General features: G+C 35.0%; 7 protein-coding genes across 7 annotated transcripts; 5 read left to right on the top strand and 2 right to left on the bottom strand.

The window, feature by feature from the left end:
- Positions 1 to 2,680: 2,680 nt before the first annotated feature.
- On the bottom strand, positions 2,681 to 3,955 carry LOC132314647 (F-box protein At5g07610-like). Its single transcript, XM_059813483.1, has one exon. It carries the CDS (start codon positions 3,953 to 3,955, stop codon positions 2,681 to 2,683), a length of 1,275 nt encoding a protein of 424 aa, XP_059669466.1.
- Positions 3,956 to 18,115: 14,160 nt separating this feature from the next.
- Positions 18,116 to 22,444, top strand: LOC132313108 (pentatricopeptide repeat-containing protein At2g37310-like). Its single transcript, XM_059811766.1, has one exon. The coding sequence runs from the start codon at positions 18,280 to 18,282 to the stop codon at positions 20,257 to 20,259; it is 1,980 nt and encodes a 659-aa protein (XP_059667749.1). The 5' UTR covers positions 18,116 to 18,279; the 3' UTR covers positions 20,260 to 22,444.
- Positions 22,445 to 22,580: 136 nt separating this feature from the next.
- On the top strand, positions 22,581 to 24,163 carry LOC132313109 (E3 ubiquitin-protein ligase SGR9, amyloplastic). Its single transcript, XM_059811767.1, has one exon. It carries the CDS (start codon positions 22,785 to 22,787, stop codon positions 23,622 to 23,624), a length of 840 nt encoding a protein of 279 aa, XP_059667750.1. The 5' UTR covers positions 22,581 to 22,784; the 3' UTR covers positions 23,625 to 24,163.
- A 4,922-nt stretch (positions 24,164 to 29,085) lies between these two features.
- On the top strand, positions 29,086 to 31,496 carry LOC132313107 (uncharacterized). Its single transcript, XM_059811765.1, has 4 exons — positions 29,086 to 29,538; positions 29,655 to 29,775; positions 29,930 to 30,318; positions 31,060 to 31,496. The coding sequence occupies exons 1-4, from the start codon at positions 29,498 to 29,500 to the stop codon at positions 31,298 to 31,300; spliced, it is 792 nt and encodes a 263-aa protein (XP_059667748.1). The 5' UTR covers positions 29,086 to 29,497; the 3' UTR covers positions 31,301 to 31,496.
- A 1,722-nt stretch (positions 31,497 to 33,218) lies between these two features.
- Positions 33,219 to 38,392, bottom strand: LOC132313105 (protein MODIFIER OF SNC1 11-like). The gene is made up of 6 exons (XM_059811764.1): positions 37,934 to 38,392; positions 35,560 to 35,640; positions 35,305 to 35,430; positions 35,114 to 35,174; positions 34,953 to 35,017; positions 33,219 to 34,844 (listed from the first exon to the last, which is right to left on the bottom strand). The coding sequence occupies exons 1-5, from the start codon at positions 38,293 to 38,295 to the stop codon at positions 34,979 to 34,981; spliced, it is 669 nt and encodes a 222-aa protein (XP_059667747.1). The 5' UTR covers positions 38,296 to 38,392; the 3' UTR covers positions 33,219 to 34,844; positions 34,953 to 34,978.
- A 9,140-nt stretch (positions 38,393 to 47,532) lies between these two features.
- On the top strand, positions 47,533 to 66,171 carry LOC132313104 (thylakoid membrane protein TERC, chloroplastic). Its single transcript, XM_059811763.1, has 14 exons — positions 47,533 to 47,823; positions 47,917 to 47,988; positions 48,482 to 48,624; positions 48,724 to 48,800; positions 50,336 to 50,423; positions 50,570 to 50,650; positions 50,937 to 50,993; positions 56,683 to 56,764; positions 64,183 to 64,232; positions 64,498 to 64,554; positions 64,663 to 64,741; positions 65,298 to 65,356; positions 65,786 to 65,843; positions 65,935 to 66,171. Exons 1-14 carry the CDS (start codon positions 47,664 to 47,666, stop codon positions 66,024 to 66,026), a joined length of 1,155 nt encoding a protein of 384 aa, XP_059667746.1. The 5' UTR covers positions 47,533 to 47,663; the 3' UTR covers positions 66,027 to 66,171.
- A 909-nt stretch (positions 66,172 to 67,080) lies between these two features.
- LOC132314646 (glutathione S-transferase L3-like) lies at positions 67,081 to 71,110 on the top strand. Its single transcript, XM_059813482.1, has 10 exons — positions 67,081 to 67,091; positions 67,241 to 67,315; positions 67,460 to 67,520; positions 67,686 to 67,772; positions 68,633 to 68,731; positions 68,852 to 68,960; positions 69,057 to 69,133; positions 69,462 to 69,569; positions 69,950 to 70,030; positions 70,139 to 71,110. The coding sequence occupies exons 1-10, from the start codon at positions 67,081 to 67,083 to the stop codon at positions 70,157 to 70,159; spliced, it is 729 nt and encodes a 242-aa protein (XP_059669465.1). The 3' UTR covers positions 70,160 to 71,110.
- Positions 71,111 to 71,510: the final 400 nt, after the last annotated feature.

The raw sequence follows: 71,510 nt of genomic DNA, 5'->3' as shown, positions 1-71,510 counted from the left end.
AACTCCATCTTCTGGAATAATTTGTTAGAGATCAAGGAATTTATGTCAGCAAACTTCCAATTTCAGATTGGGGATGGGCGGCAAATCTCTAAAAGTTTTTCTTGGAACCGTGGTGGAATGGTGCTTCCTTAGTTCAGACTTATGGTCACAGGATTATCAAATTATTTGATGTTCCTAAAGGAGCTAAGATCAGTTACAACAGAATTCATGTTGAACGAGGCTACTGAAATTTGGAATCAGATTTACTCATGTTCCTATCAATAAAGGCTCTGATTCCATTAGAAGAAAATATGGTCAAGCTACATTTAAGTCTTTCTGAAAATACTATAGAAATGAAACCCCTAAGAGCTACTGGTCCGAGCTGTTTGGAATGGTGGAAGACCAGCAGCAAGTGTGACCTCTCGTTTGGCCATCCAAGTCAAGCTGCTTACTTTGACCAGTTTGCAGCAAAGATGTATCATATAAGTTATTCCAATATGAAATTTTGAAAGCTAATTCAAGAGATCATATGTTTTTCAATTGTAGCTTTGCTCAAGTTATACAGAGGTGGTTGGTAGATCTGTTCAATTGGGATTGGACTTTGGAGCAGGGTGAATAACTTTGATCAGTTGGTGGAATGGTTCGTTTCTCAGTCCAGGACCAGAACCAACTGCAGCAAGCTTTGGAAGTGAACTTTCACGTTTACAATCTGGAATATGTGGTGGTATAGGAACCTGAAACCTCATGACAATGTCTTTGTTAATCCTCAGCAAACTGCTTGTCAAATTATTTGGATATTAAGCTGCAAGAGCTGGTGAGAATGTTCAGTTTTTAATGATTGGAATACTGTGATTGAATATGTTAATGTAAGTGGTTAAGGAGGGAGTTTTGCTTCTTTCTGTGTTGCTATGTTTTTCCTTTTCAATGATCAATTCTTGGTAACCTCCCTGCTTGCCAATTTCTGGAAGCGGTTGTTCTTTAACTATTTTGTAACGGGGATGTCTTCCTCTCCTCCATTTGCCTTTGTGGCTACTTAATAAATGCAGGATCAGGAACAACAAAAAAAAAAAAAAAAAAAAAAGATAGATCACTCACTGTTTCAGCTATTAATGACTTCAATCAAGATAAAACAAAGAAAACAAGTGCTAGCATAGGATGGAAGATCAAAAGTCACAAGATATAGTCAGAAAGTGCATATCAAATATAAAATTGGTTGAAAGAGAAATAGATAGAACTCTACAGAACTCATACCTAAATCAACCACAGACTTCTTAAGAAACAATAACTTCAGATAATTGAGATCTGAACAACAGAATGAAACCACACACAATCAAGACAGGGAAAGTAAGCTGGAGAGGGAATTAATGGACACAATTAACAAGCAACGGCAATTTGGTAATCTGTTCATACATACTGTATTATAATGATTTCTTAATCATTTTACAAATTTCTGAAAAATTTCCACAAATTTCTTAACGATTCACAGATTTCTAAATGATTCAGAGGTAATATGTTGCAAATGTGTGAAAAAACTGAAATGATAGATTCAATTGAAGATGACCTGGTTGAAGCTAAAACAGAAATGAGTTTAGTGAATCCACAGAACTCATGGAGATAATATGTATGTGTGTGTACATATATAGAGAGAGAGAGATAGTGAGTAGAAAAACCTGATTGAGCCAGACAATACTTGATGCATGTGATTGAATATCGAAGTTGTAGTTCATCCAAGAACTGATTCAATCAGTTGTGCATGAGCAAAGAACCTGATCTGATCAGTTAGTTGTTAATGAGCAAAGAAATGATTTGATTGTCCAAACATACCGCGATCGAAGAGGCAAGAGCACCGACATGAGAAAGAGGGTAAACTTCTGCCAAGAGTACCCTAGATCTTCTCCTGCCAGGAGAGTATAGAGGGTTCTGTAGAGTTCTGTGTAAGAACTCTGAAGAACTTGACGTAAGCAATACGTAATATTTGATTGTCCGAACATGCCACTTTTTTAGTCAGGCGCTCTAAACTGCCAGACAAAACTATAAAATTACATAAATTCTGGCACTTCTAGAGTTGCTGGAGAAAAACTGCCGCTGTAGCATAAAATTCTTGTAGTGTACAAGGACAGAAAGGTGTAAAATATATAACAAAATTATCATTTGAAGAGGGATACTGATTACACAAATAAACAATGACAACTACTGCAACTTAGGCATAAAATTGGAAGAGCTTTACTTGGTGGCAAATGTTGTTAATCACATTTTTATATATCTTATACATTTGAATTCATCTTTCAAGTACGATTTATATAACTTATAAATTTGCACTACAATGCAGTATAGTATTTGGGACATATCATGTCTTCTAAATTTCTAATAATTAGAATATGACACACTTGGTGTTGTTAGGAGGAAGCAGCATACTGAAAAGCAGAATTAATTTCAGTATGATACCATGAGCATAATATAAAAAGCCACAAGGTTTTTATAAGCATATCAGTAGAACTGCAAACTCAATAAATCAATCAATTTTATAAATATTACGATAGAAAATGAAACTACAATAATTTCAAATAGTCACAACCCAAGTGGTCAATGAGTACCATAAAACAAGATAGTGCTAAATTAACTGGTGACAAACAACCATAGAATGAAATTGATGGACATAAAACACTGAAATAGTGACCACTTAATTCAACCCAAGTGATACTCAAACATGAAAGATGTTCTCAAAGTATCGATGAACACGCCACTTAGGCTCATCATAAGAAAAATCACGAAGGCTTGATATATCATCAAGCTTCTTAAAGGTGTTGTCCTTAATGTTGTAGGAGATGATCATAGTTGTGTCTACAAATAGCACCAAAAACACATCCCCATCATCTTCTCCATGAATTAAACCAAGCACGCTGACCGTATCAGGGCGGACAACCATCTCCTGTTTTGATGCAAGATCAACCATCATCGAGTCAAGGCTAAACCGATACTTCAATGACCATTTGGAGTGATCACTTTCCATCTCAGAAATGTCGAAATTAAATCCGGTACCATCATTATAATCAATAAGATGCAAATGACCTCTGGACTCCACAAAATGCCAGGATTTAAAAGTATCAGGCTGATATGGTGGAGATGGCATTGGGTAAAATCTTTCTTGATCAACATCAAAGTATAAGGAAGTGTCTTGTGGTGGTGGGCTGAAGGAAATCCAATGGATGGAACCATTGCAATAGACTCCACTATCTAATTTCATAGTCAAAGGTGCCTTAAAAGGATGATGATGATCACCAATATTGGGTTGTGGCCCCCGCCATGCATGGGTTTCTGAGGAATAAATATGTACTTGACACAAGTAGCAACCGTAATATACTGAACTTCGAAGTAAAACAACTTTGTAGTGAAGTGATTTCAAAGGATCAAAAACCAAATATAAATATTCAGGAGGATAACTGCGACTGCGGGTAAAAGGCCAGGGAAGAGTGGAGACTTGCTTGGTGGTAGGATTGTAAACATGGTAAGACTTTCGGATACAATAATTAGCCTGCTTAGTTTCACAGCAGATGAGCAGTAAACCATAACGAGAGTCTTCTATGATCATGTCAGGAAAGAGGAGAGGGAGTGACTTGTTTTCATCTCCACTAGTAAAACTATTACATCGATTCTTCTTCAAGTCAGTGAGAATGAGAGGAATGTATTTGATGAATTCAGGTGAGTATCTAGCGGATAAGAAAAGGCCGGAGATTTTGGGATCATGGAATTGTGGATGCTGCTGCTGTAGCCAATGGAGGAGAGAGAAGCGGCGAGTGGAGATGAGAAAGAGCCATGGTTTAGAGACTGACCTGAATCGAAGGAGGGATTTCACAGGCAGACGCCTAAGGATCTCCTGTATCAGGTCGGCGTTGCGGCCGATGATTTCAGCAGCAGCAGCGACGGCGACAGAGATTTGGGCATTATTACGGTGGCACCTTTTAAAGTGAGAAGCCATTATTCTTCCCTGATCTCTCAATCGTTTCGATCTCACCTTCTGCTACCGCTTGCCTTGTGACCCTATATAGATAGGCAACGAAATCAAAACCCAATAAAACACTGACCGACTGACAACTTTAACATAGGAACGATTGGTTCGGTTCGGTCTTTTCCGATTCAATTTCAAATTTTGAAAACTAGGAACTGATTAATACTTTCCCTGTAGGCTGTATTATGACATATTTACTACTTAAAATAGATTATCCCTTCTTCCTCTCTTTATTCTCTCCTCTCAACCGTAATTTATCAGATCAGAGAATGTGATTTAGTGAAGCATTTAAATCCTATAGGTTAAATATTCTCTAAGTTTGAACCACGTCAACTAAAAGACTCCGATCCTCTTCCTCAATTGACACGTGACGTTTAAAATTTATCTATTAGTATTAAACAATATTAACTAATTTAAAAAAAAATTAAAAACTGCAACGTTTTAAGATAAGAAAAATTTATCACCGTTTTGAATTAAAGAAATTTCACCATACTCGAATGACATTACCTCTCTTTTATCTTTTTCAAAAAAACAATGCTCTACACTTGTAGTTAAAATAAGTACATTACATAATTTAAATCTTTTTTCAGCAAAAAAAAATCTTAATACAATATGTAGAATGATGACAATACAAAATATTGTTTGTAGTGATATTGTTGAGTTGAATTCTACTTTAACGGATCCATTACCTTTTTATTGTATTACCCAAATCAAAAAATAAAATGATAAAAAAATCTAAAATTTAAAAGTTTCCTGCAAGGTACCTAGGTTGTGTGAGTAAAATTTTAAATTTGTTACTATTTAAAAAAGAAACAGAGATCATCACGACTTGTTTAAGATATGAATAAAGAGGAGAAAGAGGAAGGATTTTTTTTTGAAAAGATGAGAGAGATAACGACGTTAAACATTGTTAGAATATGATGAATTTTCCTTAATTCAAAAGGGTTTTTAAATTTTGGTAGGTAAAGTTTTCAAATTTTCTTTAAATTAGTTGACGTGATTTAACACTAGTAGTAGATAGATTTTAAATGTTACGTGTCAATTTGTAACGAATTCAACTTAGGATAACTTAGAGAATATTTAACTTGGAAGATGCAACTCCTTTGTAAAAAAGATACACTTGAGTTGAATTATAGAAAGAAAAAGGAGTAGAAATTAGAATTGGTCTTATGGCATATCAGTCAATAGCTCTCATCGTTCTTCCTTCATTCTCTTTTATATATGTACATATATACACATATACACGGTTAAGCGATAGTCATAGACACTTACATATATAGGCGGACTAAACATCGATTTCACGTAAAGCTTGTGGGTCATCGAGACGGTTTCAACGAATTTGAAGACGACAATTGTATCTCTTTCAATTTTGCCCAAATTGATGATATGAGAGGTGGGATTTGGAGGTGTAGGTGCAAAAATTCGTCAATTACAATAAATTGAAGAATAAAGACAAAACACTCAATAAAAATAATAAAAACAATATGCAATAGATATTCAGAGGAAATTCGATATCTTTCATTGTAGGCTCGTGCCTTTATTTATACAAGATTTAATGATAAATTATGGGTCTTACTTGTCCGTCATGTTTGATTCAGCATTGTCCTTCGACATTTTGTTCTATATAAGGCTTTTCTTCTATATAAAATTCTTTCTTCATATAAATTATTCCATGTGGAGTTTTTTTTCTATATAGGGTTTGTGCTTCATATAGATTCTTCTTTGTGAGGCTCCTTGATAACATAATTGATCTGATCTGAATCCTGGTTAATGTTTATCCTAGCTGTATATTTGACTGAGGATAGATAAAGTTGATCTGGTGTTGAGCTGATGATAGTTTTTTTGGGCTTCGTCAAGCTGAGCTTAAAAATTATGTGGCCCAGAAAAACAAGTCACATTTTATTTAATGACGTGGCTGATGTTTATTGGTAGGGGGATTTTTTCTTCCATAGTTTAACCCCAATTCCCTCCTAATTTGAGTAACGGTCCCTAATTAGAAGGGAGTTGAATTTGCACGGTTGTTAGAAGTGTAAGAGGCGGTTTTGGAAGTGGCTATTGAACATTCTGACCAAAAAACTTCTTCAAAGCTCGTTTTCACCTTTATTGCATTCGCAGCTTTGTCGTTATATCAGGTCAATTTATACTTTTCTTATTGATTCCATATTATGAACACTTCACCCACTCACAATCAGATAGAGATTATGCATTCTGAAACCACTCATTCGGCTTCTCCTGTTCTTCTTAAAGTTCCTCCTCCAAAAGTTTCCAATCTTCTTAAGATTTCGGACGACTCCACTGCGAGAGGAGATGATTCTTCGCCACAAGCGGAGGAATCCACTTCTGGAACTGACAACATCTTTACCCGAGAGGAGAGGAAAATGATTTTGTCAGTCCGTTGCCTTAAGGTCACCATTGATTCCATAATGGAGGAATTTGAGATCCCTGAGGGAGTAGAAATAGTCAAATACCCTTTTGATTCCGATTTCAGTTCTGGTGAGTCTAACAACCCTGGTTTTTCAAGCCAGTGCGTCCTATGATGAACCAAAGTTTGACCCAACAACGGATCCAAAATACGGAAACAAAAACATAAACAAGGTCTCTAGGGATATATAACATCCCTAGGACGCCAAAGTGATCTTCCATGGAACTCCACAAGAACTGAAGCGGAAAAAAAAAATCGAAAAAAGACCAAATAAGCCCTCAAGGGCAAAATGGTATTTTTACATAGAAACAACATATCTAGAAATGTACATCATCCCTAAGACACAATCATGACTTCTCATGAAGCCATAGAAACAAAAGGAAAACAAGCGGAATCGACGTTTCAAAAAGGGATAAGTTTAGCCCCAAGGGCAAAATGATAATTTCTAGTAAGATCTATGTGTTACAGAGCACACCATTGGAAAGATAGCGAAAAATTAATCAAGTTAGACTCAAGAATCACTTAATTTGGAGTCCGGATGGAAGAGAAAAGTCAAAACAAAGTTTTGACGTTGCTGCGGCCGTGAATAGTGTTTTGACCGCACTGAACAATGTTTTGACAGCCGTGAATAGTGACCTGGGCAAAATGCTGAAATTCGTGTGCCGTTTTGAGGCACTAAACGACATTTTTTGGAAAAACATGAAGAAGAAACCCCTACCAAAATAATTTTTCCAAACTGACCATATAGAAAGAAAATTTTATTTTTGACGTAAAAACCCCAAAATGCCCTTATAATAGACTTTTTCAAAAAATGCATATGCGCACAGAAAATCAAATTTGACGCGGGGTTTTTGAGACCGATACGGAATTTTATGAAAAAATGTTGTGAAGAAACCCCCCCTAAAATCACTTTTTCTATGTGACCATGTCAAGGCCGGAATTTATTTTTCAAAAAAAATTCCCAAAATGCCCCAAAATCAGTTTAGGTAAAAAATAAAAAATAAAAAGGTAAACAACTTTGCACCAAGTGCTCATTTGACCTTAAATGGTGTTTTGTGCTAAAACGATCATGCACTCAAACGTAAATAGTGATTTTAAGCGCGCGGTAATGGTCCATGGCTCCCAAAAATGCTCGATACAAAATACGACCTATCCAAACCTCAAAATGCAAAGAAAATGCTTTAAATGGGAAACTTGAGACAAACAAGCATCCATTTCATACAAATGTGATATTTTATGCAAGGTGAGCATTCACACAAACGTAATATACATATTTACACGCGTTCCAATGGCCTACGATCTCAATAGTCGCTAAAAACAAAATATCACCTATTAAACTTCAAATTTTACCTAAAATGGCTTTAAAAGGAAAATTTGAAACTCATAATTACAAAATGGTTTCAAATGACCGTTTGGCCCTTGGCCACACTTCATGCATGATTTAAGAGACCCTGTAGAAGTGTTAAAACTCACTTCCCACCACCCATGCAAATGTAGTGACGTTAAAGTATGACATTTTCCCATTTTTCAATAAAATAGACATAAAAGTAAAAGTGCTTAGAATAGAAAATAAATATCATTGGCCCATGTCCTCATCTCATACATGTCAAATATATCATAAATGGCGCACTTAGGTGCTCATTACATATTTAGAACCAAATAAACAAGTTTTGACATTTTGAATCAAAAATAGCATTTCATGCTAACATTTTCATGAAATAGATACTTGAAGTCTAAAAGATATCCCAAAGCAAATGCAAAGCCCCAAATCTTGAATCATGTACCTGAAAAATGTCCCCATTACGTGGGTGAGTAACATAAAGTTACTCGTAGAAGATGAGCATGCATAGACCTAATATTTTACAAACTTATTAAGTTGCTATAAATCAATTCATACAGTCATGCCACCTAGCATCTATGTTAAAGGTGAGACTCAGGGAACATCCTAAGCTACCTTAGAGCATTTCTAGCATAAATCACATCATTCATGCAATTTAACAATATAGGAGCATATAGTGTAATGCAACAAGACATAGGTTTTAAAAGTTATCAACTTATAACCTAAAATGTGAAAACAACCGAAACGGTTCATGCCACCTAACGTCTATGTTCCAAATGAGTATAAGGAATCATCATAGGCTACATTAAATAATTAATACCCAAATTACAATATCAATACAATTTTAACTAACATTATAACTTCTAATACAACGCATCAAAGCATATATTATCAAAGTTAACAACTTGAAATCTAAACTATGAAAACAACAATGTCACGTGTGATGTGTAAATTTTTTTTATCTACAGCCAATACACTGCTACTTTATCAATGTGTAAAATTATTGTGTATTTTATACAAACTTTTTACACAACCACATCAACATAATTTCTTTCTCCTCCCTATTTCTCATTCCATTAACCAATCAACTCTATATTAAGTAGGTTTGTACAAATTATGTGGGTCCAAACATAATAATGGTTGATTGTTATTGGGGGATATATTTTTACACAAAAGGTATAAAACAACCGTTGGAGTTAAAAATAAATAATTCAAATTTTTTTGTGCAAATCTATTATAATACATCAGATTTACACAAAAAAAATATATACTCGTATATCTATATACACAATCGTTGGAGATTCTCAAATGACTTTATAATTAGGTCAACTACAAGAACACCATATATACAAGAATACCATATATAAATATTTATATTTCCTCCATCTCAAAATAAATGTCTACCTTTCTATAATTAAGGGTTGCCCCTGTTGGGAAACATGTAAGTTTTAAAAACTTTTGGAGGGATTTTGATTCATAAATCTTGATTCATCACATAGAGACAAGTTTTATGCAAAAATAAAATATAATGTATCATTCAATAAATGGATTGAATACTTACATCAAAGGTCTGAGTAAACCTTTAAATCTTTCCTCTAAAATGAATGTTCTCACTTATTGTAGATCCCTTAGCAAGATGCCTTCTCCTTGAATCTCCATCTTCTTGGTAATTGTTTTGCCTTTAGGAATCACTCATAAGCCTCCATGAATGACCTTGGAAAACTAGGCTTGTGGGAGCCTCCATTAGATGAGAACATAAACCCTAATTTTCTAGAGAGAGAAAATATATTCCTATTTCCTTCTCATAAATGTTGGAAACGGCATTAGAAAACGCAAACTTTGGAAGGATTTTTAAAAAGATTCCGCTAAGAATTTTTTGCGAATCTATTGATGAGCGCGTTTCTCTCTGCGAGGAGATGAACGTGGTATATTTATTTTCTCAAATCCGTTTCCGGGTGAATGAAAAATTGGCTCCAAAGTAAGTGATTTATAAAGCCTAAATGGGTGTGAATAAAGTGGGAAATGCTTGTCCCACATCGAAAAAGTAGCAAAGCAACCTTGAGTATATATATGTCTAGTATGGGATTTGGGTTTGGGCCCAAGGGCACCCAAGTTTTTAAGAGGGGGAGGACCTTGGCTAGCCTGGATCCGAACCAACTACCACACGCGCGCGCCGCCGGCCCGACCCGACCCGACCCGGTCCGGGCTAGGGCGGGGCGGGGCGGGGCTTGATTGTGAAATGGGTTTAACTTTTTACCCAAAGTTGGAATGGGCCTGTGTGGTTGTAATTTTATTTTAATGCTGGACTTATCAAAATGGGCCTGTTTACTGGGCTGAATTAATGGCCGAGTTGGATTATTTGCTTGCTGGACTGGACTGGACGAAATTAAAGGGCTGGGCTGGATCAGAATTTAAAGGATTCAGTTTTAATTTTGAACCAAGAGTTGCACCCTTTACAAATTAAAAAACCACCAACAGTTTTTAATTCTGATTGGTCAACAATGGTTGCACCCATTCGGATTATGGGTGCACCCATTCAGAATAGGCACCAACAAGCCTATAAATACCCATCATTGGGTTCATTTCAATACACACCAAGTTCAGAAATCTTCTTCTCTTCTTCTGAATTTCTTCTTCTAATTCTTCTTTGTTCGGTTCAGCCACTGGTTTGGGTTCAACCTAAACTGGTTTGGATTGGGTTCGAACCTTGGTTTCCAAGTTTCGGTTCAATCTTGGTTTCCAAGTTTCGGTTCAATCTTGGTCTCCGAGTTAGGGTTCAATCCTGGTCTCCGAGTCTGAGTTCAACAGAGAGTACTACACCGAGCCGGTTCGCCTATTCCATTGGTTTGAAGTGCTACTACCAAAGGAAGAAAAGTCGTTGTATCCTGAGAGATAGACGCCGAAGAGTCCGTTAGCACCGTAGCGGGGCGTATCTGTCTTAAGGCTATAGAATTAAATTCTAGCCTCGACTTTATCAGGTTCTTTTATAGTTTTATTTTCTTGATATTAAACTATATAAATATATATATAGATTATTATAATAAATATTATATTTACAAATAATATTTAAATAAATTATACTATAGTATATGATACATAAGTTTTCAACAATCTTAAGACAGATACGTTTATACTATAGTAATAATTATTTAATTATTATTCTTGTTATAATTAATTATAATTTGACTCGTGGTCTGTATATCAATATATAACAGACAAATGGCAAGTACGAGTATTACCGTGCCTAATGTTCCCGTCAGTCATGGGGAGAAGTCCGAAAAATTCAACGGGACAGAGTTTAAAAGGTGGCAACAGAAAATGATGTTCTACCTTACAACTCTGAATCTAAGCAAGTATCTGACTGAGACTGCTCCAGTGTTAGATGAGGGTGATACAGACATTACCAAACTTGGAGCTGTTGATACATGGAAGCATGGAGACTTCCTATGCAAAAACTACATCCTCAATGGATTGGACAACACCTTATATAATGTGTACAGTCCAATAAATACTGCTAAAGAGCTTTGGGAGTCGTTAGACAAAAAGTATAAAACAGAGGATGCTGGATTAAAGAAATTCGTGGTTGGACGATTTCTGGACTTCAAAATGATAGACTCCAAGACAGTCGTGAGCCAAGTGCAGGAGCTCCAGCTGATCCTACATGAGATACATGCTGAGAAGATGACATTGAGTGAATCCTTTCAAGTAGCTTCAATCATTGAAAAGCTGCCACCTACTTGGAAAGATTTCAAAAATTACTTGAAGCATAAGCGCAAGGAAATGGGGCTCGAAGACTTAATTGTCAGGCTAAGAATTGAAGAAGATAACCGTACATCTGAAAAGAGAGCCGGAAATTCTTCAATAGTGTCAAAGGCAAATGTAGTGGAAGCAGGACAGAAAAATAAGAAGAGGAAGCACTCTGGAGAAGGTCCTAGTCAAGGAAACTACAAGAAGTTCACTGGGAAGTGTTTCATATGCGGCAAGCTAGGACACCGAGCTAAAGATTGTCGTAGCCGCAAAACACATCATAACCCCAAGAAGAAGACCACTGAGGTGCACATAGCTGAAGAAGATAAGTTGACAGCTGATGTATCAGAGTTAAATCTTTCAGCTGTGGTTTCTGAAATCAACCTGGTAAGCAACAATAGAGAATGGTGGGTGGACACAGGAGCTACTCGTCATGTTTACTCTGAAAAGAGGATGTTCACTACCTATGAAACTATAAATAATGAAGAACAACTCTACATGGGGAATTCTTCTACTGCAAAGGTTGAAGGACAAGGAAAGATCAAGCTACTAATGACCTCAGGGAAAGAGTCACTCTTAATAATGTGCTGCATGTACCAGACATCGGGAAGAACTTGGTCTCTGGGTCACTACTAAGCAAGAATGGGTTCAAGCTGGTCTTTGTATCTGATAAGTTTGTGCTGACTAAGAATGGGGTGTATGTGGGCAAAGGGTATCTAAGTAATGGACTATTTAAGTTCAATGTAATGACTGTTGTACCCAAAGCTATTAATGATAATAATAAAGCTAGTGCTTCTTCTGCTTATATTATTGACTCATCTGATGTATGGCATGGTAGGTTAGGACATGTTAATTATGATACTATTCGTAGATTGATTAACATGGAATCTATACCTAAATTTAATATTGATTTAAATCAAAAATGCCAAACATGTGTAAAAGCAAAATTGACTAGAACCTCATTTCACTCCATAGAGCGAAGTACTGAACCTCTAGCATTAATTCACAGTGATATCTGTGACTTTAAATCTGTGCCAACTAGAGGTGGGAAAAAGTATTTCGTTACTTTTATTGATGACTGCACAAGATATTGTTATGTATACTTGTTAAGAAGTAAAGATGAAGCCTTGGAAATGTTTAAACATTATAAGAATGAGGTTGAGAATCAACTTGGAAAAAAGATAAAGATGTTTAGAAGTGATAGAGGTGGTGAATACGAAATACCATTCGCTGACATTTGTTCAGAACATGGTATTATTCACCAAACTACCGCTCCTTATTCACCTCAACAGAACGGTGTTGCTGAACGCAAAAACCGTACCTTAAAAGAAATGATGAATGCTATGTTGATAAGTTCTGGTTTAACCCAGAATTTGTGGGGGGAAGTTTTGCTCTCTGCTAATTATGTTCTCAACAAGGTACCTCAAAAGAAATCAAATGTGACACCTTATGAATTATGGAAAGGTCAAAAACCTTCCTATAAATTCTTAAAAGTGTGGGGGTGTTTAGCTAAGGTTGCAGTTCCTACTCCTAAGAAAGTTAAGATAGGACCAAAAACCTTTGATGGTATTTTCATAGGCTATGCACAGAATAGTAGTGCATATCGTTTTCTTGTGCATAAATCAGACATTCCTGATATCTATGTCAATACAATTATTGAGTCAAGGAATGCTTATTTCTTTGAGGATATATTTCCATGCAAAAATCCTCTTAAAAGAAATTATGATACTGCTAATAGCAATATACAAGAGAATATAGACCAAGAGTCTATAAATGATGAAAATGAGGAAGAACCTAGACGTAGCAAAAGAGTTAGAACGTTTAAGTCATTCGGTCCTGACTTTCTGACATATATATTGGAGAATGAGCCACAAAGCTACAAGGAAGCTATGTCTTCTCCTGAAGCTAATTTATGGAAAGAAGCCATAAATAGTGAAATTGAATCCATCATGCAAAATCATACTTGGGAGCTGGTGGATCTTCCTCCTGGTACTAAACCTTTAGGGTATAAGTGGATTTTCAAGAGGAAGATGAAGCTTGATGGTTCAATTGAAAAATATAAAGCCCGACTTGTTGCTAAGGGATATAGGCAAAAAGAAGGCCTAGATTATTTTGATACATATTCACCAGTCACAAGAATAACATCCATTAGATTGTTACTAGCTATTGCAGCACTGCAAAACTTAGAAATACATCAAATGGATGTTAAGACTGCCTTCTTAAATTGTGAATTAGAGGAGGAAATCTATATGGAACAACCTGAAGGGTTTATAGTTCCAGGGAAAGAAAAGAAGGTGTGCAAACTTGTAAAATCCTTATATGGATTAAAACAAGCACCTAAACAATGGCATGAAAAATTTGACAAAGTGATGTTGTCAAATGGTTTTAAAATTAATGAGTGTGATAAATGTGTGTATGTGAAAAACACTCAAAATGGATATGTCATTGTGTGCCTATATGTGGATGATATGCTAATAATGGGTAGTAATGATGTTATAATCAAAACTACTAAAAAGATGTTGACCAAAAATTTTGATATGAAAGATTTAGGCATAGTTGATGTCATACTAGGAATTAAGATTTCTAGAACATCAGATGGTCTAGTATTATCTCAATCTCACTATATTGAGAAAATATTAGAAAAGTTTAATAAAGGGGATAGTAGTCTTGTAAAGACTCCTGTTGATGTAAATCTTCATTTATCGAAAAATACTGGTCCTAGCATATCACAACTTGAGTATTCTCGCATTATAGGAAGCTTAATGTATTTGACGAATTGCACACGCCCAGACATAGCATACTCAGTTAATAAATTGAGTAGATATACTAGTAATCCAGGAAAGAACCATTGGACTGCAATAATTAGGGTTCTAAGGTATTTAAAATATACTATAAGTTATGGATTACATTATTCTAGATATCCAGCAGTACTTGAAGGATACAGTGATGCTAATTGGATATCAGATACAAAGGATTCTAAATCCACAAGTGGTTATGTCTTTACTATTGGAGGAGGTGCCATATCTTGGAAATCTTCAAAACAAACTTGTATTACCAGATCCACTATGGAATCTGAATTTATTGCTTTGGATAAAGCAGGTGAAGAAGCTGAGTGGCTTCGTAATTTCTTAGAAGATATTCCAAATTGGCCTAAACCGGTGCCCGCTATATGTATACATTGTGATAGTCAATCAGCAATTGGAAGGGCACAAAATAATATGTACAACGGTAAGTCTCGACATATACGTCGACGACATAATACCGTTAGACAATTGCTCTCAAGTGGGATAATCTCAATAGATTATATCAGGTCAAAAGATAATTTAGCGGATCCGTTTACAAAAGGTTTGACAAGAGAGCAAGTATATAGTTCATCGAGGGGAATGGGATTAAAGCCGAAAGCTAACGAGTCATCTTAATGGAAACCCAACCTAGTTGAATGGAGATCCCAAGATCTAGGTTCAAAGGGACAACAGAAATACTGAATGGCTCACCAGAAGCACTGGGAAGATTCAATTTTCTACCCATTTCTATGATGAGACAGTGTTACCTACAGCGATGAGTAGGATAAGCTATGCTTTTAATGACTCTTATACCTTGAAAATTCAAGTGGGGTATGGTAGGATACTCTTAATAAGAAGTCACCTATATGAGTGTGAAGTGGGGCCGCTTCTATGAGAACTTCTAAGGCTAAGTTTTCTGGAGCGCTCATGAAATACCAGGCGTTGTTCAGGGCCATATGAACACAACCGTGAGAACCGACTTTGTGTGGGAAGGAATTGTGTGTTTGCTATTGTCTTGGTTTACATCAACGGCTGAACAGTTCAAGACATAATGTTCACTGGTTAGCTAGTAAATCCGATAGTAATACACTAGGGAAGGTTCAAGGCCAAAAGCTACCTATCCCGATGCAATAACTTTCCAATAGTACTCTCTATAGTGTCTGTATCTTCTCCTTTTGTAATCTGCGCAAATTTTCATTCATGTGGGGGATTGTTGGAAACGGCATTAGAAAACGCAAACTTTGGAAGGATTTTTAAAAAGATTCCGCTAAGAATTTTTTGCGAATCTATTGATGAACGCGTTCCTCTCTGCGAGGAGATGAACGTGGTATATTTATTTTCTCAAATTCGTTTCCGGGTGAATGAAAAATTGGCTCCAAAGTAAGTGATTTATAAAGCCTAAATGGGTGTGAATAAAGTGGGAAATGCTTGTCCCACATCGAAAAAGTAGCAAAGCAACCTTGAGTATATATATGTTTAGTATGGGATTTGGGTTTGGGCCCAAGGGCACCCAAGTTTTTAAGAGGGGGAGGACCTTGGCTAGCCTGGATCCGAACCAACTACCACACGCGCGCGCCGCCCGCCCGGTCCGGGCTAGGGCGGGGCGGGGCTTGATTGTGAAATGGGTTTAACTTTTTACCCAAAGTTGGAATGGGCCTGTGTGGTTGTAATTTTATTTTGATGCTGGACTTATCAAAATGGGCCTGTTTACTGGGCTGAATTAATGGCCGAGTTGGATTATTTGCTTGCTGGACTGGACGAAATTAAAGGGCTGGGCTGGATCAGAATTTAAAGGATTCAGTTTTAATTTTGAACCAAGAGTTGCACCCTTTACAAATTAAAAAACCACCAATAGTTTTTAATTCTGATTGGTCAACAATGGTTGCACCCATTCGGATTATGGGTGCACCCATTCAGAATAGGCACCAACAAGCCTATAAATACCCATCATTGGGTTCATTTCAATACACACCAAGTTCAGAAATCTTCTTCTCTTCTTCTGAATTTCTTCTTCTAATTCTTCTTTGTTCGGTTCAGCCACTGGTTTGGGTTCAACCTAAACTGGTTTGGATTGGGTTCGAACCTTGGTTTCCAAGTTTCGGTTCAATCTTGGTTTCCAAGTTTCGGTTCAATCTTGGTCTCCGAGTTAGGGTTCAATCCTGGTCTCCGAGTCTGAGTTCAACAGAGAGTACTACACCGAGCCGGTTCGCCTATTCCATTGGTTTGAAGTGCTACTACCAAAGGAAGAAAAGTCGTTGTATCCTGGGAGATAGACGCCGAAGAGTCCGTTAGCACCGTAGCGGGGCGTATCTGTCTTAAGGCTATAGAATTAAATTCTAGCCTCGACTTTATCAGGTTCTTTTATAGTTTTATTTTCTTGATATTAAACTATATAAATATATATATAGATTATTATAATAAATATTATATTTACAAATAATATTTAAATAAATTGTACTATAGTATATGATACATAAGTTTTCAACAAAAATCACCCCTAAAATATACATAAACCATGTATATATATAGGCAACATACAGATAAGGAAAAGGAAACAATAAATCATTCTCAATTTTTAATTCACATATCTCAAATCTAATATGATTCCAATATCAAGTTGGGCTATGAGTGAGAATCCTTTGGGCCTATTATTTTATTGGCTACAATGAATTAATAATTGGCCCGGTCCATAAACCCAATTCAATTAATTCATAAATTAATTTCTACTCCACTAAAAGAAATTAATTGAACTCCAATTAAATAATAAATAACCTCTAAGTCAATATTGCACTTTGACCCCTCTATGCATAATTAGTTATCAGATAAATAAAGCCATCAATCCGACTACTTAATTAATATATTTATTTTGGTACCTTCGATTATTTCTGACTCGATCACAATAAAACATTTGTTTGACAAAAAATAATAATTTAAATAAATAAATATATAATAAATCATTTTGTCTAAAAACACACAAAGGCCTTCGAATTTACTTTGTGATCAATCATAATCAATACAAAATAAATACAAGTAGTAATGATGCAAATATTGAAAATATAACCCTCTAACTATTAATTACATAACTACCCAAAGTGTCGGTCTAAGGATCCCGAAGAATCCGCCGAACAAATCAAAGTAATTATTAATTAATAAAAGAGTCTATAATTTTCTCATGCTTAAGAGTCAAATGCCATGATGGTGATAAGGAGCAATTGCATATAACAGCTCTCGCAATATATCTCAACTTAACGCGGATCCAGTTCAAATCTTAATTAATTATGAGTCCATCCATAATTACCGACTATAAACCATTTATGATTACTATTTATATATCATGCGTTGATTGCCATCACATACATATATATAAATATCTCTTATAATCAAATGGACACTATCAATTCTATAATAAATCGAAATATAATACATTGAATTCACCAATTGTATAAAATATAAATATTTCAGAAACGTCCGAAACATATGTCACTTTAATCCAAACAGGAATTTGTTATGTCAGGGAATATAAATCCCAACAGCCCCAACTTTGTATTAGCATAGTAGTAATTTACAAAATTAATTCTTTAAAAGTATGTTTATAATATTTTATTAAAATTTATATTAAATTTTTAGAAATTTTTAATATAAAATTAACTCAAAATTAAATCAATTTTTACTGTGATTTCATAAAAGTAATCTACTATAAAACTAACTCTAGATTAACTTAATTTTTTAATGTAATTTCTTTAACTTGAGCTCTCCTCAAAAGGTAAAACTCTGAACGCGCATTTCTCTAATTATAGTGTGTGCAAGATCCTTTATGTACCAACCCAACCCAACCAAAACAGGACTTAGATTAGCTCTTTCTAACCAAAACTTCAAACGGCCTTGAATAAGACTGCTCACGTTTGGGTTAAGATTCACACTTGAATCCATATTGTTCATTTCGTATCCGACTTCATATGAAAAGAAGCTAATAATATTAATGAAATACCAATAACTCAAATGAATGAGGTTCACAAAGCTTTTATTGATTCAAATATCAAACACCGCCAATAGCTACATCCACCAAGCCAATGGACTTGACTATGCCATATATGGCCGCCTCATCCAATACTGCACCGACCACCGCCTCGTCCGCCAAGCCAAGCAGCTTCACGCCCGTCTCGTACTCTCCTCCGTCGTCCTCGACAACTTCCTCGCTTCAAAGCTCATTAATTTTTACTCCAAGTCCAATCACCTCCGAGAAGCCCACAAAGTGTTCGATGAAATTCCTCAGAAGAACACATTCTCTTGGAACGCTATGCTCTTTGGGTACTCGCGTCACAACATGCACATGGAAACACTTGAGCTCTTCTCGTCTTTCCTCTCTTCATCATCGTCTGCAAAACCGGATAATTTTACAATTACTTGTGTGTTAAAGGCATTGTCGTCTTTGTTTCCGAACTCAAATTTGGCGAAAATGGTTCATGGTTTTGTTATTCAAAGTGGGTTTGATTCAGATATCTTTGTTTTGAATGCTATGATTACATACTATTCGAGAAGTGATGATATTGCTGCGGCGAGAACTTTGTTTGATACGATGACTGAAAGAGATCTTGTGTCCTGGAATTCGATGGTTGCAGGGTATTCTCAAGGAGGGTTTTATGAAGATTGCAAGAAATTGTACAAGGAAATGTTGGGTGTTGAAAATGTAAGACCTAATGAGGTTACAGTACTTAGTGTTCTACAGGCCTGCGCTCAGTCGAATGATCTTATTTTTGGGATGGAAGTTCATCGGTGTGTAATCGAGAATGAAATTGAAATGGATCTTTTGGTTTGCAACTCATTTATTTCATTGTATGCGAAATGTGGTAGCTTGGATTATGCTAGAGAACTTTTTGAAGGTATGAGTGAAAAGGATGAAATTACCTATGGTGCGATTATTTCTGGGTACATGGTTCATGGATTTGTTGGGAAAGCTATGCGTCTTTTTGGAGAAATGAAAAAACCAGGATTGAGTACGTGGAATGCTGTCATTTCAGGATTGGCGCAGAACAACTGGCATGTGGGAATTCTAGACTTAGTTAGAGAAATGCAGGTGACTGGATTTAGGCCGAATACCGTGACACTTTCAAGCTTTCTTCCTACAGTTTCATATTTTTCAAATCTAAAAGGAGGGAAAGAAGTACATGCATATGCAGTCAGAAACAATTTGGATAAGAATATCTATGTGGCAACTGCCATTATTGATGCTTATGCCAAACTGGGCTTTCTTCTTGGCGCACAAAGGGTTTTTGATCAATCAAGGGATAGGAGTGTGATTCTTTGGACGGCAATAATATCAGCATATGCAGCCCATGGAGATGCTAATGCGGCACTTAATCTATTTGATAACATGCTGAGTAATGGGACTCAGCCAGACCCTGTGACATTCACGGCAGTATTGTCGGCTTGTGCTCATTCTGGAGTGGTAGACGACGCTTGGAAGATCTTTAATGCCATGCTTCCGAAATATGGTATTCATCCCTTGGTTGAGCATTATGCTTGCATGGTAGGGGTTCTAACCCGAGCTGGGAAGCTATCTGAAGCAGTGGAATTCATTTCTAGAATGCCAATTGAACCAAGTGCCAAGGTTTGGGGAGCATTGCTTAACGGGGCTTCAGTTTCTAGGGATGTTGAACTGGGGAAGTTTGCTTGTGATCGTTTGTTCGAGATTGAGCCTGAAAATACAGGAAATTATATCATCATGGCAAACTTATTTTCACAAGCTGGGAGATGGGAAGAAGCTGAACGTGTGAGGGAAAAAATGAAGAATATTGGGTTGAAGAAGATCCCTGGTAGTAGCTGGATTCAAACTGGTGGAGGGTTACAGAGTTTTATAGCCAAAGATGTTTCAAATGTAAGAACTGAAGAAATTTATGGGATGTTAGACAGATTGCTGGAGTTGATGAGAGAAGAGGGTTATCTTTTGGTGGATGAATTTGATGAGGAAAGTGTTTGTAATTGAGCATCAAATCATTAACTAATGAAATTATTGCAAGTAATGAATAGTCTTGGGGTTTTAATCTACGTAATATGCATACAGGACCTCAATAATTTACATTGATGTCTGGATATTCAGAAGCACCAGGCCTGTGAATTTTTGTACATAAATAGTGCAAAAAATCCAGGAGATGATAGTAATAAATACCAGAGTAATTGGTTTGGTGGATCCTGTTACCCAAGAGTCATAACTTCAAAATCATGTTCATGAGCCGCCCAGGCGCTACTGAAGCTCCAAACAAGAGCCAGAACCTAGACATCCATAACTATGCCATTTGCTAAAGGAGAAGGAAGTCTTGAGACTCTTTCTTGACTAGGATATTTTTCACACCTCCACCTCATGAATTTCGAGTCCAGTGTGATTGATTCCTTCAATGCCAGTGAGTGAGCAGTTCGTCTTCCAATTTGCCAAATCACTCTGAATTTGCTTCATCAAGTCCTTCATCAGGGGTTTCCATCAACTTGCATACAGGTGACGTTTGTATGAAATTATAGCAAGTTTTTTATTATTTCTAATGAGATATTGTCCTTATAATATCTTTTTTGATCCAAAGTATTTATAAACAACTTCTAAGCAAGTGCATTAAGCAGTACACTAACAGATTTAGCTATTAAATTACTCTTGAAACAGAAAAAGACTCAAGAGGAACAGATTTACACACAGGCTTTTGGCTTTCTAATTTTTTTTTTATCTACTGTTCTCCTGGAATATCTTTACTTGCAGTTTAAGGCTTCCAAGCATTCTTGACGATTTGGATCCCCCAAAATATCATTATGTCTCTCCTTTAAATGACATTATGTCTTCATTGCACACACATGTCCCTAAGCATGATTCATCTTACCCAGATTTCATGAAATATTGATGATTGAAATTTCTTGAGTGGAAGGATTTCTAATGAATGGATTTCCGTTTTACTATTTAAGAAGTAGAGTTTAAATTTAGATTTAAGTTTTAACGACACGCACGAATTGATTTCAGAACATTGCATTTGTAGATCCATTGATATCCCACTTGATTAGGTTTATCTAATGAACTGTAAAAATGCATTAATGACAACATCTCAAAAAGCAGAACCACACACCACCCTAATCTCACCTGCTGGTGTCATGAGTGAATCAGATCTATTGATATCCACTTGATTAGAAGCAGTTTTATTTTTCATTATATCCCTTTAATTTTCTTTTAGTAAGTAAATTTACTCACACACATTGCTGCCACTGGACCCTTAACTACTCTTTTGAAGAGAACATGCCTCTCAAACCAAGGGCTTTGATAGTCTATACACATTTTCTCAATTTTTCTTATATTGAACTTTTATACAAAGAGTGGGCCTTAGCGCAACGGTAAGTTGCTCCATTGTGAGATGTAAGACTGCATACATGACCCTCTTCAGACCTTGCAATGACGGAAGTCTCGTGCACTGGGCTATCCCTTTATTGTATTTAGATATTGTTCTTTGGCAACCATGTCAACAATGACAGCCCATAAAAATATTCATACAAGTATAATATTCATTAGGCCATTGTGAAATGGTCATTTCGTTCATTTGACCATTTTAGGATCACATTCACCACTGAGCCCAAAGTCCAAAGAGGATGACTCAGAGATGAAGCCGGAAAATGTAAGTGAGTAGGGTGACAAAAAGCCCTTGATAGTCGCTGGCTTTGGAGGGCCAAAGTTGCATTAATAATGTAGTTTTGTAGGGACAACTTAATATGGAGAGTCCATGGATGGGCCAATTGGAATGGTTGTGTTTTCTCTTCTTCTACTTGTTCTTTTCGTCTTTATTAAACACAACATAAAAACAGAGATATTGAAAAGTAAACGAGTGCCTAACTGGACATGTACTTGTGGACAAAAACCCAACATTCCTAGCCACTCCCTTCCATTCTACTCCACCGCCTCACTTTCCCAAGGTTTCACACACTGCCACCTATCTAATATTGTAACCTCATGCATTATTATGATAAGTTAGCATTGTTTTTATTTTCATGCCATTGAGTTTTCACATAATACCATATGGGTTCTTGATGGCAAAGGACTAAATTGGGTTTTTCCACTATCAATAATGGCATGCAAGTCCTATTTACTCTTTAGAAGGATAGAAATTTTCAGGAGTGATTTTCATTCATGTTTTTTTTTTTTTTTTGGTTCATAACTTTGCAAAATTTGTGCATTTATCTAACTTTGCGATCGCAAGGATTTTGTAGACTGATTCACTAAATTTCATTTATTTGTGCTAGTGGGCTCCTCTATTGATGTATAATATTTTTCCTAGACTCTCAACCTCCTGGGTAGAAATTATACCATCTAATTTTTTACCCATTGATAAATGTTCAATTTACTTGGTGTGTACTAATATAAGGGTACTTCTTACTGTTTAAAAAATGGCATTGGATGCCGGATTGAGTCAACCAAATTCTCTTGAAAAAGCCCACATGTCCCCAAGCTTTTCCCCACACTGAATCCTCATAGCACACGATCCCATAATGGAAGAAGTCTCAAACTCCACAGAATCCACAATCATGACTGCACTCTCCACCTTAACTCCTCCCCAACTCTCCGATCTGACCCACTCCATTTCCTCTCTCCTCCGCCACCACCGCCGCCGTCTCTCCTCCCTCCTGTCCTCCCCCACCCTCTTCTCCCTCACCCTCCATCACCTCCACTCCCTCTCCCTCCACCACAAGTCCCTCCTCATCGCCCGCCACCTCTTCTCCACCCTCACCCACCTCACCCAAATATCCACCACCAAAATCACCCTTCCACCGCTCACCGCCACCACACTCCGTGACCTCGACGCTGCCCTTCTCCTCCTCCTCCTCTGTGAACTCCGCCAACATGACCCTGAAGCCCTCGAAGTATCTCCAACTAAGTGGCGCCAAATTCTTTGCCACTATTGCTCTAATACCATGTTAACACTATCTGGTCTTGGAGTTTCAGATGGTGAAGTTTTGTTTGAGTATGTTGAGGTGGTGGCAAAGTGTAAGAGGTTTGTTGGTGTAATGGGTGGTGGAGGGAAGGAGGGGAGAGAATTGGCAGCGTCGGTGGCGGCAGTGGTGGCGTTGGCGGCTGTTGAGGTGAGTGGGGCTGGGAGAGAGTGCGTGATATGCAAGGAGGAAATGAGAGAAGGGAGAGATGTGTGTGAATTGCCATGTGAGCATTTGTTTCATTGGATGTGCATATTGCCTTGGCTGAGGAAGAGGAACACGTGTCCTTGTTGCCGGTATCGGCTTCCGACCGACGACGTGTTCGTCGAGATCGAACGGCTGTGGGAGGTGGTGGTCAAGATGGGAGGTGGTCGTCACATGTATGGAGGATGTACGTGATTATTTGATGATCTAGTGTGATGCACCCTATGCAATCTATCATACACTACATGTTCCATGATGAGATGGGCCACAGATGTTGATTCTTGATCATGATCCAAGTCCTCAAGTGTGACATCTGAGTAAAAATATAGCGTCAATCACAGATTTGTTCGACTTTGACCCATCTTAATCTTAATGGTCTAACCATATTTGATCATGGCCTAGCTACCAGTGATTCTTTGGGCGTGAAATGAACGGCTTTGATAGTGATTGTGGTCCTTGTGAGAGCTTCACAGCATTCACTCATTGTTGATAATGATTATTAGTTATATGTTTTGTTGGCTGTTTCGTGTGGTTTAAGTTCAGTGGCTTGGAGAGGGACAAAACAGATATTTTGGGAGCTTGCCAATTGACACCAGAAATATTACACATATGAAAGGCTGTGTAATGTCTTTCTCACATTTATGTAATACCTAGCTGTACATAAATTAATGGGATTGTATTCTGTTATTTTCTTTTTAATTGATAATCAATTAATTAGAATATTTGAACCCTTATCACCACCCCTCTATTAAAAGTTCCACGACATCATTTAATTATATTATTTTGCTTTAACTACTATGGCATAACAAGTACATGGTGTTTGCATTATTTTAGTAACTTTGATATATTTTACATGTGAAAAGGGGAAATTGTTTAATACAATTACAAAATATTAAACCGACAAGCGAGGACAAGAGTTATTATAATATAAGGGCAGCAGCACTCGTTACTTTTTCTTTTCTTTTTTTTTAAGGGAAGTTTACAAGCAATGCTTAATGTTGTAACATAAAAGGGTCAATAAGGTCAAGTGAGGCTTAATTTTATAATAAAAAACTATAAATTTGACAATCGAAATTGATTGACGGTGGCAATTGAGATGAACACTTAGTAGAGATTTTATTTTTTTTAAATACTGACAGGAGATTTTGTTGTTGTTTATCTATTGAAATTGTTACAAAAACCGATTGCATTACTCTTTCATAATACATATTATGGCTCTTAGACATTTTCTATCAGGGGTACCAACCAGAAGTTTTTAGTTTGTAAAGTAGTTTAGAAAAAAAAAAAAATTAATAATAATAATAATTATTATGGAACTTACGGTGTTCATGCCTGTGTTAAAATTGGGCCGATGCCATATTTTAAGCCCACTCTGAAACTAGATTTAGGACCTACCATAAAATTGGCCCAATTTCCTTCTGGAAGGACCCTCCAAGTCCATGTGTCCCTAACTAACATGTGGGTGGTCGATAGTCCACACTAGCATCACTTTGAATCCATTCCCAAGTTTTGGACGCATCAAAACCTGCCCTATCGTCAGGCTATAGCCCAATGGGCTTTTCTCCAGATATTGCATCACCTTTAGATATGAACTTAAAGTGTACTATTAGCCCAGATAAACTTTTCTAAAGTAAAACATAAAAATTGAGGTTTTTTTTATTTTATTTTTATAAATATATTATATATACAGAGTATATATTTTTTCAATTTCTTCTTTTTAGTTTTAAAATTTTATTTTTGTAGTCTTTCACTAATGCTCCATTTGATAAAAATGAAAGAAGAGGAGTAGAGTAGAGAAGAGAAAAGAGAATGTATCAATCCTCTATCATTCTTAACAAATTTTCGTCTCTCCAAATATAGCGGGAAGACACGAAGGAGAAAAACAATGCTATTATAAATATTTTTAAATCATAAAACTTTCGTTATAATTAGCATTTTCTCTTCTTTTCTCTATTAATAAACAAAATTAGGTATTATCTCATTTAACCTTTCTTCTCTTTTTTCTACCCTACTAAACGGAGCATAAATGATACAGTATATATCTCTATATCTATCTCTAAGTACGGAAGTATAAGGAATTATAGAAACGTGACAATAAGGACTCCAACCATTACAAATTTGGAGAGAATAAGAGGCGCAAGGAATAGTGTGACATGCAACAAAACCTAGCCCCACCAAGCACTAGTGGTCCTATAAAGACACGTTGTTTGAATTCCAATGATAATGAGTGTGTTTGAAGCCACTTTTTGCATTTTTTTCATCAAAGAAGGTTAGTAATGTAGACAGAATCAAATAAACAATTTATTAGCGGATTACTTTGAGTATAATCCAAATCTGTATTGAATACCTAATAATTATTAAGCACACCCCAGAGGTAACAACTTAAAGTAAATTATTTGCACTTGTCTCCATACTTTAATGGGTAAATTTTAGGTTGACAGGTTTCGAGTAAATCTATTAATTTAATTTTTAATACTTTTTGTTTTGTAAAAATATATATATATATATATTTTTAGACTATTCAAAACTCGAAACCCTCTCATTCTCTTTGATTATATATATATATATATGAATTTGTTTGTTGGTCCAGTTACTTATTTATTGTTAGAAGGTAGATAGTCTCTTAATTAATGTAGAATTATACATATAATCAAAGTAAGTGAAACCCATTGAATATATTTAATTGTACACATTACTGAATCGAAGAAGAAGAAGGACCCTTTATTTTGTTTCACATATTAAAAAAATGAATCAACCAAACTGGTTATTTTGTCATTTACTGTCGGGGTACGACTACATGAGCAAGGTGAGGCGAGGGTAGTGCGGACAATTCAGGAACATCACGTGACATACACAGCCAAAAAAAAAACCTGCATCATCCCGATTCCTTCATGTCGTTTGAATTTCAAATATATACTCATAAACGCTCCTGAAGCTCTGTAAAACTCAGATAAACAGTGAATACGGTAAATTTATACCTTGTCGTATTTAATTGTTGTTGAAATAAATGTCACCCATATTTATATATGTCACTTCTTCTCATCCTAAAAAATTATTACATGATGCTAGTTAATGGTACTGTCACACAAATAAATGTATAAATTTTATTATTATTATTTGTATGGTGAGATCATGTAGCCCGGACAACATAAAAATAAAAAAAAATTTAACTAAAATTTTTACATCTGATCAAGTGAAAAATACGATCAATATCTTCTTTTGTACCCCTAAAATAATTTTTTTAATGCCTAGTCAATAACTCTAAATTAATAATGCAATAATTTTAAATCAATAAAATAATAATAAATTTTTAATTTAATGATATTATAACGTTTTATATAAATGTGTTGCATATTATAATGAGAAGTGATAGGAGAATCCAAAGGCATCTCCTGAATTAATTACCGAACCTGATGTAATTTGGCCACGTCATATTCTCACCCTTTTTACCTGAGGGAGCAAAAGAGTCAATCATGTGTAAAATAAAATAAAAAATAAAAAGGTGGGAAGGTGATCATGAAAAAATAATACCGGAAAGTTCAGTAGTCTCCAAAACTTATCTTTATCCCTTTTTTTTTTTTTTTTTTTTTTTTTTTTTAAGGAATCAACTTATTAGAATTTTTTTTTTCATAATTGATATATTTTAGAATTTACACTGATTAGATATATCAAATTAAATCACTGTACCGATTGAATTGCTGCTGGAGAAGAAAACTTATTCAAAACCCTAGATAGAGAGAGAGCCAATCCCGAATCAAATAGTAATGTTATGAATACTCTAATTTTTGTGCGTGATTCGAATACAAGATGATCTTGTAATTTTTAAAATCAAATCATTGAGGAATGCCTAAATCTATTGAGAAATTTATAAAAAGAAATCTTTGAATATTTATGATCTATACTAACATATATGTAATTGTGTGTATATATGTTTCTTTTTGTGTATACCTACCTTCTTCCAATCATCTTCACAGTATTAATCACTACATTACCTTCTCAAACAATTTTTTTTTTTTTTTTTTCAATTTATTTTAGGATGAACTAAGCACGTGATAGCTTCTTCTTTTTTTTTTTCAATTTATTTTAGGGTGAACTAAGCACGTGATGGCTTTTTTACTCTTCACGTTTAAAAAATCTGACGTGCCAACCACGTTAGATTCGATCAGTTATTCGGGATTATCCTTCAACCCCCTTATCATTTTCCTATTATATATATATATATATATATTTAATTAATGATAGACAACGCGAAAGATAATTAAAAAAAAAAAGTCCCATCTTACATGGTATAAATGAAAAAAAAAAAATAAATAAAAAAATTGGTGTTTTCTCTTTCCCCTCACAATCAAATAACTAAAAGTCTAAAAACCCACCAAAATTGAATACATGCAACACTTCTCCTCAAGCGTCACCTTTTATAAAATTACCCTCGGACCCCTACTTTTTAGAGGTAAAATTACTCTGGACTTCTACTTTTTCTCTAAAAGACAAATACATATAAATTTTAGAACAATAAATATTTGACTTTAAGAAGATGAATAAATTAGGGAAAGTTAGATGTTGGTGGCTAAACGTAGACAAAATTGTTAAAAAGTGACCTTGAAGTCAAGAAAATCTGATTAGTGACCATTTTTAAAACTTAATTGTTAATAAGTGACCATTTGAGGACAATTTGGTAAAAAATACTTGTTCATAAAATATTCTAAAAATAAAATTTAGATGACAAAATTATGGATTCATTCTCCTCTCTTTTTCTTGTTCTATTTTTCCCTTTTTAGTTTGCAAATTACCAATTAAAAAATTAGAATTTCTTTAATAACTTTTTCTATAATATGTATATATCTTAAATTTAGAATTTCTTTATTAACTTTTTTTTTTTTTTTTCTTTTTCACGACTCTCCGCCATGATCAAAAAACATGTTGAGCACAAAACTAAGAATATTATATCCATAATTATAATTTATTTGGATTTATATAATTTCAAGTTTGATCGAATTATATATACATATACATATACATCTTGTTCACATAATAAAAGATTAAAAATCACAACACCATTCAAATACACCTCCATTTCCTTCCCTCTTCATCTTATCCTCTGATTGTCGGACAACAAAAGTGTTTAATGTTAAGAATAAATTTGTTCAATTATATATATATATATAATACAATAAGGATATTTATGTAATAAATCATTAAACGGTCACTTATTAGCTATTAAGTTTGAAAATTGGTGAGTATTTCTCTTTTCTCAACTTTAAGGTCACTTTATAACAATTTTGTTTAGGTTTGATCACCAAATTATAATTTTCTAAATAAATTATAGGTTAAAAATTCTTTAATATAAATTTTAAAACAATAAATATTTGATTTGAATTTTTACTCTGTAAATTTAAATTTATGGAACACGAAACAAGTAATTTTTTATTTGTGATTATTTTCTTTTACTCTCTCTCTCTGTCTAATTTTGGAGAATTTTTTTGTTACCTATTTGGAAGGAGAAAGAGAAACCACTATATATATAATATTTTGTCTTTCCTTTTTTTCTTTTTCACTACTGTGTTAGAGAGGATTTTTTAAAAATTTTGACGTAACTTTGACAAATCAAATTCTAATAGTTTTCGAGTTTTCTTTTTCGTTTTGCCTATCTTTACTCCTCTCTCTCTCTCTTACTATATTGTTGTCACATGGGTTGGGGTGTGGATCGGTGAAGGGCAGAGGGAAATAAAAGTGTGTATATATTGCTTTCAGTGTGTATCTATATACGGGGCAAGAGCTCAGAGCCTCAGACCTTGGTTTTCTAAAAGTGGTGTTGGCATCTTTGTTTTTGCATTAACAAAAGTTCTCCCCAATAAAATATACATTGACATTTCTTAGTTCTTGTAAATCTCTCTCTATTTTTTTCTGCATTGTTCAAGGTCTGATCTAAATCTAATCAATGGCAGATGATGAGAGGTGGGTCTTTCAGTTTCTATAGATTTTAGTTGAATCTGGGTACTGTAGATATAGATCAACAAATTGCAAGAACAACTCCGGCCTGTTTCCGTGAAACGGAAAACAAGAAGAAGATGATGAGTGGTGTCAATGCAGATGTAAAAGTAAAACTGAGGTGGGTTTTCACTAATTTCACTATCCCCATCTCTTTCTCTCTCTATATATATACATATGTATGTGTGTATTTGCAATTTTTTTTCAAATCTATGAAATGGGTTTTTCTTCTTTCAGTGAGAAGAAGATGGAAGGAGACGATGCTCTGAGGACTGTGGAGTGTTTAAGAGGAAGATTGCAAGCAGAGAGAGTGGCTTCACGCCTTGCCAATGACAAAACTGAGCAATTGGGAAAGAAGGTGCGTGTGTGTGACTGTGTGTTGTTTGGTGTATAATCACATAGGCATTCATCAATTGTTTCCCATTTTTTCTTCTGATTAGACTGATTTTACTGCTACTATTATCTACAATTGCAAATTGCCATTTATTACTCCATCTCTCTCTAAATTACAGCTGATAGAGCTAGAGAACCAATTGAGGATAGAAATCAAATCAAGAAACAAAGCTGAGAAGAAGCTGAAATTCCTAATGAAGAAGCTCAATTCCTTGAACATATCATATGTTTCAGAAGAGTCTGAGCATTCAAGCATGTTTGAGAGGAGTGACATGTCCTCTGTATCATCCACAGCCTCTTCAAGTACCAAAGAACCCAAAACCCAAATCACAAGCCCTACAAAATGTGATAATGTTGGCACAATTGAGAAGCCAAATTGCCCGATGGTCTCAAATTTGAAGCACTCTGAAGAGAGTCTCAGTTCTTCTGCAAGTGAACCCAATTCTGACAAGTACAGTAAGCTTGAATCAAGTCGAAAGTACGATGATTCGAAGAGAGATGATCAAAGGTATGTGACCAATCTTTCATTTAGATTTAGTTTTTGTAATACACGTATAAGATGTTTTGCATATACATTATGTAACACAATCTACTCTTACACCCTTTCATGATTTATGGTTGGATTCATTTTTTGGTAATTCAATCCTTAGAATGAATGTTTTTTTTATGGTTATGTATATATGTTAGGGAATTTTATAAACTTTATTACACAATATAGAACATAATAAACCAAGAATTTATCATTTAATAAAAAAGACATTTAGTGATTGAATTTTACAACATGAACATGAGCTTAAAAGTTACAATTAGCAAAATTTGTACAGGAACAATGGAAAGAACAATAGAATAAATAATAAAAGAAAATTTCCCCAACAATGCATGTGTGGAATTCAAATGAATTGGAGATTTAGGTGTGTCTCTAATCAACATCACACATACCTGTGTTTTTCAATATTGAATTTCAAAATAGAGTTTTATTCTAAAGTGAAATGAATTAGATACTTGCTTTGAGCTGATTTGAGTTCAATTTTTTTTGCATAACAAGTACATGATTGAACAACTGATTTGACAAAAGATGAATAAAAGTAACTATTGTAACACCATGTGCAAGTTGGTCCTACAATCCTACCTCATGGTTGTATGCATGTGTGTGTGTGTTTATGCCTGTAAAATTCATGTGGGGTTTCTTAAATCTAGTTAGGAGTCAAATATTGATCATAGTCTGTTGACTCTGTTTCAATTTCTGTAGCTTCGAATCTTCCATCGAAGAGAAGGAGATTAATGGTGAAAATGATGGCGATCAAAACAGCTGCGTGGATAACTCACTGGCAATAGTCCCGTATGATTTGCCTATAGAATCGTCCCGGAGCATTGAACCAGAGTCACCTATTGTTAATGCTAGTGTTAAAGATGTTCTTGATGCTCTAAGGCATGCTAGAGAAAAGATTCAAAGTTCAATGCAGAGAAGACATATGATTAAAGTTGGCTGAAGAAAACAAAAAATTCTGGTTTAGTATTTATACAGTTGGAGATAATGTAACATAAGGGGTACATATAGTATTTCATATCCTTGTTTGTTTTGCATACAGAGGCGGGGAGGGTGGTTTTTGTGTACAAGTAGTTGAGTTGATTATGAATTTATCTATCTTATGCTTTTTCCTTAATCTAGAAATTCATTTCGGACAATTGAACCTTGTTTCCAGTGGTGAGTAACGCGATTTTAACAGCCGAAACAGTAACAACACGATTTTCCAATCTAAATCAAGCAGGTTTTATCTTATATTTTGACCTTAATTCCAACTTCAAACCACAGGTTCCTATCTGTAATCTGTTCACAAGATTTGAGCTTGATGTTCATTGTGGAAATTGCACAAGTTCTAGGTTGTCATTCTGTTCATGACTTGCATTTTCAAATTCCATCCTAGCTCATAATTTGGAATGATATATACTTGCATTTCTATTTATTTATTTATTTATTATTATTATTATTATTTTTTCCTGACAACAAAAGAACAAAGAACTAAGAAACAGAAGAAGAAAGAAAAGAAGATTCAGCCTCAAGGGCTGAGACAAGCCCGCTGGGCCACACAGGCCGATGAAGGTCACCCTTTCTGGAGCGCAAAGCCCATTTGCTAATTTTATGGGCTATGGTGTTGCAACTCCTTGGGGTCCAAGATAAGGAGAGGTTGAGAGATGGTTGCCTAAGGCCCCGTTTGGTAGGCAATTTGTTTTTGCTGTTTTTGTTTGTGAGCTGGTACATTTTCACAACAAAGGCATGTTTGGTGCGACCTTGTTTTATTTTATACAATATTAAAACACTTTGTCCAAAATACAAAAAAATTATTTTTTCTTGTTTTGACAATTGTTTATGGGCCAAAACCATAACAGTAGCATAACACTAGCTAAAACCAAAACGTCTAAAACATGCTTTTTCAAACATGCTTCCGATTTCTTTCCAACTGTTTTAGTAAAAAAACAAAGCGCATGACAAACTACCCTAACATAATATCAAATTTAATTATGTAAGAGAACTATAGACAAAATCAAAATTAATTAGGTAAGAGAACTATAGAAAATATCGTTTTTTCCATTTAAGAGTACAATAATTGAAAACAAGTACAAAATTTTCAAACTAGGAGGCTGTCGATTTCCGACCCAATTGCTTGATTAATAATTATCTAATTAATTAATAATTATGATGAAAGTCCATAGGTGAGTTTGTGCCTTCAAATGTTACTTCATAAACCTATTCGTTGTGGCATTTTTATTTTTAGAAAGAGTAATGGTCTCAAGAGAGCTTTCTCACCATAAATTTTCCATTTTAACAAAGGGGAATTGGAAGATCCCTTACTGTAAATTATCCATTTTAACTAACGAAAATAGACAACAAATGAAAAAAGAAGCAAGGAGCAAAAGGATGAGATTTGCCCTTACAACTACAACCACACCTTCAATGATTTTACCAAGGTCCAGCACATCGATCTAAAAAATAAAATGGTTAAATACGAACTATAAATTTCCAAAGTCAGACAAATTTTATAAAAAAAATGCATACGTCAGGAATATTAATGATATCGCCGCCGTTCACATCAATAGACTTTAAGCTCCAAATCATAATCCATACTTAACAATGAATATCAAAAGAGTATTGATAAGAAATCTGACTAATTTAATGCGAATAGAGACTAACATTAATGACATTGCCTCCACTCACATAAATCAGTCAGAGTTGTCCAACATTTGAACTCCAAATCATTATCCATATTATTATAGAATCTTGTCAGGGTGGTAACAAACCCTGGGTGACTCTTATGATGGTGTGCACCTTCCATTTCAGCTTTCAGTAATCTCATCACCAAGTATGAATAACAAAACATCACACAAACTATTTGATTTTCCACCAAGATATATACTACAATACACTTGATATATATATATATATAACAATAAAAATATAACCCCCAATCGACTTCAGTACTTACAAATTGAGAAAGAAAATTCGTTCAGTTGCAACAACAAAACTACAAATCCTGTTATCAAACATCCTCCATAGTTTCTGCATAGCCAACTACTCTGGTGGCACAATTCATAAAGTGAGACCAACATAATCAACAAACAACCTTCCAAGTGTCAATTTAATTCAAATAACAAACTGAGAATAACAGAAATTCTGGAATTATAGACCTGGAAAAATATTATATATTTGAATGCTAATCTTCTCAAGGACAAATTGCAAGTTCCACTTTTCCAGAATTCTACCTGACAGCTTTTACCATAAATTTGATTTCACCCTCTCTGTAATAACTATCACAGTCAAGTTGGAAAACAGCAATATGTAATAACACATGTACATATTTCCAATGACATTCGAAAGCAACATTCAGAAAGAACACACAATTTTAACATCAACTGATCAACGATATCTAGTGACAAAAATATGTGCCACCCCCTCTTGCGAATGGCACACAAAAGTGAAACCCACAAAACCCCCCAAAAGATATGTACGTCTATCCAAAAGAGAGATCTAAATGCAAAGATGCTTTGTGCAAGAAATCTCATGACTGACCTTGGAGGCTTTCAATTATAGAGTCAGGAAGCATAATAGTGAAGATTTGCTTCATATGTCAATTTTCAAATAAACCAATGGTTGCTCGTTCCAATAAAAGACCATGATTTGAACATTACACAATAATCTAAAGGTACCAAATGTAATTCAATCACAGCAGGCATTATTAAGTAATTTCAATTAACAAAGGGATTCTTCTACAAGAGTGGCGCAAAATTTTATACGAAGTAAAAAGACATCAACCATTTACAGTCCGCCTAAGCAGCATGCTGAGAAGGGTGAATTAGAGCCAAACCCAACATTTTTTGCATTATTTTGCACAAAGATGACTGTTCTTACACTCAAGCCTATGTTTGACTGGGGTTTTACAATTACACCAAGCAATGGCAACAGTTCTACATGAAGTAATACCACAATTTTGACACTAGATATCTTGGATCCTTGGATCAGATTATAATGAACTCACTGCATTCAACTTATCACTGCTGACCTCAACTGAAATTTAAGGAACTAGGCATCACCTACAATAGACTACACATAGATTTAAGATGCTGGCCATGTCAATTAGAGAAAATTGGTGGTAAAATCCTTAAATAAAACCAAGTTAAAGTAGGTAGTTTCAAGATGATCCTTTTATTATTTATTATAGTTATTATTAGAAACTCAGCAAGCAGAATATTTTCCCAGGCTAAAATTTCAGTATTTTTTATATTCTCAGTAGGTCATTTCAAATAAGTTTACGCTAAGGAGGTTTTCGTTGATTATCCTAGGCCTCACCAGGGAAAACTGCATCAACTGCGCCTATGATGGGAGCAAGGTTCTTTGTTCACCCTAAATCTTGTGCTGCACCTCACAGGAAGGAATCAAATAATGGAAGAGTCCGCATTCAGGCATCACGTATTTTTTTTAAGGGAAAAAAAAAAGGCATAAAGCCACTTGGGGAGTCGCAAAATGTTAGAACTCTAAACCTGCCAAAGCGAGACAAATAATTAATTATGACAGCTCATAAATGGGACTAATTCATTATATGAAAAGAGAGACTATCAAGGCGAATCACATCTTTGAGTGAATCTTACTGTAAATAGAAGAATTGGGAGAACAATCAAGCCCCTCCACCAGCCTTGCCCGCAATAACCGTGTTCTGAAATTATAAAATCAGAAGAATCAGTACCAAAAACAATGCAGTTCCAGAGCACACCTTCAAGTTTGTAAAGTAACCCATTTACAGTTGGCCTACCGGCTCAATGATTGCTTCGCCACTCACTTGCGATAGTGCACTAGACGGAGGTTGCGAAAATCTGGAAAAAATAATGTAGAAATTATATAAGTTTTAATGCTTAATCAAATATACAGTACGGGCTAGATGCATTACAATCATTTCGCTACTATAATACGGGGTAGAAGCCTATGTTTTGCAATGATGCAGACCTGATTGCCCTTGCTTTCTTTTTCTCTTCTTCCAGTGGATTTGTCTTGGAAACTGCTGCAAACCTGGCAAGCCTAGCTTTCTTCTTTGCCTCCTCATCAGCAGAAACAGACTGTACAAGCCCAAACCTGAGAAGAAACATAAAGGATCAAAAACAATTTGCACCAAAAGAGAAATCAAACAAAGCACTTGAAGTTTAGCAAATCCAGTAAAAAGGGGCTTTGATAGTAGTAGAGTGAGACGGCAGAAAATGGAACCTGTCTGCTCTAGCCTTTCTCTTCTGCTGCTCTGATTTCTTCAATGCATCTGAACCATGTGCACTGGAGGCAGTCCCAAATCTGCAAGGAGACAGGTCCACATTTGACAAGTTTGATCAGTATATAGGGATTAAAAGGAAAAGGGGTATCCAAATGCAATCATTTGCACTATAAATTGCAACTGCCGAGGAAAAGTAAATAGACCCAGTTCACGAGAAGGACCAGGAAATAGAAATCAACGCCATCTCATTCTAGGAGCAAAACTAAGTTAGATCTATATAAAGAGTCATATTTGGGCGTAAACATCATGTATGTTGATGTACTAGTAGTAAAAGGTATAACCCAGTGCACAAAGCCCCGCCGTCGCGGGTCTCAGGAGGGTCAGCCTTACAAAGACATGGAGAGGCTATTTTTGGTTTTGAACATGTGACCTCTTAGGTCACAATAGAGCAACTTTACCGTTGAGCCAAGGTATAGTAACACTATAATACCCTTAAAAAAATTAATAATAATAAATAATTATGTAGAATTAACTTGTGTAACAATAAAGTGTATGAAGAACACATTAATTACTGGTCTTAATTATTAAATGTTAATGCACTCCATACTTTTGTATAATTGGTAACCAGTGTTGTTAAAGGCGCGCCTAGGCTCAAGGCTCAGATTTAACGCCTGTTGTCATCCCAGACTCACTGATGTTTACTAGGCGTGCGCCTCAGTTGCGTCTCGTCCTGTTTGTGAAATGCGCCTAGGCGCGCCTCACTGATATTTGTTTAAAAAAATACGATTGTTCTATTTCTTAAGCCAAAAAGGGTACTTTTGACAACTTAATAAACAAAAAAAAAAGCTTAATCATACGATATAAAGAACTATTGTTCAAAAGAATAAAAAAATAAGAAAGCCCAAGAGTCAAAGTGTTAACCAAACAACAATAGAATGAAATTATGAGACGAAGACGAAGCCCTACTTGCTAAGATGAACGACGAAGTCACGTCAGTTCTTTCTTTTCTTTTTTTTTCTCTCATCCTCCTCTAGATCTCTCCTCTCTTCTTATCTTTGTTTACATCTCTCTCTTCATCTAGTTCTCTCATCTCTCTGTCTTTTTTTTTTTGCTTTGTTTTTTCTATTTCTTTTTTCTTATTAACAAATTTTTTTTTTTTTTGTTAACATATTTATTTCTTTTTGTGCTTTGTTTTGTCATTCAAAAAACACATTTTGCTTTACCTTTCGAGAAAACAAATTTGTACTTTGTTTTATGGTTGTTGGATGCTTGTATAGTTGATGGATTTACTTTTTTATATTTGATATTAATTTTTAGAATATTGATATGCCTTATGAGATATGAATGTTATTATGGTAGTTTAAATTTTTAATTGTGCGCCTCACCTCACTCAGGCGCGCGCCTCGCGCCTAAGCTCCAAAGGACCTCTAGCACCTTGGTGCGCCTGGGGCCTTTAATAACTATGTTGGTAACTATTGGATATAATTTAATTGGTCGGAGGGTTAGTCCGAGACTAATCCTATGATGATATGGTTATGTTAGGTATGATCAGGGGCCCTATTGATGATATTGTTCTATGGCCATTCGGCTGAGTGTGCCCTAATTGTGAGGATGTGGTCTGGGACCATCTAGGTCTGCCAGTGTGTTTTTAGTAGTCCATAACTATGCGGCGTGCCCCACCTTGTTGGCTGAGCAAGCCACCAATTCAAGAGGAGCTTGGGTCTCATGTGAGATAAGTGAAAATTAAATTTACTTTGAGATAAGTATACGAGATTAAAGTACCTTATTTGAGAAGTAAGATCAATTTGTTGAAAGATGATTGTGTTTAGCATTTCTTGGTGAGTTTGTGAGCTCACCCCCTTATATTTTTCAGGTGGCGTGATGGAGACATGACAGAGATGGAGATTAGCTCCTTTATGCGTCTGTATTTTCAGTATTTCAGTATTTTCTTATTAAGAACGTTGTAATATTGGGGTTGTAATAGGGATGATGTTAATTTGTGGAATTTTATTTACTTGGTGTTGATGTCATGGATTATTGAGAATGAATAAAATTGTGGGATGAAAATTTAATTCTATATATTGATAAAATGGTTGTTGTGGACGTTTTATGTGAGTGACGCACCAGATTTGAGTACTAGACGAGGGTTTCCAGTGTTCAAATTTGGGGGCCTGACAAACACAATCATAAATATATTCATCGAGCTGAGTAATCAATAACCATAAATCATAATCCAACCTAAACAGAGGAACGTGAAATTAAAATTATAACATAAACGCAAACCTAACCCTATCCCATCTGTATGTTATGAAACCGACATCTGTATAGAGACTATAGAGATACATGTACACATATAGATACAAATGATAGTACCTTTCAGCTCGAGAATTCCGCTTCTCTTCTTCGGATAGCTGTACAGCCATCCCGAACCGCTCGGCTCGGCGGATCTTCTTCTGCATATCGGAAACGAGCGCGTTGTTGTTGCTGTTGTCGTTCGTAGCCGAATCCATCGGAGCCCCGACAGCCGCAGAGTCTTCGACACTCTTCGGTTCGTGGCTGTCCTTGGTCGACTCGTCCTTACTGGCGGTGGACGACGGTGGTTGTTGGAGGGTTGGTGAGGGATCTGTGTTGGGAAGGTGGTCTTCGGTGGGAAGTGTTGGAGGATCTGCGGGTTGGTGTTGATCTAGGGTTTGGATAGGGCTTTCTTCTGTCTGAGTGTTCGTTGGTGTCTCCATTGATCGAAGCCGAAGAGATGAGAACAGACGGAGCGGAGAGACTACGGGCGAGAGAGAGAGTAGTGTGTGTGAGTCGTGTGACGAACCTTTTTTTATCGCGTTGATTCTTTTGTCGTGTCACTGCACCTTCAATAATTCGTACGTGAAGAAAAAAGGAAAATTATACTGCAATATTCGCTTTACACTTTTCCCTTATTTAAAAGTCATAATGTAATAAATAAAATAAATAAATGTAGTTAGTTTTTACCAAGTAACTCCCAAAAAGGTATGGAATTAAATAATAATAATAAAAACTGTTGAATTTTTACAATAGCTTACATAAAAATTTATACTTATTGTTCCTTTGTGTTTCTATGAATTAATTTTGAATAGATACACATTGCAGATATTACAAATTAATGAAATTGTATAATTTAGTCAATTATCTGCAAATCGTTCATTTCCAATCGTAATTTCATTATAATGTTATTTAACTCTAACTAAGGCTAGCACCTCAACGAATTGAATGTCCACAAACACAAATATATAGATCAATATATACAATTATACACACTAATAGACATAAATATATATATATATATATATATATATATGTATATTTACACCTTAACAATAAGTAAGTTGGAATAAAGATGTTTAATTCTAAATTCGCAATGTTAACTCTTGATTAAGAGTTAATTTTTTCTTTTACTATATTTTTCAAACACAATAGAAACTTACTAATATTATTAATTTATTTAGTTTTAAGACAAGAAAATATTTCATCAGAGAAAATCAAATATGGATATAATCTATATAAATATGAAAACAAGGAAAGCATAAAAAAAAAATAAAAATAAAAATAAATGTCTCTCTTCTCCACATATTACATAAGCCATTGGACAACTATGAACCAAATTATTTGCGTCTAACCCATTGTCATTTGTCGTTGCTAAAAAATCGATTGAATATTCACCCAAGCAAACAGCTGAATTTTTTAAAAAATTAATCATCAAACTGCAATATCTTTCAATCACCATAACTAATAATTCTCTCATGCTTGAGCCCACTTCAAGTTAACCTTGCCATAATTTTTTGGGATTTTTATAAATACATGGGCTTAAGGCCCAAATGTTACTTTAAAATTGAAACAAGGTCTTAAAGTTTCAATTATTGGTTTGACCAATGCAATATTTCTCTAAAATGGACTTTACTTTTTACTTTAAACCACACAACTATAAGATCCTTGAATATAGTAAAATTTTCACAATATCGTAATATGGACTTAAAGACTTCTTTGACAAAAGATCTTATATATAAATTAAATTTAACGAAACAGTATAGGCTCTTATACCAAAATTGAGTTGGATCCAACCGGATAGAAGCAAGCAAGATAACATAGAAGTAAAATAACAATTAAATCACATAAATGACTACCGAATCTGATAACGCTCTGATAACGCCCTATAGAAATGCCTGAACACCGGCAAAGAACGAGCCAATAAGCCAACAGTTCGAGTCAACTCACAGAAGAAATTGTTAAATTAAAACTAAGGCTGCTTGTACTGGTTGGATTCAAGAAAATTCTAAGATCTACACTGTCTGGCTAAATAAAATCTATATATTTGATCTTCTGTTGACAGAACTCTTTTGCCCGAAAGTTTTAAAATATGAAATAGGGATAAGAAAATTCTTTGAGTGAAAGCAAACTGGATGATTTATTTCATAAGAAATATATACATGGATACACACGGTTTGTACATGGATACTTGCTCACACAATATTTTACTGAAAAAGAACACTCTAAAATAAAAGAAAACTGAAAGAAGTCACAAAAGAAACACACTGGAAACTGAAAAGGCTTGATGGTTCTGGACTTGATTGCTTTTTTCTCTCGATTCCTTTCTTGAGCAAAGAGGCTCATTGTATAGTAGAAGAGAGGGATGAATCGACGGTTTAACTTGAAGATGTTGCATGGATGGTTGAGATTCAAGGTGTTTTAGAGATAAGATGACATGAATTATTGCTGAACTGTTGATATCATTTTCTGGAGAATTATATTGACTTTTGCTGTTGAGAATCTGCTTTTGGTGGATTTGTTTTTAACTGTACACTGTTGAGAATTTGCCTTTTTACTAGAATTCTTACATATTGGACAAATTTCTGTCGGTAGTGCTATCTGTTGGACTGTCAACTCTTGCTCCTGCATGTCTGCGGGCCAGGTATTCATCAGTACTGTCTGGTGAGTTAGTTTCTTCATTTCTGTAGGCAAGATTGAACTGTTCTAACAACATCTTTTCTTCATTTATTATTTCTTCAACTTCTGGGGATATCTCAATCTCTGGAGGGGACTTAATGACATAAGGAATTCTTACTTTAACAAAAATTTCCATGTTGATATTATGATCATAGAGTCTAAAACCAGGATTTGTTGATAGGCTTTATAGTACACCAAATGGTTAAAGGTAGCTGGTTCTATCTCATTACGAAAGTTATTTACAAAATCAACATGTTGGGTAAGAATTTTGACTTCAGTAGGATCAGAATGAATGTAGATTCGATATTGTCCTAAAATTATAGCTCCATCCTTTACCCATTCTGGGGGAGTACTGTGGATTTGAAGGAGAATTGAATTTTCTGGCATAAAAATTTGGGTTAGTTTCTGTTCGAAGGCAATGGCTTGGTTTAGATGGTTGGGAAAATTACATAAAGAATTTAGATATTCTAAGGGCGTGTCTTTGGGTATAGTGACACTATATATCATTCCTAATTCTGACAGCTTGCTTAAATAACAAATGGTTGTTTTGGTAGAGAAAAAGGGTTTTTATAGCTATTTCAAAAGGAATAAAGAAAATAGGGTCTACATCTAACAAGATAATGGCTATTGGTATATCAGTGCCTGTTCGTATTAATCTTATGAAAGTATAGTTATAGCGGGTTTCTTTGGGTAGACTGTTGTTTCTGAGGTAATTTTGGATATCAACCCATTCCTTAAGCCCATCAGACTTAATTTATTCAAGGATTAGCTCTTTGATGTCTTCAGGAAAGAGCTCAACTTGTTGTCTCAGGATTTCTCTGTATGTGGGAGAAAACATAAGTAATAACTTGGCATACTTGGTTTGAACCTGCAGAAATTGAACATTCTGAAGATTTTCATCTTCATTAGTCCGTTGCTCAGAAATAGTTAGTTCTGTGGCATTTGCTGTCGTCTTTTGATAAGCTAAATTTAACTTTTTATAATGAGATATAAGAGTCTCATGTTCTTGCTGTAAATTCTGATACGCTTTATTTAATGATACGAAATATTCACTTAGTGTTTAAATTTCTGATGAGGGTTCTATCGGGGTTGTTTCTAGAAAACCAAATATTATCTAAAATAAGTTTTTGGTCAGGAAAAAGATTATGTCTAGCACGGAACTGTTGAGCTGGGTTTTGGATAATTAAAAGAGGATTAGAAGTGCCTGGTATAAGACTATATCTATTGTTGCTCTTTGTTTCCATTCCTGCAAAATTTAACAATCAATTAGTAAACAAGATAGAATATCTGCTAAATAATTATCTTTTCCTTTGACATGTTCAAATATAGGTTTAAAACCTCTTCCAGTAATACAGTCAATAAAGGAAATCCATCTCTTAGCAGACATCCGCTGTTGTTTTGCTTTATTTGCAAATTTAACTATATTATCACAATCTTTTCGTATAAGAAATTATTTATCTAAGAATATCTGAAATTTTTCAATAGAGTTGGTTACTCCTAGAATTTTTAGATCTGTTGAGGGTAAAATAGATTATGCTTTATTAAAAGTTTCACTAGTATGGTGACAAATTTGTTCTTCATCTCGAGGAGATCTTTTGTTGGTCTTTGAAGAAGTAATCATGCCCATCCTTGAGCTGATGCATCTGTTTGAATAATTTTATAACTTTTTTCAAGTGCGAGTTATAAAGGTTTTAACTGAGAGACTAAAGATTTCATTTTCTTAACTAACTCTATGTCTTGGGTATTGAAATATTTTTGACCGTGTTATCCTAATTTTGAATATAAAGGTCCTACTAATTGTCCTAATTTTGGAATAAAATTACGACCATAGTTTAATAATCCTAAAAATGTTTGTAACGATTTGGTTTCTTCGAATTTATCTGGAAAGTCTAAAATCTTTTTGACAATGTGAGATTGTAATTCTATTTTTCCATCTTTTATGTATAAACCTAAGAATTCAATAAATTGTTTTTCTAATATCATATTTTTACTACTTATAATGAGTCCTTGTGTTATAAACTCGTCGAATATAAGTTCAAGATATTTTCTATACTCTTCTTTAGTTTGACTGAAGACTAAGATATTGTCGATGTAAACACAACAAAATTTTGAGTGTTTATTAAATATAGTATCCATTTTACGCTGAAATTCTTGTGGCGCATTTTTTAATCCAAAAGGCATAACAAACCACTTATAATGTCCTTCAGGGCATGTGAACGCTGTCCATTCAATTGATTCATCAGCCATACGGATTTGCCAAAATCCTGATTTACAGTCAAATTTAGAAAACCATTTTCTATCTTGAATTCGATTTATTAAAACATCTTTATTAAGGATTTTTTAACTATCATCATAAGTATTATCATTTAATCGTTTATAATTTATAATCATACGAGTCTTTCCTCTTTTTATTTCGGTATGATTTCTAACCATAAAAGCTGGACTCCCATGTTTACTATTACTTTTAGTAATAACAGTTCCTTAATTTGTTTTTGGAATTCTTCTTGATCGTCTAAGGTATGAAGATTATCTTGTGTCTTTATAGTTATAAAATGATTTATTATATTTAATTTTGCTTCAATTTTATTTTTATACCAGTGTTTCTGGGAGTCTTCACCTAGAATCTTGGTAGTTTCAGCTAGTCTTATAAGATTATCAATGTAGGAAAATATTTGGTTCGTTAAGATGACTAAAAAACATTAAGGCTTCAGAAACGTCTTTTAAAAATTCGAATACATCAAATAAATTTTCTGTCGTTTATTCTGTCATAGGTAAAGTATTAACATATGTAATTACTCCTTTGTCTTTTTGAGGAATATAAGGATCTCTAAATGGAATAAATGTTCATTTCTTAAAAAACTATAAACCTGTAGGGGCATACATAAATCCTCCGGTAAGTGAGTTTATAAAATTTAATCCTAAGATAAAATCATAGGTGTTAGGAATATTATTAACTACATAAGTCTGGGGTAAGACAAACTTTTCATTATTAATTAATATAGGAATGTTTTGAACACAATGGGTTATTGGAAGTTTTTTATTATTATACTGGCTCATGTTAACATTATAATTTAACTTTACTAAGGCTTCGTCTGGGACTAATTGTTTTTGAATTATACTTTTAGGTGCTCCAGTATCAAGCATAGCTGAGGTTTGAACTAATTTTTCTCTAAATTCTAATGTTACTGTGAATTGAATTAGACTAGATGGTTTATACATTGAATTTATAGATTCGACTAAAATATCTTCTTGCTTATCTTCATATTTTGTATAGCAATTATGACATAATAAAGTTTTACAATGATTTTCATAGTAATGACCTTTTTTAATAGATGTATTGCACTGTTTACAATTATAAGAATAAAATTGAAAACTAACTAAACTATACTGACATGATGGATTACTTATAGCGTAAACGAAATCTTCTATTGAATGAAGCCATTGTTCAAGGTCTTCATCATTATCAAAGTTGTTATATAAGCTCTCGATACTATATATACTTTCATTATCATCATCAGAGTCATAAATATTTTCTAGTTCATATAATTCATCTATCTGTTCTTCAATATCTTCAAGTATGTTGATATTTTCTTGTATCCTTTTAATAGGATTCAGTTTGTATCGACGAGGGCAACTTGGTTTAATATGTCCTGGATCTCCACAAATAAAATATTTGCAGTGTCTTTCCTTTGTGGGTAAATTGTTTACCTTATTATCCTTGTGTTTGTTGTCGTTTTTATCTTTATTTATTTTTTGCTTTTTATACCAAGGCCGCTTTCTGAATTGCCTAGAGTTAGTTCTGACATAAGGTTTTTTATAACGAAAGTTCTTGTAGGTCTTGCTTTTACGCAGATTATATTTTTTAGGTTTATTGTGCTTATAATTGTAATTTTTCTGAGGCATAAACCCATACTGGAGTGGAAAATCTACTTGTCTATACGTATAATAAAATTGTTTTTTGATTTGTTTAGACTCTTTACGTTGTCGACACTCTGCTTATAACATGTTATACACATGATTAACTATCTCCTATGGTTAGCGTATCGCGTTTAGGATTTTCTAACCATTTTTCCCATATGTTAGTTCCTACGCTTCCGGGTAAGTTCTGAAGATATCGATCAAGTGATGTTTTATCACATGTTTTACCAGTGGCTACAAAATACTCAAAAAACTTATTGGTGTAGTTTTTTATGTATCTAAAATCACAAATCTGTAATAATTCTAAATTACGTAAAGCTTCGTTTTGTTTTATTAAAGTGTCATCTAATAATCTATCTTCACCAACTAATACCTTTTTAATGAGGCTGGTAAAGCCTTGAATGGTAAAATTATCACGTAAGATGGCATAATTATTGGGATAAATTACTTTATAAGCCTGCAACCAATCATGAATTGTTCCTCTTAATAGGGTTTTATAATAGGTTAAGGCTTGAGTTCTATTGTCAAAATTGGTCAAAATAGATTGCCGAATACAATTTTGTTCCCAATTTTCGATTACTTTTGCCCAGTCTTGGGGATCGTGCCTTGCTATGTCTAATATTGTTCCTGATTGTTGTGCTGGTATATTATCATATTGTCTACGATATTGTGTTAATGTGTACATATTTGGTATATTTATATTTTTTACATAAGTTTCACGTGAGGGATTTAATCTTTGTCCAGTAGTAAAGTCATCACTTAGGGTATTACTACCTGAGGTGTTAGTCTTTCTTTGATCACTCATTTCTTGATCGATTGACTGAGAGTCTGATCCTTCTGGTGCTTTCTCTTCTCTATGCTCTATTACATTTAACTCTTCTATTACTGTGCTTAATTCTAATGTTGTATAGAATGATTCAAATCCGACACTTAGAATATTTTTCTTAATATCATCATTATTTCCTTGTCCTAAGTAAATACTTTCGATAAGTTTGTATTTAGGTTCTGGATACTTGTCTTGCAACGCTTCTAATTCTAAATTATCAAAATCGTACATTATTTTATCTAGAATTTCATCTTCTAATCTATCATAAATGACATTTATTTCCTCAAGAGATTCTATCTCTATTAGTGTAGTTAAAAAGTCTTCTTGAGTATCATCAACTAAATTGTTTTGTCTTCTATAATTACTAAACCTTAAGCTAGCATCTCCGCTATTTGAAACATATATCATATTATTTTCGGGAATCTTTTTAGGTGTAGTAGTAAGTTTAGGTAATTTTCATTATGTTCCTTCATCGGTAATACTGCTTACTTTTCTAACTTCTATCATCTGGACATATTTGCTACTAAAAGGTTTAACTATTTCACTAAATTGGGCTTTAAATTTTAAGTTATACTAATTAACTGCCTTTCCCATAAATAAAGTATTAACTAATAGATTTTCAAATTATCCTGTCATATTATATCATTTTGTAGATATAGCTATTGTAATATGTTCACTGAATTCTCTAGTAGTCATCATGTAATTGGGAATACATCCTACTATTGTGGCATTGTCGGCTAAGTCTATTTCGGCGCTGGCTATTTGTACTTGTTGATGGTTATTCCATCGGTCATCATAAATATAAGCAAGTGCTTTAGTTCCGGTTTTCGCTCTGTTTAATCTTACTAATCCTATCATTATGACGCCTAAACGCATTATCATTTAATTATTGGCATGCTTCGGGTGTTATAAGGTCTAAAATAACTTGATTGTTAACTGCACTTATTTTTCTTTCGCTAAAATGATTATATATCTTTATCTGAAAATCTAATAAATTATTAGAATAAATATTTACTTTATTTTTTACCTTCTTCATTCCTTGTTCTATATATTTTTTAGCATCATGTTCATTATCATATAAATCTTCTACTCTCATTATTTCTTTGGCTTTTCTAAGGATAATGGCCATTGTGGTATTTGCTTATGAGGTTGAGGTTGTAGTAAATTTACATGCTTGGCTGTTGTAGGAGAGGACTGGTTATTAGCTGACAATTTTATTTCTTTTATCTTTTCTGATAATTCAGATAATTCTTTAGAAAATTCTCTGAGAATACTTTCTTGTATCACTTCTAATTTCTCTTCAAGTTTATTAATTTTATCTGATAACTGGAGTAATAACTGAATTAAAAAGCTATTTTGTCTAATATGTATATTAGTTGATTGTATGTCTGTTTTAAAGCTTATAAAACCTACGGGTTCTTTTATCAATTTTGTAAAGTTCAGCTAACGCAGTTAAATAATTAGGACTACTGGTGCTCATAAAATTATTGTAATAACCTTTGGATATCGGTTTTAAGGGATTTTAAATAGTCTATGATTATTTTTTGATTTTCAGTAATATTTTTTATATCACTATTAATATCTTTAATGGCGACTAATACTATCTTATTATCTAAATTATTTGGATTAGAATTTTGTACTACTTGTTCTTTAATATAATCTAGATTTTCTTTTAATCGTTTTATAAAAGTATCTAAATTATTAAAGTCAAGTCTATTCATAAACTAAAATTGTTGCCGTCTAACTTCTAAAATATTTTGTATTAATAGAATTATAGATCTAAGTTCTTCAATTCTTCTTTGTAGATTACGTGTTGTGTCTCCTAATTCTAGCGTTATGTAGCAATTCCTAAGTGCTGTTTGACAAAATTCTAAGACTTGAATAAGTTGTTCTAAAATTCTAAGACTTGAATAAGTTGTTCTTTGGGTAAATTGTGTATAAAGTAAACTCCTAGGGGTGAAAATATAAATTTAGCTTAATAAAGGGTTAAAATAAAACTTAGTTCATGTATTTATAAATATGTAAAAACGTTGACTATTGGTAATATACTTACACTAAGACCACTTTACTGTAAAAGTCCCTAAATTTTTTTTCCTCGTATTATTTGTTTAATTTTTTATTCACCAAAAATGTAACCTATTTTTGAAACGACAATAGGACCCTTCACAAGTGGGAACTTGGGTGGGACCAACTAGACAAAAAGACAAATCCATCTCTAGACAGAAAAATTTGACTTCGCCGGACGTTGGACTGTAGTCTTTACGGATAAGATATCTATCAGCCGAGAGAGTGAAAACTCTATGGACGCCTTTCTTTGTATCAATTTCTTTTGAATTTACAAGCCCCTCTCTCTCTCTAACACACATATAAATATATATACACTGAAGTATGGGACTAACTTCTTTCATCCATAACGGCGTTCAAGTTCCTCTGAAATTCGATTCATCCTTGCTTAGGGTTTCACAAACCTCACCGCCATTTCAAGCTCTCAAGTGGTCTAGGTTTCAATTTTCTCACCACCAGCATCACATTCTTTCATTATATGCAGGTATTTTCCCACCCCCTTCTGTCTCATATTTATATAAATATATGTATATATGCACGCATACATTTACATGCATTTGTTTAATTGGAGTTGCAGTTCGACGAGCCCATTGTACACCAATTGCCTGTTCCAGAGGAACTGAACAAGAGGAAGAGTTATCTAACTCAGGTGATAATTTTGTAAAAGTCATTGTACATGAACAATACATGAAATGACTCTGCTAATCGAAAAGAATTGAAATTACATGGATAAGGCGCTGAATTATAATTTTGGAGTCCATTTGATGAATATTAGGTATATTTCGGTTACAATGTTATTGTGAACCAAGATGGAAGAAAAAATTGGTTTGCAAAGCAAGAAATGATTTATGTTTCTGAGTTACGTCAAGAATGATTTATATTTACGGTGTAATTTAATCATAACTTAGGACATGAGCTTTCTGTAACGCTGTGGTGAACATGTTTGCTGTAGTAATTGCTCTAGCGGTTTACTAGAGCAATGCTTCAAAACCAATATTTTTTTGCATTATGTTAATATCAAATGTTGTAATTATTTTGCGGAATATGCATCATATCCTACATTATGTACCAAAATGTTTTAGAAATTATATGGATTGCTGCAGTCTTTTTGAATATAATGTGTTACTTAAATGAATCTTCAGAAGGAGAGACATCTACTTCTCAAGCATATGATGGCATTAGCAATTTTGAGACTTCGAACGCTACATCTTATGTTGGTGATCTAGAAGAAAAAGATCATGCGCCTAAAAGTTATACATCCTCTGTTAGAACCGTTGCCTTATGCGTAAGGACCTCCTAGTCTCCCAGATTATATTTATTTGTATTAGATTGTTGGTTTTATAATACCCCCAACTGAAGTCAATGAAATTGTTTATTGTTTTAGGTATGCACTGCGGTGGCATTTGGTATTGGTTTGGGTTTCAAAGATGGATTTGACAAAGCATCTGAGTTTTTTGCTGGGTATGGAGCATGAATCCTAAATCAGAAAAACATATATATATACTGTATACACACACAAATTACACTTGAGAGGGTCTTGTATTTCATGGCAAGAAAAAAAGGGAAAGAAAAGAAGATTCTCTTTACAGCTTCTTTCTTTCTTTCTTTCTTTCTTTGTCAAAAATCTTTAGACCTGCTTCAAGGTTTCATGAGATAATATAACCGACTTCTTTGCAATAAATGAAATTTCAATTACCACGGGTGATAGAAATTGATAGATAATAAAGAAATTTAATTTTGTAATGTCTAATCTAAGGATATTGCTGCATTTCGGACTATCTCCAAATCCAAATTAGAATGAGGGTGAAAAACAGGAAAGAGAGGAATGGGGTTTCTCCCATTTTTGGCATAGCTGCGTCAGTGGGAGGCTTGCACGATGGCCTATTAGCTCAGTGCTAGAGTGCACCCCTGAAAATTGTGTTGTTGTATGTGGCACTCACCATTTTGAGTTTGCCTGGTTTAAGGAACTCTGAATTTCAATTGATGGCCCAGGCACTCCTTAATTTTTGAGTTTGAATGACCTTCCTTGAATTATTGTTAAGCGTGTTTGTCATAAGGCTATATTGGTAGGTGTCGGGACCTTTTGTGCAAGTTATTTTGGAGCAAGCAGCACAACTTGTTAAGATTAGTTGCAAAATTCTGTTAATATGTATTTTTCTTAACATACCATGTCATGCATCACTTTTGGAGATGAATATCAAGTTTGGATTAACAAGGCTCATACAACTTGAATATGGAAAATAACAACACTGGAGAAAGCTTATGTTTTTTGTTTTTCTTGTTTTTGTTTTTGTTTTTTTGTTTTTCTCTGTAGAGTTCTCTGCATTAGCCACTAACTGATCTTCATTCCTTTTGAGATCCAAGTGAGAAAATCTTATGTAGCTTGTAAATGATATGATTATTTTGGTTTTTGCAATTGAAGCCTCCATTCTTGTTTCTTTGTTTGTTTAGTCATTTTCAGTTCTACACCTAAAAAGTGTAGTGTTAGAATACCTTTTGGAATAATTGTGGAGCGTGACAATGTTTTTGAAGGTTAATTATGTTATCTCTTATTTTTTTAAAAGTGCGATGGTGTTTTTGAAGGACAATTATGTCATATCTTATTCTTTGAAAAAGCAGAGTGCGAATATCATTCCCCCTTTTTATATGCCTTCATGGTTCTTTGACTGGATGGCGCCATGGTCTCACCCTTAAGACAACAAGAAGGTTCAAAAAATGCATTATCCCTCTTCTTGCCCCTCTATTAATGGGTGCCTTGCCACAATTGTGAAGGGGGGAGTATGGTTGAGACTCGAGAGGCATAGCTTAATCCTTCGAGTTATCTCAAGTTTGAGTTAAAACCTTTAATTTTAACATTTTAAATTTTTTATCTTCTGTTCCGTAGTTGATTTTACATTTTGGAGTGTATATTATGCTATGTTTCTGCCTACTCAACCTAAGTTTCATGTTTTGACTTAGGCCAATTTCCATCATGATGGCCTTTAATTATATGTTAGGTACTTACTGGAGCAGAGTTTGTCAGTGGACAATCTATTTGTCTTCGTTTTGATATTCAAGTACTTCAAAGTGCCAATGGCGTATCAGGTGTATTATCACACTTTCATACTAATTAATTAGATTATCATGCAACATTCAAATCCTTCTCTCTCTCTGTTAAATATCAAAACATTAGTGCTGTTATTTGATGTCAAAAGTTTGTTGATGGTTGTTGCTTTTATGTTGGGATATAGAATCGGGTGCTTTCATACGGTATTGCTGGTGCAATAATCTTTCGATTATCATTGATACTTCTTGGTACAGCCACCCTTCAGGTTAGTTACCAATTTGATTTACATACATATATACAATATACATGCATTCATGCACGTACAAAAACACAGAAATGTCCATATATATGAGAAATGGTTATTGGGTAAGGAAAATGACGAGGGCTTCAAACTCATGGATCACAAAAAGAGTGTTTTCCCCATAAAATAGCAAATCTAAAAGGGATATTTATGATTCATGTCCTATTCTGTTTTACTTTTTTCCGTTTTATACTTAAATTTCCTCAATTTGTTTGTTCCTTTCTGAATCTTTTGTCTTTTTGCTATTTAGAGGTTCGAGGCAGTAAACCTATTACTTGCTGCAATACTTCTATATTCGTCATTCAAGGTGCAATTTCTCTTCTAAATGAATGTTAACTACTGGTCATGCAATGACTCTGCTTTTGTTGTCTTTCTTGATGGATTATGTTATAAAGAATACTTAAAGCACATTCCTGCAAATGAGAAGTTGCGTTGAAAGTTATAGTCCATATTCAATGATTGTTATTGTGCATCTCAGCTAATGTCAAAACTTGGCGATCACCTGATGATGTGATTAATTGAGATGCAAAAAATTGAAAGGCCATCCTAGTTTAATTGAGATGCAAAAAATTGAAAGGCCAACCTAGTTGCTGATCAATTTTGCAACTGATACAAAATTGTTGTGTTCTAGTACAACACTTGAATTGTAGCAAATACAACCATTGTCTGCTTAAGCAACAAAACCAATTTGAATTATATTATGAGTGTTTTTCTCTAAAGCATCCATGATACATAGATTAGTAAAGGCATCCATTTTTGAACAACATTTAGATAGAACTATAGAAGTATATGAAGAAATAAAAAAAAGGTTGTAACAGTATAAGCATTAAGCAATTAGGATAGGGGAACCTTTAACTTCTGAAGTTCTATAATGCAATTTCTCATTGGTAGTGCAGATGAGTCCCACAGCAGAATGACATCTTGAGTTTAAAATTAGTTTTCATGCTTGAAAATGCTATATAGCCAGAGAGGTAAAATTAAAACAAAACTGTAGCCTTCGAAATTCAAGATCATGTTATCTAGAGAAGACTATCTAATCACTTTATTGAGTATTAACTAGCTTATTTGATTAGATCACATTACTTGGTAACTAGTGATTCGATTTTGTTTTTTGTATCGGGTTTGAGTAAGGGAGGTTACTCTCTCAAATTAATAAGCAGGACTGATAGGTGGAAGTTGAGGCAGACTATTTTGAAGGAGGAGTGGAGACTATCAAGAAGGACCACAGATGAGTCACTGTCTAGAAATAGTGTGAGACAGCATGACATAGGACTTGCCTAGAGTGATTCTCAGAAGTTAATAGTTATCTTATAATTAGAAAGGATCTACTATATACAAGTGTGCATATGTCAGGGCCATTAGCATTTGTCTTTTGGATGCTCTTTATGCATCATGTGTCATTCTCAATAGCTTGGTCAAGCTGCAACCTGCGACATTATACTCATCTAAGTGTGTGTGTGTGTTGTGCCTCAGGGTTGGGTTCCTGTGAGACATATTACTAGGGTGACTTGGGATCCCACCTTGAGTTGTCCTAAACTTAACCAAGATAAGAAAACCCAAGTATTGCAAAGAGAATTACAGTTTCGTGCTGTTGGAGATGTTATAGTCACCGGCCTTTGCATCATGATCACCGGGGTCTTGATGTACAGCAAACTCAAACTATTACCGCTATGATCACAACATGACGCAGTAATCGTCACAGTTGTTTGGTTCATATCAATTGAAGAGACTGTACACCATGAATGTGGAGATTACAAGCAATTGCTGTCCAGGAGCTCCTTGAGTACCTTTTTGGACCAGGCAAGTTTCAGGGAATTCCTTTTTTTTTTTTTTTTTTTTTTTTTGTATAAAAGCGCTTAGAAGGGGAGCGGAACCCAAAAGAAATACACAAGCCCACAAAAGGCCACTAAGCCTTCAGAGAGGCCAGAAAATCGACAATCTCCTCTAAAGATCTATGATTTCTCCCTGAAACCCAACAAAAAAGATTGGAAAGAATAGAGAACTTAAGCATAGAAATCGACATCTCTTTCCCATCAAAATATCTCCTATTCCTCTCAAGCCATAAACACCACCACACACAGAGAGGCGTAGCCCTCCAAGCATCCTGAATGAGGGCCCCCACATGGCAATAAAAGGACTTGAGTTTCAGAGACACTTAAGTGCCAATAAAAGGACTTGAGGACTTCCTCGAGTTGATAGAGTCAAGGCTAAGGTGTTTCAATTTCCCCGTGCATGTGTCTTAGGAGTAGTTGACATGTGTAGTGCTAGAGGGGTTGACACATGTTTTATCCAGGAGATGTCTTGCCTTATGTCGCTATCAACAATTCACATGGCTCGTCAGGGACCCACATATAATGTTTTAATTTCCTCCGAGTTTTAATTTTTTTATTTTTAGATAAATGATTTGTTCGTGATTTTTAATTTAAGCAATAAGCAATATTTAATGACTTAATATACCTAGAAAATTTGTAAAAGGTATGTGTACTAATGAACTTTTATTATTCATTTCTGTACCTGAGAGATTCCTACCTATTTATGTTTGGCCCTGTTATAACATTCTTTTTCCTTCAATTAACAGAACACCGTACTGCCTGGACAAGCTAATCTATGATTTTGTAATTCCTTCATAAAAGAATGCTTATTTATAAACTCAAGTAAAGTTAGCTTCTGAAATTTTCTCTCACTTGGAACTTAAAGATTAAACATCTAAACTGCTAACTTAGGGCCCGTTTGGATCGCGATATCAAATAGGCGTTATGGTGTGGTATGATATGAAAACAATCGTTTTGGTATTGGTGTATTTTTAGTAGAAATCGTAACCATGTTTGGTAACGACTGTTTTGTTTTTGATAATTCGATAACAAAAATATGAAAGCGCGTTTGGTAATGTCATGCGAATTCTAAATCAATAATAGGATACCTGTTTGGTAAAAACTGTTTTGTTTTTATTTTGAATAATTAAATATATATTAATACAATTATAAGTTCACATGTAATAGTCCTTTTTTATGATTTGAGATAATTTGTTAAAAAAAAAAAAAAACACTCCATTAAGAGTTGGAAAAAAAATTTATGAATAAATTTACATGTATAAATAAGATCATGTGGGATCTTTACGAGGCACAAACATGATTAGTGGCAACCAAATTACAATTCTAACTTTGTAATAATCTTTTTTTTTGATAAGTCTAACTTTGTAATAATCTTTCAATGAGAGGAGATCTTTGCACTCCATTTATCTTTTTCTTTTGGCTTGCATTCCATTCCTTCCAAGTGCGTGAATGAAAATTGTGGTTTGCATTTGTAGTGGTGATTATTCGCCAAAGACCAAACTGCTACTACAATGAGAATAGTGAATTTCCTCCACTCTCTGTAAAAACAATCTCTTCTTATCAATGATTTAAGTTTTAAAACTGAAGATTAAACAAGTTCCTGTAATAGTTTTTCACATTCACATCCTCATTCTTGGGCAAATACACACAAATGGACATTATATCAAAAATGAATATCCGTCCAACGCAAGAATTATGATATGTACAAACCAGAATAACTTCCAACAGGGATGCAAGAAAAACATGAATTATCTACACAATCACTGCTACGACTACAACCTAATTTTTCAATACAGAGGTAATAACAAGCCAATTGCAAGAATTAATAGTGACACTACATACTAACAAGAGTTATACATAATAATGGTAACCCTCAATCCTCCTGTTTGGGATGATCCATGTGTATGTTATGCTGCTGCTGTTGCTCCATCCATATTCCTCAATCCTCCTGTTTGGGCATTCTTACTCTACCAAGCTTCTGTTGACCCATCACTACTACTTTAGAACCTGAAAAAACACACACACATCAATCCTCAGAAGATATTTTAGAGAGCCAAAGTAATTTGAAATATATAATTTACAATTTGCAACATATATAATTTCATTGCAAAATGGTCTCCTTTTTGCTACAAAAGTCTTTGCATGAAAACAATTACTTAGATTGCTACAAATTGTTGTTGACACCTAAATTTAGGAATTCTGCTTCAATTGGATGGGCGCTTCAACCCTTCGGTCTCTTCCTTGGCATGTCTATAAATTTCCTCACAGTTAATACACTAGTGTTCTGCTATAAACAAATTCAACAACTAGCTTAAAAATTTATAAATTTCCTAATTTTGGCCACCTAAAAAGTGTTCTGCTATAAACAAATTCAACCCTCGAGAAGAAACTAGTACAAAATCTGTAGAACAAGCAAAACAATTGAAGAATGGAACCCTCAAGATTCAACTAAAATTGAAAAGATTTGACCTAAAAATTAAACCCTCAAGATTCAACTAAAATTGAAAAGATTTGACCTTGAAAAGAAATTGTTAACAAACCCTAGCTTAAAAATGACGAAGATGGGTGAATATTACCTGGTTGTGAGAGAAAAATGATGAGCAGGTTCTTCTCGCTGGTGGATGTCGGTGGTGGAAGAGATCGGCTTTAGGGAAAGTAAAAGAACTGGTTGTTCTCGCTGGTGGAGGAGCTCGTCAGATCTGCCAGATCGGTGGTGGAGGAGGTTGTGTATGGAGTTAAGGTTTGTGAAGGATAGAAGGAGAGATTGTGTGGCTTTGGTTTAGCTACATTGTATTTCGCCCATGAAATCGCCTCCAAGGAGCTGCGCGAAGAGAGAGAAAATGAGGCTGAAAAATGAGGGTTTTCTGATTTGCGATATTATATACCTGTTATGGCTGCTACAGTATTTTGATACTTGTTATTGATATCAGTTTGGGCTGATATCTCCGCTACAGTGGCGAAAACACCCAATATCACCAAATTGGTGATATGGGATTTGGCCCAAATCTGGTAATGTTTTGACACTATTCAATACCACATCAACCCACTCCAAACATGATATTGGCCCAAAATACAAAACCAAAACATCAAAACAATATCAGATTTGGGCTTCCAAACAGGCCCTTACATTTTGGTTGCTTTGTTTCAGTAGTGTGTTCTTTAAGAAACAACAATTGTCACCTACCAAAAAATAAACTAATGCTTTGTGCGGTTGGAAGGAAATAACTAAACAAACAAGAAATAACTGTTGCATAAATATGAATTATCACTTTTGCCCTACAATAATGAATTATCTACTAAATTACTTTGTTGAAATGCCATAGAGGTTTAAATTGGTAAACCTCCTTCTACCAAACAAAGGAAAGGGTCGCCTCCTTCCCTCCCTTCTCTAGGGATGTCTCTTCCCTCCTTCCTCCTATCTCTTTCCTCCATTTTTCCATCTCTCCTACAAAACGCTGCATAAAAGCAAAGACCCACAAACATCACCTACAAGAATATATATATATATATATATTTAAAAAATGAACAGTTTTCTATTTCTTCATAGTTAATTAACATATTAGTCTTCTGGTGTTGTTTTTTAACACCCGATATGAATGTTTCTTTTTGGTAAGTGGGTTGAATTTCTTCACTTTGACACCTAATATACACGTTGAACACCAATATTCATGTTTGTACATTTATAATGTAGCTACTAATGTCATTCCACTATATAACAAGCTTATCATTTTACTTGAAAATAACTGACATCCGTCATTTTGTGCCATGATGGTGTGTGGCATCATGCCGATGCAGAAATCGATTAGTTGATCACGTGTATTTTTATTGAAAGAATTCAGATATCTATAGCACCCTCATTCTGCTTTTTCAAAGTATTTGACTGTAGATAATTAAATTATGTTGGTTACTGGCTCACTGTAGACTGGGCTTTATGTCTCTGCCAGAGATTGAACCCACTTATAAATGACAAAATAAGAAAGAATTCACAATTTATGAGATATTCCAATTTTCATCTTTGTTGTTTTCATTAATCTTTTTGTGACATTATTTTGTTGTTCATAGCCTTGACAAACATTTTGCTATCCTTGTGTATTGTAATGCTTGAAGGGGTTTTATTTTGTGCTGCTTGGTTCATGAGATTTATTTTAATCAATCTTATTATAGCTGTTTACTGGTGAAGAAGAAGATACTGATCTATCCGACAACTTTATAGTAAAGACATGCCGGAAATTTATCCCTGTTACCTGTAATGTTCTCTCTCTTTACTTTTCCCTTTCTATAAGGGCACTCTGAGTTGTTAATTGCTTTTATTCAACTTTGTTATGGTTGGTTTGATAATTTGGAATTCCTAAATTCAAATAAAGCAGCTATGATTTTTCCAGTCTGTTATACAAAACAAAAGCTTTGAAGTGATCTTTACTCTGCTCTGGCTTGAATCTTTTTTTTTTTTGGATAAGTAAAATTTATTAAAAAAACGCTCAAAAGGAGAGCGAATCCCAGGGACAAACACAAGGCCAAAAACGTCTCAAGCCTTCAAAGAGGCCAAAAAAACAACAATCTCCTCTAAAGATCTAAAATCTTTCCTTGAAACCCAACAAAAAAGGGTGGAAATAATAGAGAACTTAACCATAGAGATAGGCTTTTCCTGTCTATTGAAATATCTCTGATTTCTCTCAAGCCAAATGCACCACCAAATACAAAGAGGCGTAACCCTCCAAGCGTCCCGAATGAGAGCCCCCACAGAAAATCCTCTCCAAGCCTCAATCAACCCTCTAGAGAATCTAGGCATAACCCACGGGATCCCAAACAACCCAAGCATTAACTCCCAGCAGCCCCTAGTCGTGTTGCAATGAAGTAGAAGGAGATCAACGGACTCCTCATTATGGAGGCACAAATAACATCGATAAACCACCACCTAATTCCTCCTCCTCAAATTATTCTGGGTTAAAATCCTACCCAAGACAGAGGTCCAAGCAAAGAAGGTCACCTTGAGGGGAGCCTTGGAGCGCCAAATAGACTTCCAAGGGAAATGGCCTCCAGAGCCAACCGTAAGACACCTGAAGAAGGACCTCACCTCGAAGCGACCCTGAGGGTTAGGATTCCAAAGCCAACAATTAGAATCCCCGGCTGTAATCGTCTGACGGTATAATAACTCCAAAAAATGGGTGGCCTCCTCAATTTCCTAGTCCTGAAAATGCCTCCTAAACTAAACATCCCAAGTCAATCTCCCGTTATCAGGATGATAACAGTCAACCACCAAAGCTTGCCTATGGGAAGCAATCCTGTAGAGCCGTGGGAAAGCGAGCGCAAGAGGAAGCTCCCCACACCAAAGATCCTCCCAAAATCTGATCCTCCTACCATCCCTGATCTGAAAACGAACTTGTTTGCAGAAATCATCCCACCCCTTTCGAATTTCAGTCCAAACCCTCACCCCCCTAGGACCACGCACCACAAGAGAACTCCACCCTCCACCGCTCTCCCCAAATTTGTGCGCAATAACCCTCCTCCAGAGCTAACGCCTCTCCACCCCAAACCTCTAAAGCCATTTCCCAAAGAGAGCCGTATTGAAAGGTAACAACCTCCTAATCCCTAAGCCACCTCTCTGAACTGGACAACACACTTGCTCCCAACGAACCAAGTGAAACTTGAACTCCTCCCCTCCCCCCCCAACCCAAAAAAAAAAAGAAATTGCGCTGCAATCTCTCAATCCTCTCAGCCACAGAGGAAGGAATCTGAAAGAGAGAGATATGAAATAAGTGGGGAGGCAAGAAAGGGTGCTCTTAATCAGTGTGACCTGACCCCCCTTAGAGAGATACTGCTTCTTCCAACCCGCCAACCTCCTCTCAAATCTATCCACAACCGGATCCCAGCTCCCCGCACACCTTGAAGGAGCACCCAGGGGTAACCCTAAGTAAGAAATGGGAAAGGAGCCAGTGCGGCATCCAAGAATCTGGGCAAACCTCTAAATCTCAGGAACCTCTCCAATCGGCACAAAAACACTTTTTCCAACATTCACCTTTAACCCAGAGATAACTTGGAACTAGACCAAGATGCATCTCAGATATCTCAACTGAGACCTAAAGAGCACGGATACGGGACACGGATACGACACGGACACGGCGACACGGCAAATCCAAAAAAATTAGGACACGGCATGGACACGGCGAATAGTGTATATATATATATATATATATATATATATATATATGATGTAGTACTTTAAAAATTACTGAGTGTTATTATTTTTCATCAACCTCATAATGAAAAAAATACACAAATCATAACTCATCTGCTGTAATAGTGTAATGACTGGCCTTAAATATCTATTTGTTTTGTCTAAAATTGCAATTTTTTTTTTTGATAAGTAAAATGTATTAGAAAACGTTCAAAAGGGGAACGCGTCCCAAGCTATACACAAAAAACCGAAACCTATGAACTTAAAGAGCCCAAAAAGTCCACAATATCCTCAATAGAAGAAAAAACTCTCCCCCAACCCTAACAAAAAAGGGTACAAATAATAGAAAATTTCAGCGCTCCAATGGAGGATTCCTTCCGATCAAAAGATCTTCTATTCTGCTCTTTCCAAAGGCTTCACCAAACGCAAAATGGGGTCACCCTTCAGAAGTCTCTAGCCTGAATCCCCACCCATTGGCCCCTCCAGATATCCAGCAACTCCCGAGAAGTTCGAGGCATGACCCAACAGATGCCAAACAAATCAAATATAAGACTCCAACAATTATAGGCAATAGGACTATGCAGCAGAAGGTGATCCACGAACTCCCCATAACACTTGCAAAGACAACACCAATTAACAATGATATGTCTTCTCTTCCTCAAATTGTCTAAAGTCAGAATCTTACTCCAAGCTGCAGTCCACACAAAAAAAGTCACCCTAAGAGGCGCCGTAGAAAGTCACACCGTCTTCCACGGGAAGGTGATACCATGAAAACCAGAGAGGCGCACAAAGAAGGACCGGACCTATCTAAAATTGCATATTAACCTTACAAGTTTAAAATTATTATGTACTGACCACATAAGTGAGTAAAAGTTGTTAAATAACTTCACATATTTATACTTTAACCCAATTTTCTTTTAAAAATTATCTTTTAGATCTCCGAAATTAAGACACGCGTATCGGACACACACCCCTGGCATGTCGGACTCGTGTCCGCCGAGTGTCTGTGCCATGGCCGAAAATTAAAAAAAAAATAAAAAATTCCAGACACGTTTTTTTGTGTGTCCGACACGTGTCGGTATCTGACATGTATCGGACACGGATTCTTCGCCCATTTTGGAGTGTCCGTGCTTCCTAGACTTAGACGCATCAGCATCACAGAGCACCAAGGTATCATCAGCAAACATCAAGTGGGAGATCTCCAACTAACTGGCAGCATCCCTGCCCACCCGAAAGCCTCTCAAAAAACCCAACTCAACCGCCCTCTTAATCAATCTACTAAGGACTGAGAAATGAGCACTAGAGATACAAAACAAAATTCATCTCCTCCAACGCTCCCCAAATCCCATCCTTTCCATCAAGTAAAGGAGAAAGCTCCAGCTCACATGATCGTATGCCTTCTCGATGTCTAACTTGCACAAAACACCCGGAATCCCACCACTCAATTTGGAGTCCACACATTCACCAGCAATAAGAACTGAATCCAAAATCTGACGACCTCCCACAAAAGCATTCTGAGAGTTAGAAATGACACCATCCAAAACCTTCCTCAACCTAGAAGCCAAGACTTTAGCAATCAACTTGTAGAAGCACCCCACCAAGTTAGTAGGGCGAAAATCCCTAACATCCCCCCCTCCCTTTTTCGAAATAAGAGCAATAAACGTGGCATTCAAACTCTTCTCAAAAGAACCCTGAGCATGGAAAGCGTGAAAAGTGCCTATCACCTCCTCTCGGACCACCTCCTAGCACTCCGAAAGAAATCTCATAGAGAAACCATCTGGACTTGGGGCTTTATCCCTGTTATAGCTCTTCACTGCTCACAAAATTTCCTCTTCAAAAAAAGGCTCCTCCAAAACAGAGCACTCCTCACCCGAAATAGAATCAAAATGAAGCCCTGCAAGCAAAGGCCTCCAAGCAGATTCAGTGAACAACAACGAATAGTAATCTGCAATACCCTTACAAATCTCCTCCGCCTTACAAAGCAACACCCCATCCACCTGGATCCTCCCAATATGATTGCCCCTTCTATGGGCATTGGCAAGTCTATGAATTTTTTTGTGTTATTGTCCCCCTCCTTAAGCCACAGAGCTTTAGACTTCTGCCTCCACGAAATCTCCTCCATAACAGCAATCTCAGCAAACTCCACCTGACACTCCACCCTCCTAAGTCTCAAGGAATCTGACAAAATGCCCTGACCCTCCATCCGATCAATGTCAGCAATCTTTGAAAAAACCCGATTCTTCTGCCAAACCAGATTACCGAAAACCTCTTTATTCTAAACCTTAAGATCATTCTTCAACAGATGCAGCTTACATGCGAGAGAATGACTAGGGGAGCCACTCACACTATACCCCTCCCACTAGGATCGAACTCCCTCCAGAAAGCTCTCAGCTCGAAGCCACATATTCTCAAATTTGAAAGGGGATCTTCTACTATGCAACCCATCGTAATCCAACATCAATGGAACATGATAAGATAAGGGGCGAGCTAAGGTGGCCTGAACAAGCTAAGGTGGCCTGAACAACATCCAAGAACTTCTCCTCCCATTCGCTCGACACAAGGAGGAGAACAACCACTAGACCAAGTAAAGGGGCCACCCACCGAAGGCAAATCAATCAACATTGACACATCAATGAACTCCGAGAATGACTCCATGTCAAACGTCCATCTTCCCCCCTTCAACCTCAAAAGGAGAACGGACAACATTGAAGTCCCCTCCAATACACCAAAGCAATGCCCATCTCCTTCGGATCTCTCCCAACTCCTCCCAAAGCAACTGTCAAACACTATCCTCTGTAGGGCCATAAACACCAGAGAAAACCCAACGAAAACCGTCCTCCAAAAAAGAGAGAACGCAAGAAGCAGAGAAAAGCCCCACCTAAAAGTCCCCCAAAGAAACCCAACTGTTATCCCACATTATAAGAATAACCCCCCCCCCCCCCAAAAAAAAAAAAAAAAAAAAAAAAAAAAATGCTTCGCACAATCAAGTCCATCATGGATGCAATCTTAGTTTCTTGCAAACACACAACATGTCCACCCCCTTTACAAATCACCGAATTCACAACTTTTCTTCTCTCCGAGTCATTGAGACCCCGGACGTTCCATGATAAAATTCATAGCTTCATAAGGAAACAGATGAAATAGCACTCCCACTCCTCCTTCCACTGTCCCTCTCCCTGGACCTCCTATTCCTCCTCTCATAAGTAACAACATCAATTGGACTCCGCACCTCCCTCTCCCCGACCCCAGCCTGAAACCCATCCCATCTATCCACCCTATCCAAAAGCTGAGCATTAAGAACTTCATTAAACAATTTCATTGCCTCATCCATCCTACCTTCAAAAGACACTACCAAAAGGGCACCCACCTCCCCACCCTTCTCTCTCAACCACTCTTCTTCCAAACTCTCCTTACCCACACCAGCAGCTGAGTCCTTCAAACACTTCCCCTCTGGTCCAACAATAGCCAAAGGGACAAACAAGTCAAAATCTGAGTCACCCCCTTCCCACTGAACCAAACCCAAATCCCCACTAAAAGAGGAGCCTTTAGCTCCTCCCAACCATCAGAAAAAGGAAGGGCAACAGCAAGTCAACGGCGACACTGCCTCCTCATCAATCACAGAGTCCCTTGAATTACACTGCAAACCCTTCAAGGCCAAATGATCCCGCAGCTCCTTCAGAAAACATTGGCTGACACATCATCCAGCTTTATTTTCACATCTCTTCCCACGCAAACAGTAACTCCCTCGCTACTAAAATCACATGGCCGAGAGGAGCAAAACCCGTTACCGCTGCCTTCACCATGCCGATTCTCACATTCAAGCTCCGGCTCTCCCTCAAAAACCAGGGATAGACATTTAGAAACTGAAGCCACCACTCCCTTTTTCAACCCCAATCTCCTTCGTGGCACCCCACAAGGATGAGTGGAAGAGGGAAAAGAAGGATGAACAAGAGAGAGCCCATGTGAAGAGAATGTAGTTCTAAGTAGTTCTAAGTGGGTTCACAGACATAATTAAGAGTATCATAGATTATTCAAGTGTAGGAATTAACATTAACCTCGCCAAGACAAGCATGTCTTAGTTGTTTTGATCTCTCCAATAAGAATTTTTTATTCCATCCTTGATGAACCTACATATCCTTTGGGCCATACAGATAAAGAATATATCCATTGTAGGTAAATCTTTTTTTTATCTTTTTCGTCCTGCTGGTTCTCTTTATCAATTTCAACATTATGCTTTCATTACGTGTTTTTTTCTTCTTCTTATTATGCGTTTGTTTTAGTTATGGTCTTTTTCAGTTATTGACTATTCTAGCTTCTCTTTTCTTCATGTTCCAAGGCACTAAATTTCTTTATTGCTACTATTTAATTTAATAATTTATTCATTTATTTATTTTCTGCTACTTCCAAGGATTATGGCTTATTGTTAAGCTTGCCATTTGTTAGAGCTATATATATTATTTTAAACTTGTTTGGATTTGTGGTTAAATGGACAGATCAAATTAATGTGGACACAACTTAGTGATAATTGGTGCATAAGAAATTAAGAATGTTTATATCTTATTTTTAGTAGTTTGAAGCTTTATATGTATCATAAATTTTAGAAGGCCATCCCATGGAAGTTACTAACTCATGTTAAACATAGAATAAATCGGGCATTACCCAATGCCCTAGTTGGTAGAGCACCCAGCTCCCCGAGCGGGTGTGCCAGTGTTCAAGCCTTCCCTACCCCTTAGAAAAAAGAAAAAGAAAAAGAAAAAGAAAAAGAAAAAAGAATAAATTAAGAAAAAGTGATAATGAATTTTAATTTTGTATTGAATTTTTTATTTTTATTATTTATTTATTTATTTTTCTTTTCATAATTGGTGTTGTATTGATATTTTTATTATTTATCCACCATGTAGTGAAAGTGTTATAATGATCCTGGTGATACAGTGGCAATTTTTGGGAAGGCTTACTAATTTGGGCTTAAGGAAGACATTTGTAGTTTAACAAAAAAATTTGGGTTTTGTGACTAGTTTTTTGGTCTTAGTCTCTTAGATTCTTGGTACAGCAAGATAGCTTCAATTTGAAAATCTCTTTTTTAGGGTAATGATAATATTAAAAGAGACTCATAAAGAGCTTTTTCACTGTTAGAGGGACTTATGACTGGTGAATTTCTTGATAAATCTATATACTGCTTCCTGTAACCTAGACATTTATCTCCTACTCCCAGAGTAGAACCTAAAACCACATTCATAGGATCACGTAAGTGGGGCAGCAATCTGGAATTTGGAACTGCTTTACTTTTCTTTCTTTTTTAGTTTTCTTTTCTTAAAAAATAAAAAATAAAACACGTGGTAAAAGCCTGTTACTACTAATTATGATTAGTTCTTGGCATAATTAAAATAAAGGTGCTTTTTAGTGGTACAAGTTAACTATTCACTTTGCACTAGACTATGTATTTCTGGTCCAAAATCCTAATCCTCTAATTTTCTTTCTTGATGGTGCAGCTAACTATGAGGGAGATCGATTCATAACATTTCAGGATGGTGTCTGGAAAGTAAGTCCTTTTGAGTTCTTTTTTTTAGTTAATCATGATACTCTCCGCTGATGATTTTAGTTAATCATGATACTCTCCACTGATGATACTACTGCATCAAAGATTTAGCATCCTTAATTTTATAGGTTTTTTAACTGCATAAAGAGGGTTCAAACTTTCTCTTAATCATCACATGGCATCTTTTATATCATAGATATTTGAAGGTAATGACTTTGTTAAATCAATTTTTACTTGATTTCTAACAGGCGTCGAACATTTTGGGCAGGCTACACCTTTACTTCTCACAGTAGCTGTTATTGAGCTCAGTGATATTGCATTTGCTGTGGGTTTCCTTTATCCCTTCTTCACTTCAGGCATATATATATATATATGAAGGTTCAGGGTTTTGCTAGTTAATATGTAATGATAATTGTGATGCTCGTTTATATAGGTTGACTCCATACCAGCAGTTTTTGGTGTTACCCGAGATCCATTCATAGTTTTCACATCTAATCTCTTTGCCATCTTAGGTAAATCTTATTCTCTATTCTATGTCAGCACTTTGATTTCTAGCTGTTCTCGGAGGATCTAATATAATTCTGGCATATAATTGTTGACGTAAAAATAGAGTTGATTCAAATCCTGCCATATGTCACTTTCTCTTTCCTATTTTAATTAGCAAATGTGCATTGGTAAGCAATACTTGTATGATTCCCCATTAATCAAGGGTTCTGGGAGGGCAGTCTGGGTGGAGACATAACTTTTAGCATTATTTGCACAAAGTAACTGTCCTCGATGTCAAACCTGCTTTCTCATTTTTGGCAGTCCAGGCTTTCACCACTGCAACTTTCTTTATAATGATAAAGGCCGTATATTTGGCTCTCAGTGTTTGAGCTGCAGTCAGATTTTGTTTGCTTAATTATGAAATATTTGCAATTTACAGTCCGCTTCTTCTTCTATTAAGTTACATGTCTTGATTAAATCACCAAGGCTTTCTCATCACAAAATGATGTCTAATCCTTTAGTAACATATTTATGTTTTTTTCATTGAAGACTGTTAATTGGCCATATTTCTTTCTAATGTAGGTTTAAGGTCACTATACACGCTCATTTCTGGAAGTATGTCCGAGTTGGAGTACTTACAGGTAAGGGTTTGAATTGCTCTACCTGAATTTATGATACTTGCTCACAATTATGCTGGGTACTGTACTTCTGAGTCTCGGCATACAAGGCCATCATGCATCTTTATTTTCATAAGAGCTTTGTGTTAGTTAACCAGGAAAAGTAGAAGCTATTCATGCTAACCTTGTGTAAGAACTTCAAGGAAACCATTCCCCGTGTGTCTGAAATTTACCACAGTACTGAAACAACATAAAGTTTGTCATCTTATTTCCTTTTACCCCATAAAGACACTGCTTCATGAAAGGGAGTGCTTGATCCTTAATCTAATTACAAATTGGGATGCAATTTCTGATATCTGCAAACAACACAAATTGATATTTTCTGATACTTGCCATGTCATTTTCATAATTATTGTGTGGATTTATAATAATAATCTTGCTTTTCTTGAACAGCCCTCCATTGGTGTTGTTTTGGGCTTTATTGGGTTCAAGATGATCCTAGATTTCTTTGGTGGGTATTTTTCTGAATGCAATCAACTTATTTCCTTTATCCTTATAATTAGATAGAAGAATAACTTCGCATTTCTCAACTCCTCCCGCAGGTTACCATGTATCTACTGAGGTTTCTCTTGGTTTCGTAGCTACAACACTTGGTGCTGGCGTATTGTTGAGTGTAATGAAGAAGTCTGATTAGATGATGAATTTTTTCAAGCACAGGGGTCACTGAAGAATCTGTATCATATTTTATTATTTCAAAATTTTTTATTTGGGAATTATATTTATTCATGATTAGTTTGTTCTGGATAATTATTAGTATGAAGATATTATTTTTAATTGTATCTTTGTAGTTACTAGCTAGGCCACCCAAAAAATAAAAATAAAAATAAAATTATGGGTCCGTTATGGATTATATGTTTTTATTTCTATATATAAATATATTTTTCTATGGAGGCTTAGAAATTTGTAGTCTATTTGAAAATTCAATTCCCATGCCGTCTACTACTATTGACTTCAAATTTTAAAAATTGAGAAAATAAAGTAAGGTACAAACCAAGAGAGCAAGAAGGAAAATCACAAGAGGGTGTTGTATTGGTGGAGTTAGGAGGGAAAGAGACTTGAGAGAGGAAAGGAAAATGGAGCCCTTAACCCTGCTGTCTTTTCAAAAAAGGGGTAAAATTGATGGAAATGAGAAGTGATTGACGTTGTCGGTTTTGCCCTTATTTCACATTTTGTCATCTATTCATATAATAAAATATTAAATTTATGTTAAATATAAATAGAAAATTATATGGAAGAGTCTAGGGGACAAAAGAGGCTACAAAAACAAATCAAACCAACAGACGGCATCAGGTTTCTCCACAAACAAGAAGGAAGTAGATGTATGCAAACAAAACAGAGCAGGGCTTACTTCAGTATTTTAAACCAGATATTTTGTTAAATTGTGCTGATTGTTAGTAGATTCTTTTTTATTTTTTTGGGGTGAATGAGTTGTTTTTCATATAATAAAAAAGAGGAATTGGTTGATTGTTGTGGAGGTATAAGAAAATTATGGAGGAGGGTGTGAGACAATGAGAGGCTATTTTAGCAAGATGACAAGTAGAAGGGGGTGTATATATGCATATGGATCAACGTCGACATCGACATCATCACCTGATTATTTGGTAACTTCTCACGAATTCACTATAAAAACCTTCGATCCCCACTTGAAAACACACAATCAACTATTCAAATTCTCTACAACAGTAGTAATGGCCACACCGTAGGTTCTCATATTTTTGTATTCTAAATATATATATATACACACACATACATATCCGTTTATGTATGTCTGCCTCTATATGATCATGTATGTATGTATATTATATATATTTATATAGTTTGATTGTATTTGTACTTTTGATTTTACAGGAGCGTGCAAGAGGTTCTTCCCACTCCACTGAATTCTACTTCTGAACAACCTCCCCTCTTTGATGGAACTACAAGGTTCATTCTCTCTTTCTCTATTTTCTTGATCATTATTGAATTGGGTTTTTCACAAATTTGGTATGCTTCAAGAATTTGGTTTATATTTTTACATAATTAATCTCACCATCAAAAATTCAAAATTAGTTTAATTTTCTTTCAAAGGTTGTACACCTGTTACAAATGCCCATTTGCACAACGCGTGTGGATCATCCGTAACTATAAGGTTTCTTTTTCTTCTTTTTCATTACTCTGTTCCTTAATCAACTTGTTACAAAATGGAATTGTTATATTAAAAGTTATTTTTCTTGGAGTTTCCTTTATATTGTTAATCGAATTGGTACCAAATGGGATTGTTTAATTAATTTAATTTGCTTCAAATCACATGCAGGGATTACAAGACAAAATCAAATTGGTCGGACTTGACCTTCCAAACAGACCTGATTGGTACAAAGAGAAAGTGTACCCTGCAAATAAGGTAATACTACCTCTCTAACACAATATGCTTCTGTCCGACGTTCCTTACATTTCATGGTTTTTATATTTTTCAATGTCTTATATTTATTGGCAAAACATATTGATAGCCCAAACAATTATTTAAGTGTGCATAAAGTGATTGGTAAAAAAAAAAGGAATTAATTCTAGATGGTGAACATAAGGGTGTGCTTAGTAACATTTTCGTTATCTGTTTTTTGCCGTCTAAGGAAAGCAGAAACATGATTTTGCTTTTCTTTTATTAACACTTTTGTTGCCACAATTTTGAAAGCAAAAAAACAATAACAATGTTTAATAATACATATTTGATATAAGATGTACCCAATATTTTTTAATTTTTAATTTTTCCATTAGTACCAGAAAAACATAAAATATGGTCAATGTATGCAATTCAACTATTTCACAAACATGATAATAAAATTCAATTTTTAATTTAAAATCACAAATCCTAATCATACCCAATACATAAGTACAAAATAAGATATAATAAGACAAAAACTCTCAGCAATTGTGTACATAAATACATGTATATGCATCATGAATACATTTATTATGTGATATATAATATATAACATATACTATTTTATAATGAATCAAAAATGTTAAAATGAATATATTTTACATATAATAAAATATATAATGTATTATAGTTTTATAAATTAATTATAATTTAATATTTACATATAATATAATATAATGTAGGTATGGCATATAATAATTTAATATTTCCTCCTCCTCCTTGGAACACCATCTTTTAGGCATCATTGACCTCTTCCGGACATCATTCTCAATAGCTAATAAACGTAGCCATTCTTGTTCATTATTTAATTTTATATTTTTTAGGTTCCATCGTTGGAACACAATGGCAAAATCATTGGAGAGAGTCTAGATTTGATCAAATATGTCAACAGTAACTTTGAAGGGCCTGCACTTCTACCCGAAGTAAGATTCAAATATTTGTTAGTCATTTTGATCTCTCTATCACTTCTTCCCCTCACCCCGAAAAAAAAAAAAAAAGGGAAAAAAGAAAATTAACACAAGTAATGATGTAAAATGTTGAAGGATGCTGCTAAACAGAAGTTTGCTGAAGAGTTGTTATCCCACACTGATACATTCACGAAGGAGGTGTATGCGTCATTAATTAAAGGAGACGAGCCAGTGAAAGAAGTCGGTAAGAATTTAGAATTGCCAAGTTATGGGATCTACCGTTGAAGAAATGATAATACTTCTGTATACAAACTTAACGAGACGGTGTAACCTGTGTCAGGTCCAAATTTTGATTACACTGAAACTGCTCTTCAAAAATTTGATGATGGACCTTTCTTCCTTGGCCAATTCAGTCTGGTATGTGACCTGCACTCTTTTTTCTTTTGAATAAGAGGTATGTGATGACCTTTTTTTTCATGCATGTTTTTATCACTCTCTTGACAATGTTGTGCTTGCGAGTGCTCTTGTCAACCAATTAAAAATCCATTTTTTTTTTTTTCATGCGAAAATTGAATGATACATATTATTTCTTAATACAGAGAAAGATAATGTTGTTCGACACATTTGGCTCTTAATATAGAAACGGATAAAGAGAGCTTGTTTTGGCACATGCAGATCAATGCGTGCATTCATGTGGTGGTTGATGATTCTTGTATGATTCACGAGTAAAATTTGTGATCTTCAGGTGGACATAGCCTATGCCCCGTTTATCGAAAGGTTTCATGTGTTCTTGCAAGATGTGTGGAAGTATGACATAACTGCAGGCAGGCCTAAACTGGCGACATGGATCGAGGTGTGTTAAAAATCCTGTTATATTTTTATTCCGGAATTTGAAATCAAACTATAGCAGAACTAGGAACGGAGAGCTTCCCTCCTTCCCTTTTCTGGCCATTATTGGAAAAGCTCATCGCGTAGCATGTCAAATGCCTCTCCATCCCATCAACTTACAGAATCCTAGGCCGTGCCAAAAATTTATCAAATTGTCTCTTGATTTCTTCCATCTACCCTCTCATGAAAGCTGAAGGTTGTATCATTGTGTGCCCGGGAATATGCCTTTTTAATACACTTTTTGTGAGCATATATAGTACTGTTAGTGAATGCGGTTCCTATGCTAACAAAGATTGTTGGTACTTAATAACAATGTTTGTGACCCATGGATGGATCGCTGTGCAGGAGATGAATAAGATTGATGCTTACAAGCAAACAAAAACTGATCCCAAGGAGCTTGTTGAGTCCTACAATAAGCTGTTTCCGGTAAACCCCACATTCACTATTAATAAAATAACCACCACCCCCTTTGGATTTTCTTTGCTTGTGATATAGTTAGAAGTGCTTTATCTATCAAATTTATCATATCTGCAGGTCTTGCGGGCCCAGCAGTGAATGTTTTGGCGATGTTCTTTTAAGTAATACTAAATAAGTTGCGATGCTCGAGTGTGTAAGAAGTTGGCTCTGGTGCCTTCTAAAGTATCAGGTCTAATATTTGAATAAATCTTGGGTGCAAACAATTTCTTAAGAGGCGGTGTATGAGTGAAAAAAAAAAAAGAAAAAAAAAAAAGGTGAATAAGCTGCTTTATGGGTAAGCAGAAGTGTATATATGTGTAAACACGAGACATGTGAGGCAGGGGTACAGATTATATAGGTTTTGGATGGCGTGTGTGTGTAGCACAATGCCCTTGGTGTTTCCTAATATGTTTAAATTTGTATTAGGGAGACAATATTGGCACTCTTGTCTTCTAAAATTGCACTGCACTTGAATTTTTCTTTCACAAGAGAGAATTTATTCAATAAGGAACCTTTTTTTGGGTCCTCTATTTCTTTTTTATTATTGCTCGTCAAAATAAAGAATTTTTTTGATTATTTTTTTTGAAGTGTTGTGTCAAACTTTATTTTATAAGTAATAGAATCCTTGTACAAGGGAATCAGTAAAAGAATTTGATTCAAGTAGGAGTAAAAATTTCATATTTTGTTTGTGGAGGGCGTTTTGCTTGTTTCAAATTCAAACTCATTGTTTGAACACAAACTTCACTTTTGCACAATCTCTAATCCTTAATGACGTGGCACCATCATTCCTCGAGCTTTTTAACACATGACCAAATTAGAAAGTTGACGTGCAAATGATATTCTTGAAAAAAATATTCAATTATCACCATTAAAGTGACATCTCATTTTCCAAATCAACTAATGTCGAGCTGCCAAATTAAATTACTGTTTTAAGGTAAATAATGTGAAATCAAATTCATAATTTTTATATCATCAAACAAACCATCAACAGTTGGTTACATACACTTAGAAGCCGACATCGGCAAAAAAAAAAAAAAAAAAAAAAGGAAAGTCATATCAAAAATTTTAATGAAGGTATTGTTGAATCTTTTATCTTGAATTTAATAGCATCACACTTCGTTTTTTGTGGAAATAAGATATGGACAATACTTGGATCTATTCTATAGAGATAAAATTTGTCCAAACTTAAGTGATACGGTTCAGCAATATATAGATACTTGTTTAAAATTAAAATACTGATATGGACAATACTTGAATCTGTTTTATGTAGGTAAAATTTGTCCCACTTAAGTGATATGGCCCAATAATATATAAATACTTGTTTAAAATTAAAATAATTAAAAGTGGGTCAAACCCGTATTTTATGAGTTAAAATAATTAAAATCTGTTCCATGTGTGAATAGATTTCTTAGAAGACTTTGGGTTAAAAATAAATTTAATTATTTAAAGA

Source organism: Cornus florida, unplaced genomic scaffold (genome assembly GCF_030987335.1).
Source record: "Cornus florida cultivar Cherokee Brave unplaced genomic scaffold, ASM3098733v1 CherokeeBrave_3.0.0_Hap2_Chr06, whole genome shotgun sequence".
NCBI classification, from domain to species: domain Eukaryota; kingdom Viridiplantae; phylum Streptophyta; class Magnoliopsida; order Cornales; family Cornaceae; genus Cornus; species Cornus florida.
This window is presented reverse-complemented; position numbering and strand designations above follow the sequence as displayed.

What these genes read in the sequence shown, in the direction of transcription:
- LOC132314647 (XM_059813483.1), bottom strand. Translation starts at nt 3,955, where the DNA reads ATGGCTTCTCACTTTAAAAGGTGCCACCGTAATAATGCCCAAATCTCT.
- LOC132313105 (XM_059811764.1), bottom strand. Translation starts at nt 38,295, where the DNA reads ATGGAGACACCAACGAACACTCAGACAGAAGAAAGCCCTATCCAAACC. An exon ending in AAGAAAGCAAGGGCAATCAG is followed by an intron (nt 35,175 to 35,304) that starts GTCTGCATCATT and finishes TATTTTTTCCAG; the next exon opens with ATTTTCGCAACCTCCGTCTA. An exon ending in GCGAAGCAATCATTGAGCCG is followed by an intron (nt 35,018 to 35,113) that starts GTAGGCCAACTG and finishes TTATAATTTCAG; the next exon opens with AACACGGTTATTGCGGGCAA.
- LOC132313109 (XM_059811767.1), top strand. Translation starts at nt 22,785, where the DNA reads ATGGAAGAAGTCTCAAACTCCACAGAATCCACAATCATGACTGCACTC.
- LOC132313107 (XM_059811765.1), top strand. Translation starts at nt 29,498, where the DNA reads ATGATGAGTGGTGTCAATGCAGATGTAAAAGTAAAACTGAG. An exon ending in GATGTAAAAGTAAAACTGAG is followed by an intron (nt 29,539 to 29,654) that starts GTGGGTTTTCAC and finishes TTCTTCTTTCAG; the next exon opens with TGAGAAGAAGATGGAAGGAG. An exon ending in TCGAAGAGAGATGATCAAAG is followed by an intron (nt 30,319 to 31,059) that starts GTATGTGACCAA and finishes CAATTTCTGTAG; the next exon opens with CTTCGAATCTTCCATCGAAG.
- LOC132313104 (XM_059811763.1), top strand. Translation starts at nt 47,664, where the DNA reads ATGGGACTAACTTCTTTCATCCATAACGGCGTTCAAGTTCCTCTGAAA. An exon ending in GGAAGAGTTATCTAACTCAG is followed by an intron (nt 47,989 to 48,481) that starts GTGATAATTTTG and finishes ATGAATCTTCAG; the next exon opens with AAGGAGAGACATCTACTTCT. An exon ending in GAAATTTATCCCTGTTACCT is followed by an intron (nt 56,765 to 64,182) that starts GTAATGTTCTCT and finishes TTGATGGTGCAG; the next exon opens with CTAACTATGAGGGAGATCGA.
- LOC132313108 (XM_059811766.1), top strand. Translation starts at nt 18,280, where the DNA reads ATGAGGTTCACAAAGCTTTTATTGATTCAAATATCAAACACCGCCAAT.
- LOC132314646 (XM_059813482.1), top strand. An exon ending in CTCTTTGATGGAACTACAAG is followed by an intron (nt 67,316 to 67,459) that starts GTTCATTCTCTC and finishes TTTCTTTCAAAG; the next exon opens with GTTGTACACCTGTTACAAAT. An exon ending in CCTACAATAAGCTGTTTCCG is followed by an intron (nt 70,031 to 70,138) that starts GTAAACCCCACA and finishes TCATATCTGCAG; the next exon opens with GTCTTGCGGGCCCAGCAGTG.